This window comes from Phyllobates terribilis, unplaced genomic scaffold (assembly GCF_046119375.1).
Source record: "Phyllobates terribilis strain yellow unplaced genomic scaffold, ASM4611937v1 Scaffold_7__3_contigs__length_470593459, whole genome shotgun sequence".
Classification (NCBI taxonomy): domain Eukaryota; kingdom Metazoa; phylum Chordata; class Amphibia; order Anura; family Dendrobatidae; genus Phyllobates; species Phyllobates terribilis.
Window position 1 is genome coordinate 383,686,676 of NW_027362767.1, and position 72,089 is coordinate 383,758,764.

At 44.0% G+C, this 72,089-nt stretch overlaps 1 protein-coding gene across 2 annotated transcripts; it reads right to left on the reverse strand.

The window, feature by feature from the left end:
• Positions 1-13,670: 13,670 nt before the first annotated feature.
• CCDC9 (coiled-coil domain containing 9) lies at positions 13,671-49,973 on the reverse strand. 2 transcript variants are annotated; one of them, XM_073641434.1, is made up of 15 exons: positions 49,880-49,973; positions 47,647-47,706; positions 46,566-46,670; positions 45,244-45,387; positions 43,873-44,277; positions 43,698-43,781; positions 42,755-42,925; positions 42,234-42,415; positions 41,934-41,986; positions 40,921-41,041; positions 40,126-40,234; positions 39,386-39,896; positions 21,746-21,892; positions 20,897-21,384; positions 13,671-14,716 (listed from the first exon to the last, which is right to left on the reverse strand). In XM_073641434.1, exons 2-15 carry the CDS (start codon positions 47,647-47,649, stop codon positions 14,687-14,689), a joined length of 2,553 nt encoding a protein of 850 aa, XP_073497535.1. In that variant the 5' UTR covers positions 47,650-47,706; positions 49,880-49,973; the 3' UTR covers positions 13,671-14,686. The 2 variants fall into 2 exon arrangements, with proteins under 2 accessions (XP_073497535.1, XP_073497534.1); XM_073641433.1 differs by having other exon boundaries at positions 42,746-42,925.
• Positions 49,974-72,089: the final 22,116 nt, after the last annotated feature.

Sequence of the window (72,089 nt, forward strand, 5' to 3'; positions counted from 1 at the left end):
AAGAAGTAACATTTCATTCTTTGGGTGGTTTCCACTAGAAAGCTAGTTATAGTTTAATTTATAGTTAAGAGACGCAAGTGGCAAAATTGATGGCAAAACCTCCAGTGAAGCCACTTTTTCCTAAAATAGCTTCGCTAAGGAAAATCTCGGCGTTTTAGACTTAATCTGGCAACAGAAAAAATTATAATCCAGCACTTGTTGATATAAAATTTTACAAAACCAGACAAAGAAAACTCAGCAATTAGCAAATTCCTAATATCCTTAAAAACAAATTTTATATACTTTTTGATATTCCAGATTACTTCACAATTTTAGAATTCATTTTATTATATTCGTTTGATTCTAAAGTTGTTATTAAAAACATTTCTCCCTTGATTGTATTGGGGCAGATCTTCTTTGTGAGTTTTATTCATTAAGTTTCTGGATAGTATTTGCCAGATAAAGTGACTGGGTGTCAGAGGTAATTACAGCTCTACAGACTCCGCTTATGAGATGTCGCAGATAATCTGATTCTGCCAGCGAGTGGATGACACGACAGGAGGCTCTTGGACTTGTAATAAGGATGGGGGAAGGGACGATCATTTGCTCTACAGTTCTCGCTATGGATAGAGAGAGCTAGGATGACATTATTTTGTGAAGTTTAAGGCTTGGGCTCAATCTCAGGTGTTTGTTTTTGTTTTTTTTAGAATTGCTCATATGCAACTTAAAAGTCCTTAACATTTAAAAAAAATCCATCTCTGCTTGTTGTCATTGAATTAAAATATTATTTACATTCAGAGGTTGAAAATCTGTTTAAATATCACAAATACACAGGTTATTACATGAGGTCCATTGTAACGAGCCCTGCACCGGTATCAGTAGGTCGTGATACAGAATCCTATATACAGTTTGGTCTACGTATGGGGCCTCGGATCACTTACCTTTATTTCGCTCTTGCTTGTTCAACAGTATTGGATTGGACGACCTTCAGTCCATCAAGGAAGATGAGACGTAGGCCAGTTGCACTAAACAGGTACTTGCCCCCTTGTATTTTTCACTCTGCTGGACTTCATAGACCCGGTTGTGGTTGAGACCCGTAATCAGGGCTTGAGCCCAACAGAGGATCCTGGTTTGTGGTGGGCCAGTCCAACCCTGTACAGACATCTTAGTTTATTACTCATAGATATTGTGGCTTAGACCCATAATTACGACCTCAACCCACCAGAGGATCCTGGTTCCTGATGGGCCAGTCCAACCCTGAACAGGCAACAACTTACTTTATTAATCATAGTTGTTGTGACTGAGACCCATAATCGGACTTGAACCCACCAGAGGATCCTGGTTCGTGGTGGTCCAGTCCAACACTGTACAGGCAACATCTTACCTTATCAACCATAGTTCGAATACTCTTGTACACATCATAAATCCTGCCACCAAATTTCCTTTTATGAAGACCTTACAAAAGCCAAGTTTGCTTACAATGTTGTCAGGGTCGAATTATAGAAAGGACACAAGGCGCACGTGTCCTTGAACCCTGCTTCTCCCACCATGGTGACATAGGAGGCCTTAATCAACCACCCCCCGCCCTTCTTTTCTCAGCTGGTTCTTCTGATGGAGCACAGTATTTTCTAGTTATGCCCCTGCCAGTCACCATACATTTGCGTAGTGCATACATGGCTTACCAACGGGCCCCTCAACCCTCAGGAAAGTGGAGTTCTCCTGATAACCGGTCTGCTGTCCTTCCCAGCTGAGATGCAGGGGTCATGTATTCACTTGATTCTCTCTGAAGGGAGTCATCAGCTTGGCCTTCTCCATGACTTCCAAAGATTTATTAAGAGAGATATGACTCGCCCCCTGGGCCGTGGGGCACTCGGATCCGGGCAATTAGGGAAACGGTGGGAGTAGTAGTGGCAACCCGGTTCCGTGGCTCAGGGTGATCAGGCCAGTGGTAGTCCGTTATGTGCTATTGATAATGTCCGACTACGCCACCCATGGATTTGCGGTCATTAGGTACCGCCGCTGCAAGGCAGACCGCTGGGGCTGATGAGGTGTGCAGCTGGGATGGTGTGACTCCCCACGGGAAGAGTGCGGCCCCAGGGCAGTGTAGTGGATGGTGGGAGTGATGGTGGTGAGAGTCCCAGTACCGGTAGTGCTGGAGGCGCGAAGGAGCACACAGACAATAGGTTGCAGTCCAGGGTCTTTACTGAAACAGGTAAACTGACCCATAAACAGTCCCAGCTAGGAGGGGACCTGGATGTCTGAGAGCAACGGGGAAATTGGCCCTGGTCAGGGTGAGGGTGTAGGCCTACCGTGCTCTCTGCGCTCCTTCTGGCTATCTCCTCGTTATAGGGTAACAGCCCACGTTTCCGAGCTTTCCGTGTATTCTCGCCTGTATGGCCTGCGACGTGGGTTCCTTTCTGCTCCTGGCCTGGTACGGCTTTACTGGTCCCTTCGGTTGTGGCAGAGCCTCCAGGCTTCTTAGGCCAAGGAATATACAGTCCCTTGCGGACTGGTTCTCTGCTGGAGGATGTAGAATCCTCCCAGCCTCAGACACCAAAGTCTGGTAAAGTTAGTCTCTTATCTGCCAAGACAGGCTCTCTTCGCCTCTTGTCTCTGGCTTGTGGCTCTCCTCCTGCCACACTTCCTCTTAGGTGCAGTGCAACTGTCTGTCCCTGCTCTGCTCTGGGACAAGTCTCAGTGCTGAGACAGGCCATCAAGTTCTCCCTAACCCTGCCCCCAGCACCAGCTTTTATAGGGGCAGCCTGCTCCCCCTACTGGCCTGAGACAGGAGGCATTGCATGCTAATGTTCCCCTGACTAGAGAACCTCCCCCTTGCTCTCAGACACAGCTTTAATATATTTTGTGGCATCCAGGCCAGGGTGACACAGATACATGTGGGTACAAATTGGGTAAGGTGGGCTCGGTCACAGGTGGGGTTATCCACAGATAGGCCTCACAAATCTTAACCCGGCCATAATTCCGACTAATACATGCACTGGACCATTATGGTATAAGCTTTCAGTCAGACTTATGTGCTTCATCCACGCAATTGACTGTATAATGGATACAATTAAGAATATAGTGCAGGAAAAAAACCGACTCCATTACTACATTTAACATTGAGGTAATTTCTTTCTTCATATTTGCTGCTTATATTCTGCCAGGGACCACGAAAGTCACCAAATACTGCGGTGTTATCTCCAGTCTCTTCCATGAAGACACTGTCCCTCGCCCGGTCACTCAAAGATCACACCTCGATATTAAGGAAACTTAGAGGTGTTCCTATACTTACCATGCAAAATTCTGGACATTGCAGGGATTTAAAACTGTGCCCCAGTTGCTAAATTGTTTTTTTTTTATAAAAACAAACTGGGCCTTACTCCCTCTTCCCAGGTCCATCATGGAGTCTCTGCCACTGTTCCAGGTGTCGGTTATTGTCTGCAGTGCTGATGTTACATTGACAGTGCTGCAGCCGATCAGTGAGCTCGATGGTAATGCCAGAGTTGAGAGCACAAGCCATGAGATAACCATGGACTGCTTCGCTGTCGATGTGATGGAAACATTCAGGAGTGGAAGTGGAGACCCAGCTCCAGACCTCGGAAGGGTGAGTAAAGCTCAGCTTTTTGTTTTTAAAAAAAACTGCTCTCGGGGAAGATGGTTTTTTGTTCACAACTTTTTATCCCCCCCCCCAATATATTCCCCCCGGGGCCCTTGAGGGATTTTGTAATCACCTTGTGTTGCAGATACGGCCTGTGAGCGGCGTTACTGCGGGCCGCTCACAGGTATCACGTGACCCGCCACTGATGTCACGTCAAGTGAGGCGTGACATCAGTGACGTGGTCCCCACGGTGGCTGCTGGATTGTGGGCAGGGTTACCCCCCCGCGTCACACCCAGCATCCACTGCACACTTTCCCAATGAATGGGGAGAGGGAGAGCGTGCGGTGGATGCTGGGTGTGACGCGGGGGGTAACCCTGCCCACAACCCAGCATCCACCGTGGAACGCGGAAGGGGGACCCTCGGCTGCATCCAGAATCATGATGTGACATCAGCGGATGGCAGAGCTGGCTCACAGACAGTAACTGCACCGCAAGGTAATTACAAAACCACTTACGGGCCCTGGGAGAATACATTGGGGGGGGGGGTAATAAAATGTAGTAGGCAACCCCTTTAAGTATTGGCTTTAAAGGGGCTAAGTCCAGTCCCCATTTGACTTGGTAAGCAGGATGGTCCCGGAAAACTGGGACTGTTGGTGAAGTATATGGTTCCTGTCTGTCTGGTCTGTGACAATGATGTTGTGAATCTGCAGATGAAATGTTTTCCCCCTCCAAGACTAGTCCAAATATTCAAAGTGAATCCCCACATTACTAATGTGGAAGAATGCTGACTCCAGTCCCATCTCTCTATGAGGCAACTTAACTGCAATGTGTCCAAGTAGTCGCAGGCCCTTAGAACACATGTCAAACTCTGACCCGCAGGGTGAGTATATTTGGCAAGGACGTCAGGCGGCTCCCCTGAGTATATTTGGCCAGCAACGCAGGTACAGTTGAGCGCAATGATTGAAGAAGGACATAGGCAGATTATAATGAGGGCAATCTGGGCTACCACCCGGGGCCCGAGAATTGCCCCCATTATAATTCACAATCAAGTGTTTTTTGTCACTGCCGCGGCCACGTTTAAATTGTAATGATTGCTGTTGTAATGATGTTGGGCCCGCCCTGCCGCATGGTGTCAGGCAGAGCAGGACCCAGTATACACAGCACGGACACGTCTGTTCAAAAGCATGGCAGTGATGTCACGTTCCCATCGCACATCGAGACCTGCTGGCTGTACAAGGAAGCGCGCGGCGTGGGAGAGAAGGAACAGTGAGAATTATTTTATTTTTTTAAATATGGGAGTGCATTATACTACCGTGGATGTCTATGGGGGTGCATTATACTACTGTGGATGTCTATGGGGGTGCATTATACTATTGTGGATGCCTATGGGAGTGCATTATACTACTGTGAATGTCTATGGGGGTGCATTATACTATTGTGTATGCCTATGGGAGTGCATTATACTACTGTGGATGTCTATGGGGGTGCATTATACAAGTGGATGTCAATGGGGTGCATAATACTACTGTGGATGCCTTTGAGGGTGCATTATACTACTGTGGATGCCTTTGGGGGTGCACTATACTACTGTGGATGCCTATGGGGTGCATTATACTACTGTGGATGCCTATGGGGAGCATTATACTACTGTGGATGTCTATGGGGTGCATTATACTACTGTGGATGTCTATGGGGGTGCATTAAACTACTATGGATGTCTATTGGGGTGCATTATACTACTGTGGATGTCTATGGGGGTGCATAATACTACTGTGGATGCCTATGGGGGTGCATTATACTACTGTGGATGTCTATGGGGTGATTTATAATACTGTGGATGTCTATGGGAGTGCATTATACTACTGTGGATGCCTATGGGGGTGCATTATACTACTGTGGATGATTATGGAGTGCATTATACTACTGTGGATGTCTATGGGGGTGCATTATACCTGTGGATGTTTTGGGGGTGCATTATACTACTGTGGATGCTTATGGGGGTGCATTATACTACTGTAGATGCCCATGGGGAGCATTATACTACTGTGAATGTCTATGGGGGTGCATTAAACTACTGTGGATGTCTATGGGTGTGCATTATACTACTGTGGATGTCTATGGGGGTGCATTATACTACTGTGAATGCCTATGGGGGTGCATTATACTACTGTGGATGCCTATTGGAGTGCATTATACTACTGTGGATGTCTATGGGAGTGCATTATACTACTGTGGATGCCTATGGAGGTGCATTATACTACTGTGGATGTCTATGGGGTGCTTTATAATACTGTGGATGCCTATGGGGGTGCATTATACTACTGTGAATGATTATGGGGTGCATTATACTGCTGTGGATGTCTATGGGGGTGCATAATACTACTGTGGATGCCTATGGGGGTGCATTATACTACTGTGGATGTCTATGGGGTGATTTATAATACTGTGGATGTCTATGGGAGTGCATTATACTACTGTGGATGCCTATGGGGGTGCATTATACTACTGTGGATGATTATGGAGTGCATTATACTACTGTTGATGTCTATGGGGGTGCATTATACCTGTGGATGTTTTTGGGGTGCATTATACTACTGTGGATGCTTATGGGGGTGCATTATACTACTGTAGATGCCTATGGGGAGCATTATACTACTGTGAATGTCTATGGGGGTGCATTAAACTGCTGTGGATGTCTATGGGTGTGCATTATACTACTGTGGATGTCTATGTGGGTGCATTATACTACTGTGAATGCCTATGGGGGTGCATTATACTACTGTGGATGCCTATTGGAGTGCATTATACTACTGTGGATGTCTATGAGAGTGCATTATACTACTGTGGATGCCTATGGGGGTGCATTATACTACTGTGGATGCCTATGGGGTGCTTTATAATACTGTGGATGCCTATGGGGGTGCCTTATACTACTGTGAATGATTATGGGGTGCATTATACTACTGTGGATGTCTATGGAGGTGAATTACACCTGTACATGTCTTTGGGGTGCATTATACTGCTGTGGATGCTTATGGGGGTGCATTATACTACTGTGGATGCCTATGAGAGCGCATTATACTACTGTGGATGCCTATGGGGGTGCATTATACTACTGTGTATGTCTATGGGGGTGCATTATACTACTGTGGATGTCTATGGGGGTGCATTATACTAATGTGGATGCCTATAGGGGTGCATTATTATTATTATTTATTATTATAGCACCATTAATTCCATGGCGGTTTACATGTTTAAAAGGGGTATACATAGCAAACATCAAGTACAATAATTTGAACAAAAACGAGTCAGCGACTGGTACAGGAGGAGAGAGGACCCTGCCCGCGAGGGCTCACAATCTGCAAATTATACTACTGTGGATGCATTATACTACTGTGGATGCCTATGGGGGTGCATTATACTTCTGTGGATGCCTATGGGGGTGCATTATACTATTGTGGATGCCTATGAGGGTGCATTATACTACTGTGGATGCCTATGGGCGTGCATTATACTACTGTGGATGCCTATGGGGGTGCATTATGGTCTCCTTTTCTTGTCCTGATTGAAGGAATTCTCTGATGAATCCCTGAATGACCAAAAGAGGGGCGGAACGCACCAGAAGATGCCATTAAGATAAGTACACAACTGTTCAGGCCATATAGGGTGTGTATGTGTGTGTGTGTGTGTGTGTGTGTCAAGGACATCATATATGTTTCTTCTTGGACTTTGTTGGGTTTTTTTCCGGTCAGATTGTTGAATAATATTTTTGATATATACCCCTGAGCCAACTGGTATCTATATTGTAAATATTTATATATGTTCATAACATATTGTCTGATCACCTGTTGAGGATGCCTGGTCAGTTAGAGTAGTGGTAAGGCTACAAAGGGGCAGTGGACGAGGAGCGGGGTCACCATACCGAACCTATGGTACCGACCTCCGCTGTCAGGAAGGGAATTGTGAAGGGCAAAACTAGTCCCCATCTACCCTCATTACTGCTCCTTTTTTTTTTAATTAGTTTTTCTGTGCGATGTGTGTGCATTTATGTCTTTATGTATTGGATTTTTAAACTAAATAAAGATAATTTTTCAAGGGTATTTTTTGTTATGGTTTACATGTATAAGGGCCCCATAGGTTGATCGCTTTGGTTGTTGATTGAGGGGGCTATGTGGGGGCTCATATTGTATGTAGGGGGCTATGTGGGATCTTATACTGTATATAGGGGGAGGTCAGCATTCTTAATTCTGCTCAATATTAAATACAATATAAAAAAAATCATAATTAATATTAATATTGAGTAGAATTAATTTCAGCCTATTGGTTCGGCCTCCATAAGTCACGGTCTCATGTGGCCCGTCGTGAAAATTAATCTCCCGCTCCTGCTCTATTATGTACAGTGCTGTACATAAGGGAAAAATTTGCGTGTCCCGCTATCTCTGCCGTTTTCCCATCTACAGATCTACACCTGTGTGTTACTCACATGACCTATCAAAGGGGATCATGTGATATGTCAAGTGATATATCTTGTACCTGGGGGGGGCCAACGCCTTCTAAACTGCCCGGGGCCCTTGCTACTCTTAATCCACCCCAGAGGAGGGAAGGACGCTCCCTCTCCCATCATTCCCCCTCTGCGTCTGGCGTCTCAGCGCACTGGGCGCAATGACGTCATTACATCGCACACGCTGCACAGAGATGTGCAGAGGATCTGAAGACACCATGAAGAGACCGGGAGCAGCAGGGGAACAGGCAGAAGTATTTATTTTTTAAATGAGAGGCCTATTATATTGTATGGAGGACTATGTAGGGCCCATTATTCTGTATGGAGGACTATGTGGGGCCATTATACTGTATGGAGGACTATGTAGGGCCCATTATTCTGTATGGAGGACTATGTGGGGCCATTATACTGTATGGAGGACTATGTGGGGCCCATTTTACTGTATGGAGGACTATATGGGGCCATTATACTGTATGGAGGACTATGTGGGGCCCATTATACTGTATGGAGGACTATGTGGGGCCCATTATACTGTATGGAGCACTATGTGAGGCCATTATTCTGTATGGAGGACTATGTAGGGCCCATTATATTGTATGTAGGACTATGTGGGGCCATTATACTGCATGGAGGACTATGTGGGGCCATTATACTGTATGGAGGACTATGTGGGGCCCACTATTCTGTATGGAGGACTATGTGGGGCCCACTATTCTGTATGGAGGACTATGTGGGGCCCACTATTCTGTATGGAGGACTATGTGGGGCCCATTATACTGTATGGAGGACTATGTGGGGCCATTATACTGTATGGAGGACTATGTGGGGCCCATTATTCTGTATGGAGGACTATGTGGGGCCCATTATTTTGTATGGAGGATTATGTGGGGCCCATTATTCTGTATGGAGCACTATGTGGGCCCATTATTCTGTATGGAGGACTATGTGGGGCCTATTATACTGTATGGAGGACTATGTGGGGCCATTATACTGTATGGAGGACTATGTGAGGCCATTATACTGTATGGAGGACTATGTGAGGCCATTATTCTGTATGGAGGACTATGTGGGACCCATTATACTGTATGGAGCATTATGTGAGGCTAATATACTGTATGTAGCACTATGTAGGACTATTATACTGTATGGAGCCCTAAGTGGGGTCATTATACTGTATGAAAGGCAATGAGGGTCCCATTATACTGTGTGGAGGACTATGTGGGGCCCATTATACTGTATGGAATCATGTATGCATCATACTGTGTGTGGGTGTAGTTTTGTTTGGATCACACTTTTATCTGTATTATTAAAAGTTTTCTATTCTTTATTACTACATATTTAATTTAGACAATTAGGCCATATGCTTTTAACAACTGTTACATATTATATTATTCCAATATTTTTTCTAAGATCTATTAACTAAATGTATTTTGTTTGTGGGACAATTCCTTTAAGTTTGTTTCCATATGAAAAAGTTCATCGCTATATTCGATGATTAGGAAAAACGTCCTCAATTGTAGACTTTTTTTTTTTTTTTTATAAATATCAAGGTTGGCCCACGACTTTGTCCAACCTTTTAATTTTGGCCTTTGTGTATTTGAGTTTGACATGGAGTTTGCCTTAGAGCAATCAGTGGCCATGCTGCACATCTGGCCTACAGGTGAAGACTCCAGTGCCAATGTACAGGTGTATGGCCGCACTCACTTTACAATACGATTCACACTCTAGGAACAAATGACAAAACACAGGGGTGTGGTGTATGCTTACCGATGTATATTGATATTTGCTGTACAGCAACCCCCAAAAAATCCTACATACAGAAAGTGCAAACCTGAAATAATGCAGCATGGAAGAGAAATAGAACAGAAGGTTGGTATATACAGAAATACATAGCAGGGTTGCTGTGGGATTCACTGGTTTATAAATACATATTCAGACATCAAAAAGCTCACAGTGTATATATTTTATATGAATGGACTTTAAGAAAACCTGTCACTTGCCATAAATATGAATTTATTACCTGGTGTAAACGCCGCTGTTCTCCTGAATCCGGCGTAGCTTTTCTTTTGTTCCTGCGCCTTTCCGGTCCGGAGATATGACCCTGTATATAAATCTAGGCTTGTTAGACAAACAGGCATGGTTATTAAGAAGGCTTCACTGGGAGGAGCTACAGGCCACGCCCACTTGACTCAGACTAGATTTATATGCAGGGAAGAGAGGGCCATATCTCAGGAACGGAGAGGCGCAGGAACAAAAGAAAAACAGCGCCGGATTCAGGAGAACAGCGGCATTTACACTTGGTAAGACAATTACATATTTATGGCAAGTTGATCAGTCCTCTTTAATATAGAAAGTAGTGAAAAGTTGGAACATACAGATCCAAGTTCTGTGTCTCCAAATCACTAAAGCTTTCCAGGATAATACTGACATTGAGCAGATACTTGTCGACAAACAGCATCAGACCAAGGAGGCAGTGAGTCCCCCCAAGGTCAAGTTACTTAAAATTCATGCTTTTCAAAAAGATATGTAGGCTACCAATATGGCTGTCATCATAGCTGTTAGATTGTCACTTTTTCTCTAAAATCCCAAATAATAAATCAACAGAATAATGTAGCCATACGTCTCCAAATACAGCAGCCAGAATTATTATCCAGAATGGTGCAAAGACGGATAGTAGGACGATCTTATTGTGTGTGGTCACCATTTCCTATATAGGTAAAAGTTATCACGGAATTCTGCTTTTCTGTTGTTATCGATCACTGAAAAACATCTTAAAGAGGACCGGTCACTTATAAAAAATATATATATAATTCACATCTGGTGTAAATGCCGCTGTTCTCCTGAATCCGGCGTTGTTTTTCTTTTCTTTCTGCGCCTCTCCGTTCCCAAGATACGGCCCCCTCTTCCCTGAATGTAATTCTAGTCTTTTTAAGCCAAGTGGGTGTGGTTCTCAAGACAACGCCCACAGAATGGTGTAGAGAACCACGCCCACTGGTGTAAAGGTCTATATTTACACCCATATCTTGGGAACAGAGAGGCGCAGGAACGAAAAAAAAAACAGCGCCGGATTCATTAGAACAGCGGCATTTACAGGAGGTTTTTGTGGTAACATGAGAGCGGTGATTTGATCGGTTGCTATGGACAACAAAGACAAGTTTTGTGATAAAATGAACGCTGCTCTCCATGGTTACGTGATTTCAAGGACTATAATTAAAGTGGCTTTTAATGTGAACATAATTGTCCCCGAAGCCTCCTCTTGTCAAAGATGATTTGCTCTAACAAGGCGCAAACAAAATATATTAAAAATTCATGATAAAAAAGGGGATTCTGGGCCGCGGCCCAAGTAAAAAGACAATAAATAATGAGCGTTACTTCTATCTGATCACATCCAAAGGTCTATAGCTTATTACTTATAAAATACATAAAGAAAATGCAACAATACAGTAGTGATTCTTGAAGGAGATGGGCGCCTTAAAAGGGGATAATTTTTTATTTGGTCTAAAAAAAATTTTTTTTTCATCTGTTTATATAAATTATTTTTGCAAATGGGATTTATTAAAATTGTTGCACCATTTGGGTTTTGCAGGCGCTTGAATTTCTCTACACATTGCTGGCTGTCTTTCTCTCTGCTGATTTATGATAACAGTTGAGCTGAACTTTGATGTGGTCATAAATCAGCTGAGGGGAGCTCAGAAAAAGACAGACAAAAGAGTTACAACAAGCTTCCTGTCAGAGAGCCAACTGATGGATCCTCAGTTAACTCATTGTGCAGCCAGCAATTTGCAGAAAACAAACTCAAATGCTGCAACACTTTAAATAAACCTCAATTGAAAAAAAAATATTTTTACCAAAAATGCATGCAAAAAAAAAAGTCCCGAAGGCGCCCATCTCCTTTAAAGTGAATGCATACCCTAAAAACATTTTTTTTTTGTAAAAATTCTGTGCTGATTCTTAATGCATCTTTATTGTGGTCAAAGCGTTTTTTCTGACAGAGCTCCAAATCTCCAGCATATGCACTGACGTGGCCACTGAGGATCGATTCACTAATTCTACAGACCACCAAGTAATTGTAACGGTCTACATAGCCAGACGGCGCTCGTAGAGTCAGTGCTCCAACACCACAAGAATCAATGGGGTCCCAGAGGTCTGACCCCCTCCAATCATAATGTTTTGGCAACTTCACACTACACCATCACCTTATGAAAAAGGAATATCCCTTTAAACCCTTGTCGTCAAGGCCAGTTTTCATTTTTCCACTCCTCTTCCAACAGCTATATTTTTATTATTCCGTCCCTATAGTCATATGAGGACTCTTTTTTTTTTTGCGGGACGAGTTGTAGTTTTGAAGGACATCATTCATTTTTACAATTATAATGTCCTGAAAATCAAGAAAAAAATTCCATATGCGTTTTTTTTGTTTTTATGCATCTAATGTGCAGTATGACTCTTCAAGTCAGTACAATTATGGCGATACCAAACTTGGAAGAAATTTTTTTTCTAAAAGCCATAACTTTTTTTTTTACTTTTCCATCAATGGACTTGTTCCTTGCGTGGTGAGCTGATATTTTTATTGACACTATTTTGACGTTTTTATCACTTTTTATTGCATTTTTTGGGGTGGGTGGTAGGGAGGTGCAGTGACTGGAAAATGGCTATTAAGGAGTTTTATTTTTATTTACGATGCTTATGGTATGGGTTAAATCATTTTAGACTTTTATGGATCAGACTTTTATGATTTGGCAATACCAAATATGTTTGTTCTTTTTTTAATTTATCATTTCATTATTTCCAAAGGGATAGAAGAAAGAAAATTTGTATTTATATAATTCGAATATATCTTGCTTGTGTGTACATATATATATATATATATATATATATATATATACACACATATAATAAATAATATATATGTGTATATATATATAAGATATATATTATACAGTACAGACCAAAAGTTTGGACACACCTTCTCATTTAAAGATTTTAAATGGGCTATTTGACCAAGAAGGAGAGTGATGGGGTGCTACGCCAGATGACCTGGCCTCCACAGTCACCAGACCTGAACCCAATCGAGATGGTTTGGGGTGAGCTGGACCGCAGAGTGAAGGCAAAAGAGCCAACAAGTGCTAAGCATCTCTGGGAACTCCTTCAAGATTGTTGGAAGACCATTTCCAGTGACTACCTCGTGAAGCTGATCAAGAGAATGCCAAGGGTGTGCAAAGCAGTCATCAAAGCAAAAGGTGGCTACTTTGAAGAACCTAGAATATAAGACATATTTTCAGTTGTTTCACACTTTTTTGTTAAGTATATAATTCCACATGTGTTAATTCATAGTTTTGATGCCTTCAGTGTGAATGTACAAATTTCATAGTCATGAAAATACAGAAAAATCTTTAAATGAGGTGTGTCCAAACTTTTGGTCTGTACTGTATATATAAAACATATTTAAATATATGTGATTTTTTTATTATTAAAAACTCTTTTTTTTAAAACTTTCTTTACACTTTCATTTTTAGTCCCCTTAGGGACCTTCAATCCTGACTGCATGTTTTATATATCGCAATACCGCAGTATTGCACTATATAGGAAAAATGATGGTCGCCTATGGAACCCATCCTGTGGTTGGACTTCACAAGAGTACCAACATGGCAGTCATGAGGACCTTCATTTGGCCCCCAACTGCCATAGCAATCCATTGGCAGTCACCCCACCCAGACTGTGTGCCTTAAATGCCGTTGTCAGAGACCAACAGCAGAGTTAAAGGGGGTTAACAGCAGTGATTGGGGCTTGCTCTGATTGCTGCTGTTAGAGGCGGATATAACACAAACGTGTTTGGAGTGGGATCGGCTCATGACCCCGTTTCCACACAACCGCACCTGACATGTGACATACATGGAAGGGGTTAATACTAAAACTGTATACAGTAAGCTCCCTCTAGTGGTGGCTGCAGGTACTCAAAAGTTTATCATTTACCAACATGACTATGTAATGGGTTTGGGGCTCTATCAGAAAATCTGAGTTTCGGGTAATATGAAAATGTATTATGAAATTAAACATTCTTTGGACATTTCCTTTAAGCAGGATTCATAGATGAAAAAAAACCTTGTAGCTTCTCCAATAACGGCTCATACGTGGTCAGTCAGTAACGCTGTGGCTCTGCTGATGTAATACAGAATTTGACAATACCTTTTACTATTTCCAAGAATTGAATGATTGCCTCTTTGCAGCAAATAATAATTGTAGGGAAGGATGACGTGTCCCAAAATAATACTTTATAAGATGTGTCTAGCAATGAGTAAGTCAAATGTTGTGTATGGACAAAGCGGTGGCCAAAGAGGCCCTGAGAAGAAGGAGCTCCGTGCAAGAATCCAACAATCGATCTTCATCATTTATGTGAAATAACCCCCAAACTCTTTCTGTAAGCGTTACCACCCGCCATATAAACACCGGACATGATCGGCAGCAATAAATAGTGTAGTGGACTGGAACATAAGTGTTCTTGTCAAGCCAAGACAAAGCTTGTTGTAGGTAAATGCAAGAGCCCAGACATGTCTTGGCAGGGGAGATGCCCGGGAAACGTCCACTGGAGATATCGATGTGTAATTTGGTCAAGATGGTTGTGAAACCTCCGTACTTTGCTACAGGAGGAAGAAAAAAAAAATAAGATGATGAGGTCAAACCGGGCTGGTATACAATGCAGGAACATGGAATATACTGAACATGCATTGTGGATAAAGATGGCATAGAATGAAATAAACAGCGGGCGGAGGAAAGCCATGAAGACATAACGCAGCCATGCAGACAGCAAATCACAGTCCTGGAGCGAAAACATAAATCAGGCCATGCAAGAAGGTCAGATCCACTGCATCCTACGACTGGTTGGATGGGTCCTATACTTGGCTATCTTCCTATGTGGCCACTATGATATGGACTAAGATGGTTCGACCGATTGTTTAGTCAGCAGCCATCTCTCCCGACGTTCCCATACACTGGAACTCTCCGTCTGCCGAGCACTCGTGTTTTCTATGACAGAGCCTCACCTCAAGCGGCGACTTTATCACACAGTACACAAGGATTGCCAGTCCATGTCGGATCTTTTTCGGAGATAATGATCTAAAAAGTCTGAGTCAGGGGGGCCCCCCATACACATGACTGACAGCCGAGCCCGTTGATATAGGTGGACGTTAGAGGGCTTTAATCTGGCAATCGCATCCTTACACTTAGATCAGTGTTCCCCAACCTGTCTCTCATGGCCTGTCGGGGCATACACCAGCGATACACTGGGGAATAATCGTTCGTTTGGGCAGGTATTCATTGCCAATGGCCCTTTTACACATTGATGGTCCTTGGAAAGTTCTCCTGACTGTACTACTCCACAAACATTATATCACTGATTGATGCTCATGTCTACGTCTTGTCTCGCTAATTAAATATTTCTTCAAGAAGTTTTAATCAAGAATTATATTGTACGCCGGGCACAGATATACCCCCCCTCCCCCGTAATACAATAAATCACAATGCTGCTGATGGCAGCATTACCAGACTCTGGCCTAATGGACAATAGGGGGTGCGGACTCCGCGGCTCCGGACATGTATTATTAAACGACTCTCACTTTGCAGCTTTTAAGAAAGTGGAAAAAGACAAACTGTGTGTAATGTGGAAATATCACTTCCTAGCCGCCCAGTAACCATTGAAATGCCACAATGGATGATCTATTATACCTAGCTGGTCTGACTCAGTAGAGTCCCCCTATATGATCCGGTGAAGCTCGTAGCATTTAATGGCGGCCATACACTTTAGATAAACCATTTTAAAAAACTGGACATAAAAAAAAAGTCATGTGAAAAGCATAAATGTTTTACAACAAAATATGATCGTAATCTGCAAAAAAAATAGATGAAATAGAGATTACAGATAGAGGTGCATCTCACAAAATTAGAATATCATCAAAAAGTTAACTTAGTTCAGTTCTTCAATACAAAAAGTGAAACTCCTATATTATATAGAGTCATTACACACAGAGTGATCTATTTCAAGTGTTTATTTCTGTTAATATTGATGATTATGGCTTACAGCCAATGAAAACACAAAAGTCATTATCTCAGGAAATTAGAATACTTTATAACAGCTTGAAAAATGTTTTTAAAATCCGAAATGTTGTCCTACTGAAATGTATGTTCAGTAAATGCGCTCAATACTTGGTTGGGCTCCTTTTGCATCAATTACTGCATCAATGCGGCAATGTGGCATGGAGGCGATCAGCCTGTGGCACTGCTGAGGTGTTATGGAAGCCCAGGTGGCTTTGATCGCAGCCTTCAGCTCGTCTGCATTGTTGGGTCTGGTGTCTCTCATCTTCCTCTTGACAATACCCCATAGATTCTCTATAATAGATTCTATGGGGTTAAGGTCAGGCGAGTTTGCTGCCAATCAAGCACAGTGATACTGTTGTGTGTAAACCAGGTATTGGTACTTTTGGCAGTGTGGACAGGGGCCAAGTCCTGCTGGAGAATGACATTTCCATCTCCAAAAAGCTTGTCGGCAGAGGGAAGCATGAAGTGCTCTAAAATTTCCTGGTAGACGGCTGCGCTGACTTTGGTCTTGATAAAACACAGTGGACCTACACCAGCAGATGACATGGCTCCCCAAACCATCACTGATTGTGGAGACTTCACACTAGACCTCCAGCAGCTTGGATTGTGGCCTCTCCACTCTTCCTCCAGACTCTGGGACCTTGATTTCCAAATGAAAATTGGAACTCTGGGACCTTGTGCAGTGTGTCAATGACTGCCTTCTGGACATCTGTCAAGTCAGCAGTCTTCCCCATGATTGTGGAGCCTACTGAAACAGACTAAGGGATCTTTTTAAACGCTTAGGCTGTGTGCCCACTATGCGTTTTTCAAGCGCTTTTGCTGCGGAATTTCCGCAGCAAAAACGCTTAAAAAATGCTTGGTAATACATGCCCCATGGTCCCCAATGATAATCCGCATGTGCTGTGCACATGCTGCGGAAATTTCCACTGCAGATTATCATTGCGGAAAAATACGCAGCATGACCATTAATTTTGCGGACACGCAGCATAATCGCCGCCATTGACTTGCATTGGACTGCGTGTCATCCGCATCACTGCATCTGCACAAGCGGATATCACACGGTTCAATGTGCGGATGGTACCCAGGTCTGGAGGAGAGGAGACTCTCTTTCAGACCTGGGTACCATAGAAACTGTAAAAAAAAAAAAAAAAAAAAAAAAGAATTTAAAATAAAAAATAAAGCTTATACTTACCTTCTGATGTCCTCCCGGTGTTTTCTCCCCTCTGTCTGGTCTGCTGTATGGGTCGCGTTGTTGTAAAGGACCTGCCATGACGTCATTGAGTCATGTGACCTGTCACATGACTCAATGACGTCACCGCAGGTCCTTCACACCACCGCGAGCCGCCCAAGACACCGGACGCACCAGAGAAAACACTGGGAGGACATCGGAAGGTAAGCATAATCTTTATTTTTTACCATTCTTATTCTTTTTTTTTTTTTTTTAATTAACTTGGTCACACAATATAAATCCATGCCGGTTGCATGGATTTATATAGTGTGAACAAGTTGTCAAGCACTTTTCCAAGTGATGCTAAAATCGCTTGGAAAGCGCTTGTCAACCCGCATGCGGAAATGCAAGTGAAGAGCGCTTGACAAATGCTTCTACCTGGTGGGAAAAACGCATGTAAAATCCGTATGCGTTTTTCCTGCCAGGGAGAAGCGGAAAAAATATGCAGCATTTCTGCATCGTGGGCACATAGCCTTAGGAAGCCTTTGCAGGTGTTTTTTGTTAATTATTCTGATTTACTGAGATAATGACTTTTGTGTTTTCATTGGCTGTAAGCCATAATCATCAACATTAACAGAAATAAACACTTGAAATAGATCACTCTGTTTGTAATGACTCTATATAATATAGGAGTTTCACTTTTTGTATTGAAGAACTGAAATAAATTTAATTTTTGCTGATATTCTAATTTTGTGATATGCACCCGTATTTCACCGAGACCCCCCCAACCCAAATATGACCTACTTTACCGAGTTCTACCTCCGTTTAGATTTTAATAGAAAGCCCGTACATTTTAAGTTACAGTCTCGGACAAGAAGAACTACAGAGAGATATCATTATTACAGGAGATGGGTGTTATACCACAGCGGGCTGATATAATAGCGGGCTGCTACCACTCATTTACACATTTCATTTTTGTCTTGCAATCTAATTTACATAAATTGACATGATGACAACCTAAGGAAGGAGAGATGCATAATCCCACAAGGAATCACTAATTAATACCCTTGGTATTTACATGGGCCGATCATCCATAACATTGAACCACCTTGTCCAATATAATTTATTCCATCTCGTGCCAGTAATGGGCTTTAACGCTTCGTGGCACGGACTATCAGATTTCTGAAGGTGTCCTGGCACCAAGATGTCAGCACCAGAGCGCTATACATTGCGACTGGACTTATTTTTGGACAGGCGGTGGATCAGTTTGAGATCTGGGCAATCTGGGAACAAGTCAAGTCGTCTTTCTTAACCCTTTGTCATGTTCCTCAAGAACAATTTTTGTAAGGATGTATTATCCTTCTGAAAGAGGGCACTGCCATTAGAGAATACCACTGCCATGAAGGGGCTTAGGTAGGTGGTACGTGTTAAGATAACATCTACATGAAATCCAAGATCCAAAGTTTCCAACCAGAACACTACCCAGTTTGTCCTCTTCCCATATTTTTGTATTGGGCTCTCTCTTCCCCAGGTAACTGACCCGGCCATCCATATAATGTAAAAAACGTCATGCATCAAACCAGGCCATTTTCTTCTATTGCTCCATTTGCTCCATGGTCCAGTTCGGAGGGTCCTGTGGACTGGGATCAGCACGGGCTCTCGGGTCTGCGGCTACACAAGCTTCAAAAGCTCTGTGAGGTCTGATATCTTTCGAACATAGCCAACAGTAACTTTTGGCCAATTTGTACTTCAACCCATGACCCTTTGATAGCCATACCCCTGTCACCGGTTTAACTTCTTTGCCCTCTTTAAGGTAGGAATTAACCCCTGCATACTAGGACACTAAACAAGACCTGCCTGACCCAGTCGTCCCAATTTGGCCCTTGTCAATGTTGCTCGGATTCTCACACCCGTCCATTTTTCCTGCTTCCAACAACGTCAAGAACTGACTGTCCACTTGCTGCCTAATCTAACTCATCCCGTGTCACTCTCTCCACCTCTCAGCGGTATTAAACCATTTCCCACAAATGGACGTAACTTTATGACCAGATTGGAAGTGTTTTTCCACAATCGGGTGAACAGCTATGTCTAAGGGATGGTATGGAAGCAGGAGTGCCATGATTGTAGTACAAGGGGTTCATGTTATAGCTGATCGGTGTATAAAAATCATACTGATAATGTCTATGAACATAAACCTGGAGTGTGAGGAAAGGTTAGGTATCCTATATGTGGCCTGCCATCTACACCAAACTCTTCTAGGGTCGGTGATCGTAAATTGCATATACGTTTCATTGACATCAATGAATCAAAGTCACAGTGATGAAATTGCATTTTTCATTAAGCATTCCCAATTCTTCAGATCAAGAGATGATCTGTGTAGCCTCTCTACTCTGGCTAAAAATAAAAAAAATATGCAAATTGCCTTTTTCAGAGGAAGGAGAGGAAAAATCCTAAAAATCCATATCGACCATTGAATGGGCTTTGCCACACAAGTTAGAATAAAAGCCAAACCAGAAACTCTATTTTCAGACACGTTTCAGGGTGTTTGCCGCTCCTCAGTGCAAAAAGAGATCTAATTTGGCTGTGTGAGAGGCCTCTTCCAATAGGTGGCACTAGAGTTCTAGTCCTCTTCGTCTCTAAACTTGCAATTTGAATATTTAATTTTACAGAGGAGCACTGCATGGCCTATATGTCTCCTTACACCAGCATGTCAGGCATGTCATTCTCCACAAGGAGAAACATTATGCCTAAAAAAATTAGGCTCTTTATTATTAGAATATTTTTCCTATCTAATTCACAGTGGGCATATTCCATTATTAAAGGGATTGTCCATCCATTAAAAAAGACTGACTAGCATTAAAAAAAATATATATATATATATATAAATAAAATTATTAAAAAAAAAATTTAAAAAAAGGAAGAGTTATTCTCTTCACCGATCCCCCACTGCTCCTTTTCTGATGCTTCCTGGGTCCATGATCTTCTTTACTTCCTGGTCCCTTTCAGCACACTGGAAATGACTGCTCAGCCAATCACTGGCAGCCGTGGTGACTCATCTCAGTCAGTGATTAGCTGAGCAGTCATTTCCTGTGTCTTGAGAGGACCACGAAGTAGAGACGAGAAGGGACAAAGGACGAATCAGAACATGAGCGGTGGGAGATTATTGTGAGGTGACGAGCAGTTATTTTGTTTTTTTTATGCCCTTCTCACACAGTCAAAATATAAATAAATATAGACTGGACAGTCCCTTTAAGTAATGGAAGAATAAAACTTTTTTTTTACTAAACAACTGAATGACTAGCACTTTTCTAACCAGAAATACTCATATTCGTTGTCACATCCCTTCCCGCACTGCTCATGATTAGGTCATACATAGTGCGTTACTGATGCCGTCAATTTTAACCAATTAGCACTAGACAAAGCATGCGGAGAGAAAGCACAGATAGTGGGTTAGCAGTGCCAGCATTACAGCCCCAGTGCAGAATGATGACGTGACACACAAAAGACAGATGCAAGGAGGGAGACGCTGAGTTCAGACAGAGGTCTTTCGGTAACAAACCGTTTCAAAGTCAGCAATGTGCACAGATTTTACAGCTCCTTCCAGCATTTCCATGGATGGTGGGGTGATTTTTTGAGCCTCGTTTGCATCTGCTGATGAGTTTCCTGGTGATGTCACATCTGCAGTTGGTGAGGGCTCTCTCACTGGCGAGGGCTCTCTCACTGGCGAGGGCTCTTTCACTGGCGAGGGCTCTTTCACTGGCGGGGGCTCTTTCACTGGCGGGGGCTCTTTCACTAGCGAGGGCTCTCTCACAGCGGATGAGGTACTTTCTGGAGTTACAGTGGTCACTGCTTCTGCAGGGGAGGTACATTCTTCAGAGGAGGATGTTCCTTCTTCAGCGGACGAGGTCCCTTCTTCACCAGAGGAGCCGCCTTCTTCAGCAGAAGAGCCTTCTTCTTCAGCAGAGTCGTCGTCGTCTTCTTCTTCTAGGGATAGGAAAGCCTCTTCATCCACCGGCATGGTTTCTCTTGCCTCTTGGGATATCTGTTCTGCAAATTAAAAGAATAAAAGTAGAATATGTCACCAGCAGAGCCTCAATAACCAGATTCAACTCCTGACTACCTAAAAAAGTTAAACTGCAGTCCAAGATTCAAGGAGATATTTATATATTCCTGAGACAGTACTGGAGTGGAACCTTTCATGAACTTGCAGTTCTGACACCGCCTGGTATATATTATCACAAATCTCCCTACAAATACCCTCACAGACCCCTATGACACTAACATAGCGGCTACCTTCAGCTGCCACTAGAGGGAGCTCACTGCATACAGATGTATACAGCTCACCTTGAATCTATAAACTTCAGCATGAGGTCTTTATCTGAGGTATCAGCGCTTCAGTAAGGCTTACCATGGCATGTACCGCTCTCCACATTTCTTTCTAGTGAACTTTGCTCCATGATTGCCTTCTTCTCAGTGGAATGCACGGACTCAGATTCTAAAACGGGGGTTAAATTCTGCACCGGAGCCAGGGCTGGGCTTTGGTTCTGGGTAGAGCCTATATGTTACAAACAAGATTACTTATTAAAGAACTCATACACATAAGACAATTAATCTGGTCTGCATTGAAAAAGACATTATAGGTTCTTAAAGGGGTTCTACACTTTATTATCAATAAACCTTAAAGAAACACTACACTCTCTGTGGAGTCACAAATGATGTATTGTTACCTGTAATCAGCCATGCAGGCTGGAAAGAAGCGGACTAATGTTCTACAATGGGATTAGTGTTAATATATCCTATTAGTAAGACTGTGGTGTCGAACTGCATGTACTGGATATAGCGGAGACAATTAATATTTAGGATATATGGGAAATGGCAAAGTAATGACAAAGCAAGTCATGGGGTGTCTTCTCGCATCTGCTGTCAATGAACTGCCTTCCTTGTATAGGAGAACCAGAACAACATTTCTAGTTAAAGAGAACCTGTCATTTGTCATAAATATGTAAAAACAATTTTACCTGATGTAAATGCCGCTGTTCTCCTGAATCTGGCGATGTTTTTCTTTTGTCCCTACGCCTCTCCATTCCTGAGATATGGCCGCCTCCTCACTGTTATAAATTTTAAGTCTTGCTATCCAAGTGGACGTGGGTCTTGTGTCCACACACACTTGGTTAACTAAACTCACACAGAGGAAAGAGGGGTTCATATCGCAGGAATGGAGACCTGGCGTCAGCACCCGGGCAAATGCCCGGGGTCCTGAGCGAGCGGGGGGCCCACTCGCTGTCAGGGACACCGGCACGATATGGGGCCTGTGACTCGGGGGGTCCCAGTACCCGCGAGCGGGCCTCCCCGCTTGCTCACAGCCCGGGCACTTGCAATACTTACCTCTCCCCGTTTCTCCGCAGGTCCTGTATCTTCCGCATTTCCTGACAGACATCTCAGAGCAGAGGGCGTGATGACGTCACTACAGCGCACCCTCTGCTAAGCAGTCACAGAACAGAGAGCAGGAAGGCGGCGACGCTGAGGAGTCCTGCGCAGAGCAGCAGCGGGGAGAGGTGAGCATTTGATTTTTATTTTTCAGTATGGAGCATTATATGGGGCTCATTATATATGGAGCATTATATGAGGCCCATTACATATGAAGCATTATATGGGGCCCATTATATATGGAGCATTATATGAGGCTCATTACATATGAAGCATTATATGGGGCCCATTATTCTGTATAGAGCATTATATGGGGCCTATAATGTATGGAAAACTATACAGGGCCCATTATTCTGTACTGAGCAATATATGGGGGCCAATATTCTGTACAAAGCACTATGTGGTGCCCATAATACTCTATGGAGGACTATGTGGTGCCCATAATACTCTATGGAGGACTATGTGGTGCCCATAATACTCTATGGAGGACTATGTGGTGCCCATAATACTCTATGGAGGACTATGTGGTGCCCATAATACTCTATGGAGGACTATGTGGTGCCCATAATACTCTATGGAGGACTATGTGGTGCCCATAATACTCTATGGAGGACTATGTGGTGCCCATAATACTCTATGGAAGACTATGTGGTGCCCATAATACTGTACGGAGGACTATGTGGTGCCCATAATACTGTACGGAGGACTATGTGGTGCCCATTATACTGTATGGAGGACTATGTGGTGCCCATTATACTGTATGGAGCACTATGTGGTGCCCATTATACTGTATGGAGGACTACGTGGTGCCCATTATACTGTATGGAGGACTATGTAATGCCCATAATACTGTATGGAGGACTATGTGGGGCCATTATTCTGTATGGAGGACTATGTGGTGCCCATAATACTGTATGGAGGACTATGTAATGCCCATTATACTGTATGGAGGACTATGTTGGGCCCATTATACTGTATGGAGCACTATGTGGGGCCCATTATTCTGTATGGAGGACTATGTGGGGCCCATTATTCTGTATGGAGGACTATGTGGGGCCCATTATTCTGTATGGAGGACTATGTGGGGCCCATTATTCTGTATGGAGGACTATGTGGGGCCCATTATTCTGTATGGAGGACTATGTGGGGCCCATTATTCTGTATGGAGGACTATGTGGGGCCCATTATTCTGTATGGAGGACTATGTGAGGCCATTATTCAGTATGGAGGACTATGTGGTGCCCATTATTCTGTATGGAGGACTATGTGGGGCCCATTATACTGTATGGAGGACTATGTGGGGCCCATTATTCTGTATGGAGGACTATGTGGGGCCCATTATTCTGTATGGAGGACTATGTGGGGCCATTATTCAGTATGGAGGACTATGTGGTGCCCATTATTCTGTATGGAAGACTATGTGGGGCCCATTATTCTGTATGGAGGACTATGTGGGGCCATTATTCAGTATGGAGGACTATGTGGTGCCCATTATTCTGTATGAAGGACTATGTGGGGCCCATTATTCTGTATGGAGGACTATGTGGGGCCATTATTCAGTATGGAGGACTATGTGGTGCCCATTATTCTGTACTAGATGGTGGCCCGATTCTAACGCATCGGGTATTCTAGAATAGGTATGCGGCCGACCGGGCGCAAGCAGCAGAGCGGTGTTTACATTTGGCGCCAAAATCGCTGATTGGTCGCGGTTGCCGGCCTCGACCAATCAGCAAAGCGGTGTTAAAATTTGGCGCCTATATCGCAGATTGGTCACGGCCGGCGTCCGCGACCAATCAGCAGAGCGGTGTTTAACTTTAGCGCCAAGATTACTGATTGGTCGCGGGCGGAGAGCGCGACCAATCAGCGAATCGTATTGGTGAGGACCGGGGAGCGCCGCTGCCTGTGCGGATACTTCCGCTGCGAGAAGCCGGGACATGAGCGACTGCTCGCAGCAGAAGTATCCCGACCCGCAGCGCCGCTCCCCGGTCCTCCCTTGACACCCTAGCCGCTGATGTCCCCACAGTACCCGCATGGTGTTACAAAGGTCCGGACATTTGTGTTAAAAATCGCTGATTGGTCGCTGGCGCTGCCCGCGACCAATCACCGATTTTGGTGCCAAATTTAAATATCGGCCGCGACCAATCACCGATTTTGGCGCCACATTTAAACACCGCTGTGCTGATTGTGCTATTTAAATGTGGCGCCAAAATCGGTGATTGGTCGCCGACACCGGGCGCGACCAATCAGAACAGCGGTGTTTAAATGTGGAGCCAAGATCGGTGATTGGTCGCGGCCGATATTTAAATGTGGCGCCCAAATCGGTGATTGGTCGCGGGCAGCGTCCGCGACCAATCAGCACAGCGGTGTTTAACTTTTGCGGTAAGATCAGTGATTGGTCGGGTCCGAAGACCGCGACCAATCATCGAATCGTCTTGGTGAGGACCGGGGAGCGGCGCTGCCTGTGCGGGTACTTCCGCTGCGAGAACCCGGGACATGAGCGGGCGCTCGCAGCAGAAGTATCCCAACCAGCAGCGTAGCTCCCCGGTCCTCCCTTCCGCATGGAGGTCAGCGGCGCCGGCGGTCCTTCCGCTGCTACCGGCCGGGAGATGAGCGCCGGTATTATGGACTATGTGGTGCCCATAATACTGTATGGAGGACTATGCTGTCCGGTCTGCACTGTGCGCTGCGAGGATTTGCCAGTTTCTGAGATGTTGTAGAATTTACAATAGATATCACTCATGTAATGGAAGCAGTAAGTGAAATCTTTGGCCTTGTACTTAATATATATATTTCTCTGCCGTATATGTGCATCATGAATCGTGGTATGTGTTGAAGGGGCCCCACTGAGACTATTTCGCCCGGGGCCCACAAAAACTTGAAGCCGGCCCTGGGAGCAGGAACAAAAGAAATACAACGCTGGATTCAGGAGATCAGCAGCATTTACACCAGGTAAAAAAATATACATATTTATGGAAAGTGACAGGTCCTCTTTAACGAGCTAGATGTTCTGTTCTCATATGGCAAACAGCTGTAATTCAGAGGTATGGGAAAGCTGGATGAAATTCTCTTTGGGAGCTATAAACAGCAGTCTTAGGCTCATCATCCAGCTTTACCAGAAACATAACATTTTTTGACTTCCAGCATATGAGATCTTTCTTAGCCACAACACTAGCTAGGGCTAAGGGCTCAAACAGTTGTACGCCAGCCGTTGCTTGCATATGCTAGAAGTAGTTTTATTCAAGGTATGAGACTGTGATGGATATTTTTGGATATTATGTCATTTTTGTCTTGTGAAAATATAGAAATCAATCTAGCTGCCAAAAGACGTCAGTGACATTTGTCATTGTGCACGGCCGGCTGTCCAACTATGGAGTAGTACATTATCTAGAACACAGTGGCTTGCAAAAGTATTCACCCCCCTTGGCTTTTTACCTATTTTGTTGTATTATAACCTGTGTTTAAATATTTTTCTAATCCGATTTGTGTGTGATGCATCAACACTAAATAGTCTAAGTTGGTGAAGTGAGAAAAATATAGGCAAAAATTTAATTTATGGGATCAAATAACTAAAAATTGGCATGTGCATATGTATTCACCCCTTTTGCAATGAAGCCCCTAAAAATTTCTGGTGCAAGCAATTCCCTTCATAAATCCCACCTGTGTGCAATCTAATGTCACATGTCTGTCAGTATATACACTTTACCTTTTCTGAAAGGCCACAGAGGCTGCAACACCACTAAGCAAGAGGCACCACTAGCCAAACACCATGAAGACCAAGGAGATCTCCAAACAACACCATGAAGACCAAGGAGATCTCCAAACAAGTCAGGGACAAAGTTGTTGAGAAGAACAAGTCAGGGTTGGGTTATAAAAAAATATCCAAACTCTGATGATCCCCCAGAGCACCATCAAATCCATTATCATCAAATGGAAAGAACATGGTACCACAACAAACCTGCCAAGAGAAGGCCGCGCACCAAAACTCTAATGCCTTCCTTGCCTGGGCTGAATCAGAGAGGCAGCACAGAGATCAAAGGTAACCCAGAAGGAGCTGCAGAGTTCCCAAGCAGAGACTGGAGTATCTGTCCTTACAATAAGCCATACACTCCATAGAGGTGGCCTTTATGGAAGAAGTGGGCAGAAAAGAGCCTTTACTTACACACAAAAATTGTAAGGCTCATTTTGAGTTTGCCAAAAGACATGTGGGAGACTCCTCAAATGTACGGATGAAGGTGCTGTTAGTCAGATGAGACCAAAATTAAAGTATTTGGACACCAAGATAAACGCTATGTCTGTCGCGAAACCAACACAGCTCATCACCCCAAGAACACCATCCCCACAGTAAAACATGGTGGTGGCTGCATCATGCTGTGGGGATGTTTTTTGGTAGCAGAGACAGGGAAAATGGCCCGAGTCGAGGGGAAGATGGATGGTGTGAAATACAGGGATATTTTTGAGCAAAACCTGTTTCAGTCTGTCAGTAATTTGAAACTGGGACGGAGCTTCCCCTTTCAACAAGACAATGACCCAAAGCATACTGCTAAAGCAACACTCGAGTGGCTTAAGGGGAAAGGTGTAAATGTTGTGGAGTGGCCTAGTCAATGCCCAGACCTTAATCCAATTGAGAATCTGTGGTCAGACTTGAAGATTGCTATTCACCAGAAGAAACCATCTAACTTGAAGGAGCTGGAGCAGTTTTGCCTTGAGGAATGGACAAAAATCCCAGTGGCAAGATGTGGAAAGCTTATAGAGACTTATCAAAAGCGACTTGCAGCTTTAATTGCAGAAAAAGGAGGCGCTACAAAGTACTGACTTTAGGGGGGTGAATAGTTATGCACACTGAAGTTTTCAATTATTTTGTCCCATTTGTTATTTGCTTCACAATAAAAAGAAAACCAAATGTTCCCAGTTGTCGGCATGTTCTTTACATGAACTGATTCAAATCCTCAAAAAAAACTGAAATTCCAGGTTGTGAGGCAGCAACACACAAAAAATGCCAATGGGGGTGGGGGTGAATACATTTTCAAGTGTGTGTGTGTGTGTGTGTGTGTACCTATATTTATTTACAAGTGCTTCTCACAAAATTAGAATAACATCAAAAAGTTAATTTATTTCAGTTCTTCAATACAAAAAGTGAAACTCATATTATATAGAGTCATTACAAACAGAGTGATCTATTTCATTTCTGTTAATGTTGATGATTATGGCTTACAGCCAATGAAAACACAAAAGTCATTATCTCAGTAAATTAGAATACTTTATAACAACAGCTTGAAAAATGTTTTTAAAATCCGAAATGTTGTCCTACTGAAATGTATGTTCAGTAAATGCCCTCAATACTTGGTCGGGCTCCTTTTGCATCAATTACTGCATCAATGCGGCAATGTGGCATGGAGGCGATCAACCTGTGGCACTGCTGAGGTGTTATGGAAGCCCAGGTGGCTTTGATAGCAGCCTTCAGCTCGTCTGCATTGTTGGGTCTGGTGTCTCTCATCTTCCTCTTGACAATACCCCATAGATTCTCTATAATAGATTCTCTATGGGGTTAAGGTCAGGCGAGTTTGCTGCCAATCAAGCACAGTGATACTGTTGTGTGTAAACCAGGTATTGGTACTTTTGGCCGTGTGGACAGGGGCCAAGTCCTGCTGGAGAATGACATTTCCATCTCCAAAAAGCTTGTCGGCAGAGGGAAGCATGAAGTGCTCTAAAATTTCCTGGTAGACGGCTGCGCTGACTTTGGTCTTGATAAAACACAGTGGACCTCCACCAGCAGATGACATGGCTCCCCAAACCATCACTGATTGTGGAGACTTCACACTAGACCTCCAGCAGCTTGGATTGTGGCCTCTCCACTCTTCCTCCAGACTCTGGGACCTTGATCTCCAAATGAAATGCAAAATTTACTTTCATCTGAAAACAACACCTTGGACCACTGAGAACAGTCCAGGTCTTTTTCTCCTTGGCCCAGGTAAGACGCTTCTGGCGTTGTCTATTGGTCATGAGTGGCCTGACACAAGGAATGTGACACTTGTAGCCCATGTCCTGGATACGTCTGTGTGTGGTGGCTCTTGAAGCAATGACTCCAGCAGCAGTCCACTCCTTGTGAATCTCCCCCAAATTTTTGAATGGCCTTTTCTTAACAATCCTTTCAAGGCTTCGGTTATCCCGGGTGCTTGTGCACCTTTTTCGACCACAATTTCTCCTTCCACTCAACTTTCCATTAATGTGCTTGGATACAGCACTCTGAACAGCCAACTTCTTTAGCAATGACCTTTTGTGGCTCACCCTCCTTGTGGAGTGTGTCAATGACTGCCTTCTGGACATCTGTCAAGTCAGAAGTCTTCCCCATGATTGTGGAGCCTACTGAAACAGACTAAGGGACATTTTTAAATGCATCAGATGCCTTTGCAGGTTTTTTTTGTTACTTATTCTAATTTACTGAGATAATGACTTTTGTGTTTTCATTGGCTGTAAGCCATAATCATCAACATTAACAGAAATAAACACTTGACATAGATCACTCTGTTTGTAATGACTCTATATAATATATGAGTTAATTTTTTTGTATTGACGAACTGAAATAAATTAACTTTTTGATGTTATTCTAATTTAGTTAGAAGCACTTGTAGTTCCCTTTAGGCCTAATTTGGAAAGCAGATTTATGTCATCCATGTACCACGCGTGATATTCTCAGACTCCTAGATGTGTGTGAATAATTTTGATCCCTGGGTAGGACTTGCGTGGATAGATCCTTCACATAGCACTGCTGTCCCCTAACTGCAGAGTCCCTAGTGTATTGTAGGTCTCCCTGCCTCCTGCTTGTGATGGGTTTCTCCCTTTCAAGCTGAAGACAGGAAGAAAAGTGTAGAGCAGCATCTCAAAGAATACACTGGAGAATCTGGACACAGCATACACAGATGGTATAAAGAGTCAGTGGGTGTTCTGTAACTCTCCAGATAATCATTGCTAACACTCCCCTAGTGTATAAAGCTGAAACATATTTATTTATATGGGACATGCAGAGGAACAAGCAGGGTATGACAGGAAGGATTGTAGTGGACAGAATGCGCAAACAAAAATATTAAAATTGTGAAATACAATTTTAAAGGGTACATCCCATCTTCTTAAAGGGGTTGGCCAATATTGTATAAGTCCATTTCATGTGAACTAACTGCCATAGAGAAGGTGTTTTTGTAAATCTCTTGCTGTTCCAAATCCTTGCGTAACCCGAGTGGCTTTCCTGGTAACAATCTCAGGCGGAGAATCTGTTGACTTTCAGTGATATCACATCAATATCTCCCCGAGTTCCTGGCACTGGAATCTGATGTGGCATCACAATTAGCCAGTCAGAGTGTGTGTGCGCGCGTGTGTGTACCGCCAATGATGACAGGCCACGTGACTGCTATGGGTAAGGGGCCCGTGAGCCAGGGGGAGTCCGCTGCCAGAGCTTCCCCGTCCTCCATCACACATCCTGGATGCAGATACAGTTGAAAGTAGTAATGAAAGAGGGAGCGTCAGCTTATGCTTCCTCCTCGGCGTCTGACGTCTCAGCACAGCAGGCACGATGACGTCACTACCTGGCGCCCGCTGCACTGAGGTGTGCGGCTCTTCAGAACACTCGATGCAGAGACCAAAGCAGCGGGGAAACGAGAAGGAGAGGCGAGTGCTTTATTTTTGTGTTTTGTTTTTTACATTTTTTAAAATCAGTGAGAACATTGTGGTGGCCAAAATACTAAATGGAAGACTATGGGGTACATTATACTGTATGGGGGACTATGGGGAGTGCAGTATACTATATGGAGGACTATGGAGAGTACATTATACTGTATGGAGGACTATGGAGAGTGCAGTATATGCATTATACTGTATGGGAGATTATGGAGAGTGCCATATACTGTATGGAGGCTATGGGGAGTGCATTATACTGTACGGAGGACTATGGGGAGTGCATTATACTATATGGAGAATTATGGGGTGCAGTACACTAGAGGATTATGGGATGCATTACACTATATGGAGGGCCATAATAATAATTGGAGGGCTATGTGGGTGCCATTATACTGTATGCAAGCAATTATACAGTGTGAGGGTTTGTGTAGGGTCCATCAGGCACGGCGTCAGCACCCGGGCAAATTCCGGGGCTCACTCGACGTCGGGGGGGCTCACTCGCCCTCGGACACGCTATGAGGCATGTGAGCAGAGAAGTCTGGTGCCAGCGCCCGCCAGCCAGCGCCCCCCCCCCCCAACCCCTCCCACCTGCTCAGGGCCCCAGTCGGCACAATAGTTACCTCTCCCCGTTTCCTGCAGCTCTGGCCTCTTCCATGTCTCCTGACTGTGACGTCTCAGGTCAGAGGGCGCGATGATGTCTTCTCAGCGTGCCCTCTGCTGAGCAGTCACAGTGCAGAGTGGGAGGACGGTGACGCTGAGGAGACCGGAGCAGAGCAGCGGCAACAAGAGAAATGAGGAGAGTATTTGATTTTTTTATGTATGGAAACATGGAGCATTATATGGGGGTTCATACAGTCTGCAGCATTATATAGGGGGCCATACAGCACATGCGGGCCACATAGCACATGGGGGCCATACAGCCTACAGCATTATATGGGGGCCATACAGAATATGGGAGCAATACAGCATATGGGTCCATACAACATGCAGCATTATATGGGGGCCATACAGCATGCAGTACTATATGGGGGCCATACAGCATGTAGCAATATATGGGGCCCATGCAGCAATATATGGGGGCCAGTATTCTGCATGGAGCATTATATGGAGGCCAGTATCCTGTATAAAGCATTATATGAAGGCCATACAGCATATGGGAGCCATAAAGAATGCAGCATTATATGGGGGCCCATACAGCATTACATGGAGCCCATACAGCATGCAACATTATATGGGGGCAATACAGCATGCAGCATTATATGGTGGCCAGTATCCTGCATGAAGCATTATATGGGGGACAGTATCCTGCTTGGAGCATTATATGGGGGGGGCATTATCCTGCATGGAGAATTAAATGGTGGGGGGCATTATCCTGCATGGAGCATTATATGGGGGGCATTATCCTGCATGGAGCATTATATGTAGGGCATAATCCTGTATGGAGCATTATATGGGGGCCAGCATCCTGTATGGAGCATTATATGGCGGCCAGCATCCTGTATGGAGCATTATATGGCGGCCAGCATCCTGTATGGAGCATTATATGGGGGCCAGCATCCTGTATGGAGCATTATATGGGGGCCTGCATCCAATATGGAGCATTATATGGGGGCCAGCATCCCGTATGAAGCATTATATGGGGCCAATATCCTTTATGGAGCATTACATGGGGTCCATTCTGTATGGAGCATTATATGATGCCCATAATACTGTACGGAGGACTATACTGTCCGGTCTGCACTGTGTGCTGCGAGGATTCGCCGGTTTCTGAGATGTTGCAGAATTTACAATAGATATCACTCATGTTACAGTGAAGGAAATAATTATTTGATCCCTTGCTGTTTTTGTAAGTTTGCCCACTGACAAAGACATGAACAGTCTATAATTTTAATGGTAGGTTAATTTTAACATTGAAAGATAAAATATCCCAAAAAAAGGAAAATCAAGAAAATCACATTGTATAAATTAGAAAAATGTATTTGCATTTTGCAGTGAGAAATAAGTATTTCATCTCTCTCGCAAACAACACTTAATACTTGGTGATAAAACCCTTGTTGGCAAGCACAGCAGTCAGATGTTTTCTGTAGTTGATGATGAGGTTTGCGCACATGTCAGGAGGAATTTTGGTCCTCTCCTCTTTGCAGATCATCTCTAAATCATTAAGATTTTGAGGCTGCCGCTTGGCAACTCGCCATAAATTGTCTATGGGATTAACGTCTGGAGACGGGCTAGGCCACTCCATGACCTTCCTGTGCTTCTTTTGCAGACACTCCTTTGTTGCCTTGGCTGTATGTTTTGGGTCATTGTCTTGCTGGAAGACCCAGCCACGACCCATTTTTAATGTCCTGTCGGAGGGAAGGAGGTTATCACTCAGGATTTTACGGTACATGGCTTCATCCATTCTCCCATTGATGCGGTGAAGTAGTCCTGTGCCCTTAGCAGAGAAACACCCCCAAACATAATGTTTCCATCTCCATGCTTGACAGTGGAGACGGTGTTCTTTGGGTCATAGGCAGCATTTCTCTTCCTCCAAACATGGCGAGTTGAGTTAATGCCAAAGAGCTCAATTTTTGTCTCATCTGAGCACAGCACCTTCTTCCAATAACTCACAGAATCATCCAGGTGTTCATTGGCAAACTTCAGACGGGCCTGCACATGTTCCTTCTTGAGCAGGGGGACCTTGCGGGCACTGCAGAATTTTAAACCTTTAAGGCGTAATGTGTTACCATTGGTTTTCTTGGTGACTGTGGTCCCAGCTGCCTGGAGATCATTAACAAGTTCCCCCCGTGTAGCTTTAAGCTGATCTCTCACCTTCCTCATGATCAAGGATACCCCACGAGGTGAGATTTTGCATGGTGCCCCAGATCGATGTCGATTGACAGTCAGTTTGTATTTCTTCCATTTTCTTACTATTGCACCAACAGTTGTCTCCTTCCCCCCCAGCGTCTTACTTATGGTTTTGTAGCCCATTCCAGCTTTGTGCAGGTCTATGATCTTGTCCCTGACATCCTTAGAAAGCTCTTTGGTCTTGCCCATGTTGTAGAGGTTAGAGTCTGACTGATTAATTGAGTCTGTGGACAGGAGTCTTTTATACAGGTGACTATGTAAGACAGCTGACTTTAATGCAGGTAACGAGTTGATTAGGAGCGTCTAACTGGTCTGTAGGAGCCAGAACTCATAATGGTTTGTAGGGGATCAAATACTTATTTCTCACTGCAAAATGCAAAAAAATGTATCTAATTTATACAATGTGATTTTCTTGAGATATTCTATCTCTCCATGTTAAAATTAACCTACCCTTAAAATTCTAGACTGTTCATGTCTTTGTCAGTGGGCAAACTTACAAAAACAGCAAGGGATCAAATACTTATTTCCTTCACTGTATGTAAGAAGTAAGTGAAATCTTTGGCATTGTACTATACCTATATTTCTCTGCCGTATCTGTGCATCACGAATTGTGTATGTGTTAAAGGCGCCCACTGAGACTCTTTCGCCCGGGGCCAATGAAAACCTGGAGCTGGCCCTAGACCCCGCCAAATATTGTTTTTTGTGTTGGGTGGGGGGGGCCCAATTAGAACTTCTGCTGTGGGGCCCCATGATTTCTATGTATGCTCATGTGTATATAATATACAGGGCTGGTGATCTGGTGCTTTGTGTCACTTCTATGCACTGTATCGGTGACTTGCCTGCAGCAGTGTCCTAGGAAGGAGATCTTGCTGGTGCTGTGTGACACTGGTGGAAGGAGTGGGAATCCGGCGATGTGCTCACTGCTGGCTTGCAGTCTGTACAGACACTGCCTGCATTAACCTAACAGCTGGAGCACAGCTCGGATGGCTAGCGCACGGAGAACAGCAAATAAGTAGTTGCTGAAACTCCATGAAACGTCTGCTGTCAGCTGAGGCTCATAGGAGGTAGGATAGAACAATAATCCTCCATCCTTACAGTATAAACTCTGCTTTGGTCCCTGCTGTCTTCTCAGATGCTTACTGCTAAAATATGTTAGCAGTAACTAGCTCTTTTTGTGCCCCCTTCACCTTGAATAATATATTGCTGTCACACCTTTCCATATGTAAGAGTTAACTCTTACTTCCCCTTCCGCATCCAGCTTGTTTTTTCCCTTGTTGCCTGTTCTGTGCAGAAGGGAAAGTAATCTCCCTTCCCCAGTCTGACCAGTGGTATCAACCCTCAAAGTATTTTTTTTGCCTAGGTTACCCAGTACTAATTTATCATCAGCTTCTCATTTGTAAAGAAAAAAAAAACGATCATTTAAAAGGATGTATTTAATTTCATGAAAATAATCCATTAAGTAAAACAAATTTTAAAAGTAAAAATTCTAATCTTTAGAAACACATCATTCTGAGGTGTGTGTGTCGTTAAAGGGGTTGTCCAGTCTCAGAAGTAAAGTCTGCAGTCAATAGGACTGCACAATTGTGACAATATGTGATGCACACACTGTCCTATTGCCTTGTATAACCTGTGCGGGTGGACGGGTTATGTCATATGATCTACATACTTACACTCACGTGCTGACTAGTCTTACCTGACATCTCTCAATAGAATAAAAATGAGAGAAGCGCAGGAGTCTAGTAGGCATGTGACCATCCACCCGCACCGCCAATCGATTTGGCAGTCTGAAAACTTTTTTTTTCTGAGATTGGACAACTTCTTAAAAGTTACAAACATACAACTTTACATCACTACAGGGAAGTGGGTACACCACGTTACAAAATATCATCATTAAGTATTTCATTAAAGGAGAACTCCAGGCCAAGGAAAATTTAAAGTGCAAGTCATGATAATCAAATGTAGAAAAAAAATTTAAAAAAATCAAGTTTATATATACACCTATTTCTTTATTGGACTTGTGGTTCTGTAAAACAGTGATTTGTGCCCCACAGCGCCATTACAGCGCCTTCAATGCTCCGGGCATCTTTGTAGTTTTATTGGAACTGCAGTTATATTTTATTAATAATAATAGTAAAAAAATGATAATGTGACTAAATTCCCTCAAAATTAAGACACTAAGAAGGCAAGATTAAGAAAATAAAAAGGGAAAGAACATTGGCACATAAATTTTATAATTAAGTGGAGTTTTCCTTTAAAGTAATGTTATAGCTAGCTTTACAGAAAAATCTCAATTAGAAAGACAACTTAAAAAAAATGTAAAAACAGTAGCAATTATCCCAAAAAAAATAATAATAATATATATACAAATCATATTTAACACTGTTTTATGAATTGTCCTCTTAGGTTTGTATTAGCCGGTAACGCCAGGTCTAACCAGCAGGTGTCGCTGCCACGCTATAAAAAGCAAAAGCAGAGACGACTGAAGAAGGTATGAAGCCTATAATAAAAGCCAATTTAGCAGGACACTTATTGAATTTCCATGACTTTGTGCAATAATAACACATTTCATCCAAAAAAACTAACTGCAAATGACATTAAAAGGTTCTGTGCATTTTAGTAAAAAAAAAAAAAGTAAAAAAAAGACAGTTACAAAGGATTAGGGAAGCTTGCTTTTACACTGCAGAGGATGGTACTCTTGTCTTGAGTTGAATGTGACAGAGCTGCAATACCAAACAGCCTGTGGGCAGGTGTGGCGCTCTTTCTGAACCAGATCCTTCCTAAATCTCACCAGTTCTGCAGCCTCTGTTTACTGAAATATACAGCAATAAATCTGAAGGATAATAGCCCCAAAATTTCTTTGAGACTAATCCCTAGCCCAGATACCATGTGTAGGATGTAAAGGATAAAGTGATAACAGGGATTAATGAGGTAAGTATGGTTGGGGACAGGGAGGACTTTAAAGCCTATGCCCACCTTCAAAACCAAGTCGTTCTTCTTTTCCAACACATTAAAGCAAAAGGGGACGGAACTCTGCAAGTAATCTTGATTAGAACACTCTACAGTTGTGTCTCCATGGTAACACACTAACAAACCCTGTGCACTCTGTTCCTGCAGTCACGTTCCATTCTTTCTTGCAACCTCCCTCTGGCTAACCTGCCAAATATATTACCAAGAGTCAAGTGACCAATGGAAAAAAAAAAGCATGACTGCAGAATCTGACCAGTGTTTGTATGCGTACTGTTACCATGGAGATGCATAACACTGCATGAGAACTGAGGACACAAGAAGAGTAGAACATTTTAAACAAAGACATGTTGCAAAGTTGCTCAATTTTCATTTGTGGGACAAAAAAAAATTTTGGCTACAATGGTGCACATACCCTTCAAAAGGGGTTTCCCAACATAAAATAATATCTGATCACTGGAGGGTCTCAAAGCACAGGGATCCTTTTCTTTTGCCACCATGACCCAGCACAGTCAAAATTGTAAGACAGTCAATTGAATTGGCGGTGCGGCCATTGCTACTGGCAGCGCTGGGTCAGAAGTGGTCCTACCTTGCTATAAAGCCAAAAGTACCACTTTTTTTTTTTTTTTTTCACAAGCATCAGATGGGTCCCTATGGACAGACCCTCACCAAACAAAGTGACCTAATAAACGTGCAAACAGTGATTATGGTGGGAAAGCCACCATGAGACAACTACGGCCTTCCTGTCGCTTGATTGACAGGAGAGAAGCCCCCAAGCGAGTTACATACATATACATATATATATATATATATATATATATATATATATATATATATACATACACACACACATACACACAGTACAGACCAAAAGTTTGGACACACCTTCTCATTTAAAGATTTTTCTGTATTTTCATGACTATGAAAATTGTACATTCACACTGAAGGCATCAAAACTATGAATTATCACATGTGGAATTATATAGTTAACAAAAAAGTGTGAAACAACTGAAAATGTGTCTTATATTCTAGGTTCTTCAAAGTAGCCACCTTTTGCTTTGATGACTGCTTTGCACACTCTTGGCATTCTCTTGATGAGCTTCAAGTGGTAGTCACCGGAAATGGTTTTCACTTCACAGGTGTGCCCTGTCAGGTTTAATAAGTGGGATTTCTTGCCTTATAAATGGGGTTGGGACCATCAGTTGTGTTGTGCAGAAGTCAGGTGGATACACAGCTGATAGTCCTACTAAATAGACTGTTAGAATTTGTATTATGGCAAGAAAAAAGCAGCTAAGTAAAGAAAAACGAGTGGCCATCATTACTTTAAGAAATGAAGGTCAGTCAGTCCGAAAAATTGGGCAAACTTTGAAAGTGTCCCCAAGTGCAGTAGCAAAAACCATCAAGCGCTACAAAGAAACTGGCTCACATGAGGACCACCCCAGGAAAGGAAGACCAAGAGTCACCTCTGCTTCTGAGGATAAGTTTATCCGAGTCACCAGCTTCAGAAATCGCAGGTTAACAGCAGCTCAGATTAGAGACCAGGTCAATGCCACACAGAGTTCTAGCTGCAGACACATCTCTACAACAACTGTTAACAGGAGACTTTGTGCAGCAGGCCTTCATGGTAAAATAGCTGCTAGGAAACCACTGCTAAGGACAGGCAACAAGCAGAAGAGACTTGTTTGGGCAAAAGAACACAAGGAATGGACATTAGACCAGTGGAAATCTGTGCTTTGGTCTGATGAGTCCAAATTTGAGATCTTTGGTTCCAACCACCGTGTCTTTGTGCGACGCAGAAAAGGTGAACGGATGGACTCTACATGCCTGGTTCCCACCGTGAAGCATGGAGGAGGAGGTGTGATGGTGTGGGGATGCTTTGCTGGTGACACCTTTGGGGATTTATTCAAAATTGAAGGCATACTGAACCAGCATGGCTACCACAGCATCTTGCAGCAGCATGCTATTCCATCCGGTTTGCGTTTAGTTGGACCATCATTTATTTTTCAACAGGACAATGACCCCAAACACACCTCCAGGCTGTGTAAGGGCTATTTGACCAAGAAGGAGAGTGATGGGGTGCTACGCCAGATGACCTGGCCTCCACAGTCACCAGACCTGAACCTAATCGAGATGGTTTGGGGTGAGCTGGACCGCAGAGTGAAGGCTAAAGGGCCAACAAGTGCTAAGCATCTCTGGGAACTCCTTCAAGATTGTTGGAAGACCATTTCCGGTGACTACCTCTTGAAGCTCATCAAGAGAATGCCAAGAGTGTGCAAAGCAGTCATCAAAGCAAAAGGTGGCTACTTTGAAGAACCTAGAATATAAGACATATTTTCAGTTGTTTCACACTTTTTTGTTAAGTATATAATTCCACATGTGTTAATTCATAGTTTTGATGCCTTCAGTGTGAATGTACAATTTTCATAGTCATGAAAATACAGAAAAATCTTTAAAGGAGAAGGTGTGTCCAAACTTTGTCTGTACTGTATGTATGTGTATATATATATATATATATATATATATATATATATATATATATATATATATATGAGATATAGATAGATATACACACACACATACATACCTATATATACACATACATATATATATCATGTATATAGTGTCACACACACTTTTTTATATATATATACAGACACACATATACATATATATCATGTGTCTCCTATATCATATATGAGTGATAAATATATATATATATATATGACACTGCATAAGAGCCCCTCACCAAATGAGCAGTCCACAGGGTGGACCCCGTTACATCATGCTAGAAATTAATATATCAGCAGGTGTGTGGCATAAGAGAATTCACAGATAGGCGATGGAACCAAAGCCCCCGGCGTCAACCACGCGATTCTGTGCAGGCGACATGCATGAACGTGAATGTTATATTCTGGATGCAGATCAAACGCACAACGTTACTCATTCACTATCCAATCACAAGCGGTGCGGGAAGCTGAAGGGTTAATAGCTGACTTTGTGCGGTCTCCTTCCATAGCCTGCGGGTTTGGGAAGAACAGAAACTTCAAACCATTTATCCCGATGAAACTCACTTTACTATAATTATCATATTTTTGCACAACTGCACCGGAGGATATATCAGTGTTCTGTGCTATTCACTGACCTGAGGGTGAAGAGTTTTCTGGAGATTTTGCTTCCTCGGCGATCCGCCTGGAACCATCGGCCTGAGGAGGACTGTCCTCGCTGCTACTTCCCGGAGGAGACAGCAGCTCCATCTCCTCTCCCCAGTCTGTTACTGGATGGTGTCCTTCTGGGGAAAACGGGCTGGTGGGTTTGGACTCCACGGCTTGGTCATCAGTGTTCACTCTGGGTGGAGGCATTGTCAGTTTAGGGGTCTCTGCTCGTTTCAGTAGCCTTTGTTCTTTTGGGGTAGCTGGAAGAGCAGTGGTTTGAGCAGTTTTAGGATCTTCCTCCGCTTCTAAAGAATCTTCCTCTTCCACCTCCTCCTCTTCTTCTTCAACATCCTCTTCATCACCACTAGCATCAGTCCATTCTTCATCATCTTCTCCATCATCTTCCACGTTTTCATTTTTTCCCTCATTTTTCTTCTTCTGTGTCACGGGTACTGATGCTTCTGATCTCGGTGTCTGTGGCTCCTGTGCCTTCTTAATCTCCTGTCAAAAAGGCATCAGAGCAAAATGAAACAAATATATACATTATATAGATATACACACATTATATATATATATATATATATATATATATGTCCTGAATATCCTTGCTTCTGTAAAACTCAGGATAAAAGGACAGAGTGTGCATATACCCTTGGATTCCAGAAACATGCTTTACACTGCAGGCTGTTTCAGTGTTGGGAACCAAACCCTCTATGGCATTAAAACGTACCGCTTTCTCCACACAGGTCTCCTTCTCTTTCTCCTCTGATGGCAGAGGTTTGTCCTCTCTGTTTCCAACATCATCCTCCTCCTCCTCTTCCCACCGGCTGTCATGCATGCTGGAAGAGAACATGAAAAACATCAATTTTGGGTCATTAGCTCTATACCCTCAGTACAGTACATGTACACGGTATATACATATGTGAACTGTGAATTTACTTTCTGTAATTTTACCCTTATTTACCCTTATGATAACTGCAGAAATAGAAAATCTCCAAATATATTCTTAGCAGAAGTGCTCCATTTATCAGCAGGGTCTATCCAACAATAATCCTGTACCCCCTGTATATGGTCACGCACCAGCAGACATAGGCTGCCATAGAACAATCTTATCCCAAGTAAAGGCGGTATCCCACAAACCCCACATCACCCATCTACAAGATCGGTGACAAATGTATGATTGCTGGGGGATTGACCGCTGGGACCCCCACTAATCACAGGAATGGGGCTTCCACATTCTCTGCACGGTGTAGGAGAGCAGTGGTCACACACATGCACTACCGCTTTATTCACAGTGAACACTTTGTGACCGCTATTCCTGGCATCGATGCGAGTCCTAGTGGTCAAACATCCATTGATCATACACTTACCACCTATCCTTTGGGTAAGTGATAGATGTTTTGGTAGGAGAACCATTTTAGGGACATGCCTTTACCAATAGTGAACCTATATTTAAAAGGTCCATATTATTAAAACCATCCTTGAGTGGTTTAAGGTGAACCTTTTAGATTTAATAAAGTCCCACCTGTAAGGTTTATTCCCAGACCTTCCTTTATTCTGGTTCCTCCTTTGTGTCGGTCTCTTAAGGCTCTCTGAAAGGAACTCGGCCATAGTGGGTGGTTTGGGGGCCCCTCGTTTTCCTTGATCTGTAATAGAAAAACAATTGAAAAACTAAAATGAACAAGTCATCACAACACTCAATGGCCCCACCATCATCCATCATAGCAGATACTGTCGTCATCACCATCATCCACCATAGCGCATATAGCTGTCGTCACCATCATCCACCACCATTATCCAGCATAGAAGCCATTGCCGTCGTCACCAGCATCCACCATCGCAGCTACTTCTGTCTTCATCATCATCCACCACTATCATCCACCATAGCAGATACTGCTGTCGTCACCATCATCCATCACCATCATAGCAGCTATAGCTGTTGTCAACATCATCCACCATATCAGCTATAGCAGTCGTCATCATCATTCACCATAGCTATAGCCGTCATCATCTCATCCGTCATCTCCACCATAATTCACGATATAGTGACTATCTTTACAACCTTCTAATATACTTTGTGCTTCAAACGTTAACATTTTTCAAGATCTCGGCTTACATTCAGTGAATGGAAACCCTTCTGCTTACACCCATAGAAGCTGTTATTCTACCCTACACTTATTGCCTCAATAGGAGAATATTGTGCATCATGTACCAAAGGGCATGTACTATACAGGCAGCCGCTCTGCAGTGTCCGGAGGGAGGGTGCCCACACCTGGTTGGTCTTTTCCATTTGCTATTGGGTGGCGAGAACTTGTGCAAGTTACAGGACACTTGTTTCCCCTAAAAGTCTGGAATAAAGCAGCTCTGCTGTGCCATGGGCACGATAAAGTAACATGGCCACAATCAGCCCAGGAGCTTACGAGAACGTTTCCATTCACTGGCAGCAGTCAGAGGTCTTAACGTGGCAAACACACTTAAGGTATATTAGAAAGCAGCATAACTTATTATACGACGGATAAAATATGAAGTTATTTTCACCTCTTCTGCTCGCTGGTTCTTCCTCCACATGGGGTGTACCTCCCTCCTTAAACCTGCCAAGAAGAATACAAGGTGTAACACCCAGACAGCCACTGGTTAATCATAAGTGCTGTGCAGGATGTCCAGGGTTAGAAAACACCGACACCCCATCTACAGGTTATATATGGTACTGCAGCTGTGCCCCATTCACCAAGCTCCATTACTAGACAACCTATAGACAGAGGTGGTGCGATTTTTGGAAGAAGGTTGTTAGCTTTTTTTTTTTTTTAATTGTGGACAACCTACGAATGATCTACATACATAGTATCAGTTTTTTCTGCGTCCCACTCTCGCCTCCACTGTCCGGTGGGCTTTCTGTGCCGTGCCAATCTCTCCTGATCGATCTGGTCTCGCTCTTGTTTCCAGCGTACATATTCTGCACGCTCTTTGCCGGTCATTGACATGGTCATGTCCATCTGATTCTTCCCTCTAGGTCTTCGTTCCTTTTTAATAAACGTAGGTAGTGAGCATTCAGGGTAGCGGAGGCTCAGCAGTATAAAAACCCTAAAAGGGAATCTGTCAGCACAAAATGACTGCTCAAACCAAGCACAGGCGCTCAGTGAACTCTTGGTGTGACTGTGCACCTTCCCACCTGCTTGTTTTCCATCCATCTCGAATAATGGCTCAGGATTTACTAGAGCCAGAGATAGATGGAAAACAAGTAGGTGGGAACTGCTCATCTATGCCGAAAGTGCACCGAGCGCCTGTGCTTACTTTGAGCAGTCATTTTATGCTGAGACTCCATTTAACTACGCTGTCTCAGGAAAACCTACATGACTTACATGACTCTCCTTCTCACGGTCCATCCCAGTTTTAACTTTCTCAAAATCAGGGCCGCCCCAATTTCTATTATGTCTGCGGCTGCCCTCCTTCCTGTCGACGTCTGCTATGGGGCCAGTCCTTCTTGGATCGTCAAGGAAGTTGCGGATCGGATTTTTCTCCCTTACTCCGTCCTACAAGAAAAATAAACATTTGTGGATTTGTGCAGAGGATTATGGTAGCAGAAAAGGAAATCTTATTTCCATGCTAGAGATTTTTCGAGCCGGCTGTGCGGATTTTTTAATTCTGCAGCATGACAATTTCCGTTAAGGGGTTTCACCGCAGATTTCTCTGCTCTCATGTAACATGTGCAGGTTTTGCTGATCTCGTGCAGACCTACCCATATGGTGCACAGCTGCACGTTTCAGAGCTGAAGTTTCCCAGAAATTTATTCTCAATATAGTAAAGCTTTGGCCGACTATCTAATGTGTATGGGGGGCTTAAAGAGGTTGTCCACTACTTTTACCTTGAGGGCCTATACTTAGGATAGGTCAACACTGTCTGATCGGCCGGGGTTCGACACCCGGCACCCCCGCCAATCAGCTGTTCTCTGTATCGGCGGCCGTCATCCGGAAGCACTTGGCTATGGCGGCCACTACAAGTAGACAGAGCAGCTCGACAAGTGAGTACTTCCGGCCGGCAGCCGCAGACACCGATAACAGCCGATCGGCGGGGGGTGCCAGGTGTCGGACCCCGGCCGATCAGACATTGATGACTTATCCTACGGATAGGCAATCATTGTAAAAGTAGTGGACAACCTCTTTAAGTGTCGACACACTTGATGCCCTTACATTACTGACTGCTGTTAGTAGTGTGTCTGACAACAAGCTCGCAGTCCATTTCCATTACCCACTTTCTATTCTATAAGCAAATGTGGACCCAGAAATGACACAGGCCAGTACTCACCCTTCGGCTCCTTTCGTACTCTGCAATCTTCTCCATCTCTTCATTCATCTTTTCGATATTCTGCTTCCTCTTCTCTTCCCATTCCTGAAAGAGAAAACCACAATTACAGGGGTTCAAAAATCAGAGAACGTCAGGGGGGGGAGGGGGGAATCACAAGAAGTTTACATTTCAATACCTTAACTTTTCTGTCAGGTCCTGAAACCATTTCTACCGGTCCTCCATGACCACCGCCTCTGGCTGCCATGCCAGCACCCCTGCCTGGACCTCTTCCACCTCTTTCTGGTCCCCTGGGGGATGCCGACCATCGTTCTCCGGGAGAATCCTCAGCAGGCATCCTAGGACTTCGCTGTGACATATCAGCGCCTTGATGTCTCCGTCCTCTTGTCGCCCTTTCAGATGGAGGACCGTCGCCCTCTCCTTTAACTGGCTCTGCATGTTTATCCCCATGGGGGGTTCGTCCGCCTGAGAAATATCCTGTGCGACCACTGGTCCGTTGAGTGGGACTTCTCGGAGACGTTTCAGTCCGTGGAGGTGTATGCTGGGCTCTGGGCGATTTGCCGTCATTTATTACCCTCTTCTCCTAAAATAAAAGTTGCAAAAGTTTTCAATGAGCAGGAGCTGCATTCTTTGTCACCCATATGAAAGCATAGTTGTGGAATCGTGGCCGATCGCTGACAGACTAAACCGTGGCGCCCCACCTATCCTTTGCAAATTGCTAGAAAACTCAAAAAAAAAAGTAAAAAACTTTTATACAGTATATTCCTGCTGATAGAGACGCTGGCCCTGACCTGCAATTTTGGATTCTTTTGCAGTTTTCTTGCAAAAGGGTTTATGATATCAGTTCTTTGGAGATGGAGAAAAAAAATTAAAAAAACATACACGGTTTTCAAAAAATTCCACATTAGAAATCCTTGCTTTTTTGATGCAATGTTCAGTTTTTACAATTTCTTTTCATATTAATTTGATGTGGATTCTAACTAGGAAACTGTATCACGGTAGTAACTTCCTGCATGAACAGCAATAAGGTTTTACTCTTGGCTTAATCAAAGTGTATTTGAAATAGTTTTTGATGTGGATTTTAGAACACTATCCATTTCAAAATCTATGTTACAAAAAAAAAAAAAAAAACCTCCATATAAACACATACCCTAGAACAGTCATCTATACAATCAGATGACAACGGGAACAGACTATAATTGTGCCGACAGAGCAACCGTGCGCTCTGCCGTGCATCATTTTCAGGAGTGGAGGCAGATACCCAGACACAGTCTACTACGTCTGAGTGTCCGTCTCCAGTAGGTGTACATTCCCAAAAATTACACACGGCAGAGCGCACGGTCACTCTGTCAGCACCATTATAGTCTTTAGCTCTGTTGGCGCTTACGCCCGAATCCCATTTTGAGGGAAGGGGGGGTTAGGCCACAAGCCCCAACAGGGTCAACAAAAGGGTGCCTGATTGCAATGTAGCAGCACCCTAAAGCTCAGAGCCACCCGCTACTATATGTATCTTATAAAGGCCTGCCGTATACAGGGTAATGCCTCTCACCCCAGCAGAAACATCAAGGGTGATGGAGAAATTCTCCTTCTCTTTCCGGGCCTTGTCCGGCTCGCCATCCAGGTGTTTAGTTTTTCTTGGGGTGGTCACAGCAATTCCCTCTTGTTCAGCCATTCTGCGGTCCTCCTCAATCATCTGAGAGTGAGAGAAGGTTACATGTTAGCACGCTGTACTGCCTGCACAGCGGATCGGCGCGCTGCTGCCACGGCGGACCAGCGCACTGCGTGTAAGGACCAGAGCTCTGATTGCAGCGGTATAACCCCTTAGATGCCGCGGGCTGTCAATCATGACAACAGCATCTAAGAGCTTGGAGGAAATAGGATGAGTGGGATGCAGTTTTGTCCCTTCCGATACTCATCCTCCCTTCTCCGCAGTGCCAATGGCGGCATGGTCCTGTACCAGGGTGTGAGCGTATAACGCAGCACTTTTCATACATGCCATAATATAAGCTGCGGTTCACGAAGCAGAACAGAGAGCAGTGAATGAAACGGGGGGGTGGTAAAGAAATAACAATAGGGATGAAATCCTTATATGACATGCATAAACATATCACTACTGTTGTCAAATGCATTGGTGCAGAGATGGCACATGCTGCTTGGCAGAGTCAAACATGCGGTACCAGGCTGCTATCGCCATCCACCTTCATATAAATATGTAATTAAATAGTCTTTATAATACAGCTCTAACATATCTAAGCCTCCGCCTAGAAGAACAATCATCTACTAAAAGACTGGGTGTCTGCCATGTCTGTACACCTCAAAGGAGATCAGTCAGACTGCACAATGACAGTATTGCAGTTTAATGGGGACCAATAAAAAAAATAATAATAGTTGAAAACAATGAAAAACACTTGTAAAAAAAGAGATGTAAGGGTTAAGTGTGGAGAATGACATGCCAGGTCTGGCACGCCAGTATGAGGAGACTTAAAACACCTTGTATGCTCCTCTGGGAAATTAAATCAGATCTCATACTTTGCACTGACGAGGGGCAGTAGCCCAAAACAACGTGTGTCTGCAAATTGAGATTCTGGTTTGGTTTTTATACTAAGTCATACGCCAAGGCTTGTTAAAGGCTCGATATTGACTTGTAGGATCGCTGCTTCCAATAGGGGGCACTAGAGTTCTAGTCCTCTTCCTCTCGGAAGACATTGTAAAAATATAGAGATTCATAAAAAATATATAAATAATCCACATGATATATATACTTTTTTATATCTTTACATCAGCCTAGAAGAATAATCATCTAGGCTTATTAATAAAAGATGGTAAAGAGCACACCCTGCTCGGGTTACATAACCCTGAGCGTACACCTACCTGGTGTCTCCTAACGATGGCCTCATTCTTTTTCCTCAGAGCCTCGATCTTCCTGTCCAGCTCGGCATCCTTCTCTTCTTTGGACTTCACGTCCAATACAGAAGCCTGTGACGAAACCAAAACTCCCATCATTCAACACATCCCACAGCAAAGACGACACTTCTTCCTGAAGACATACCCAACACCCCATACACATGGACGCCCGGCTGAGTGAGCATTCTGAATGAGGAAAGGAGCTGAGGTCACACCTTATCTCTCCAGAAGAAGAAAAAGATTGGACATGTTGAAATCCAGCATGCCCAATCCTTCTTTCCTTCTAACCCCTGTCGAAAAAACGGAGTGAGGATGCCCCTATACATGTTAGATTAATCCATAGGTTATCCCCTATGCTATGAATAGAGGATAACTTACCATCTCTGGAGTAACCCTTTACCGCCATGCTTAGCTTATAGAGGGGCTCTCTGCTAAAACTCAATACTGGAGAATATGACCAGTGCGTCTCCTACATACAGACTGCGGACCCTCTGCTGGGGGCTCTCAGACCCCGGAGAGGGTTTTAGTGATAAAATACGTGCACTATCTTTTTTACAGATGGATTACGCCTGGAACCTGCCTGAAAATGCTCGCTAATAATGAACATATTGCACAGCAATGCAGAAACGACTTGCTGTGCACACATTCTGACTTTTTTCACTCCATGATTGCAACATTCTTCTTGAGAAGAATCGTCTTCTGCTTCCCTATGGCCTCAAAATGATAAAAATAAATTAAAATTATTTTACAATATAAATTTTTGTATATACTCTATGGCCTAACAAAAAAAGTTAAATATAAATATATATATATATATATATATATGTGAGACCATGGGGTATGGCGTACTGTACTTGCATCGTTTTTGAAGCAGACGGCGATTCAAGACATATAAATAACAGACGCGATCCACAGTCGAAGATCAATTTGCCCATTAAAATCAAAATCACGCACAAGTGGGGTAAAAAGTAAACATCTGAATGAGACCTCTATAAAATGCCATAAGACACAAGTGTGATCACATAGGGAGAGAACGTGCCAACGTTACCATCGCTGCAGGTGCCGGACGGAATCTCAGGGTGGGGGAGGGTAGTGGGAGTTCTACTTTCTGCAAAACAGAAATGATCAACGGTTACATAAAAAATAAACGTCCTAGACACGAAAGCTAATAATAATGCATATTAGGGTTATCTGACACTAAAATATATATTTTTTTCAGCATTGATTAAAAATAATAATCAGAAGCAAAGTCTCCTTCCAATGCCGCTGCGGATCCAACACAGGCCGCTCTGAAGATCTCCAGCAACTCTGGAAGTGGAATCTGTTTATTTTTAATCAATACATGCAAAAAAATATATTTTATATTTTACTGTAGGACAACCCCTTTAAGGCCACGTTCACATTATCAGTATTTGGTCAGTATTTTCCATCAGTATTTTTAAGCCAAAACCAGGAGTGGGTGAAAAATGCAGAAGTGGTGACGTGTTTCTATTATACTTTTCCTCTGATTGTTCCACTCCTGGTTTTGGCTTACAAATACTGATGGAAAATACTGAACGTGGCCTAAAAGTGCCCTGGTAAGTAGCATTTCTCACTTATTGACCACTGTTCCACCCCTCAGAAGCAAGACCCCTACTAGAAAGAGTATGAATAGAGTATGTCCAGCTGCTTAAATTAAAGGGGTTGTCCTAAGAGCCTATCTTCAGGAGCACACTGCTCCTCTGGCCCCTGCTTGCCGGGGGACGGCGCCCTCCCCTGGCCCCTGCTTGCCGGGGGGACGGCGCCCTCCCCTGGCCCCTGCTTGCCGGGGGGACGGCGCCCTCCCCTGGCCCCTGCTTGCCGGGGGGGCGGCGCCCTCCCCTGGCCCCTGCTTGCCGGGGGGGCGGCGCCCTCCCCTGGCCCCTGCTTGCCGGGGGGGCGGCGCCCTCCCCTGGCCCCTGCTTGCCGGGGGGGCGGCGCCCTCCCTTGGCCCCTGCTTGCCGGGGGGGCAGCGCCCTCCCCTGGCCCCTGCTTGCCGGGGGGGCAGCGCCCTCCCCTGGCCCCTGCTTGCCGGGGGGGCAGCGCCCTCCCCTGGCCCCTGCTTGCCGGGGGGGGCGGCGCCCTCCCCTGGCCCCTGCTTGCCGGGGGGGACGGCGCCCTCCCCTGGCCCCTGCTTGCCGGGGGGACGGCGCCCTCCCCTGGCCCCTGCTTGCCGGGGGGACGGCACCCTCCCCTGGCCCCTGCTCGCTGGGGGGGGGACGGTGCCCTCCCCTGGCCCCTGCTCGCTGGGGGGGGGACGGTGCCCTCCCCTGGCCCCTGCTCGCTGGGGGGGGACGGTGCCCTCCCCTGGCCCCTGCTTGCTGGGGGGACGGTGCCCTCCTCATGGCTTGAGCCGTGCGCTCTCTGGTGCTGCAAGCAGAGTCGGCTTTACGGGGGATTGGAGCTGAACAGATGTAGCACAGCACTTGCATGCTCCACAGCAAACAATTTACAAGTGCACACTCCTTGCCTAGGAATCCGGACACCTCTAAGGTGGACGGTAGCCTAGGCAACAAGCAGTAAATTATAGAATTAAAAATTCCCTCCGTTCTTGAGAATAGAGTGGATTTCTAATAAGAGGAAAATTAATAAGTTGAATTTTACCCATTTAATAAGTTGAGACAACCCCTTTAAGGACTATGGCATGGGTCTGCTACCCAATTGTGGTCGAACCTCCACCGATCGAGCACTTAACACCTATCCTGTGCACAGGTAATACAAGCATCTGACCAGAACACCCTTTAAGGGGTTTTGCCATAAGCTCCGCACCCCTTTAAGCCAGAGCAGAGACGCAAACTTTTATTAACCATTTCCAATAGCTCTGCTTGCTGGCAGTGTGCAGGAGCATTGCTCACAGCTGAGGGTTCGTTGCAGTCACATCCGGTGTGGATGACCCCCTGGGCCTGCAGGGGGCACAATAGAGCAGCACAGGGCAGGTAATACGTGTGGACACCACTGTTGCCCTTACAGTAATGGATTCGTCCAGGATTGCAGCCTGAGAGCAGCTCCATTCACTGACAGCGAGCAGGAAAAGCGCAAAACTGCAACCGAGTCTTTAAAGTCGCAGGACGGCAATTTTCCTCCCAGGGCTACAGACGGTGAGACATTACCGCGCACAGGTCGGCGCACGTGAGCCACCAAGCACGCCTCCACTAACCCTGCTACAGCTTCCTACCCCTTTAATTCCACTATACCCACGCGTGTACCACCAGCCCACTCCCAACAACACACGCCGGGAACTATAGGGGTTAACGCGCTCTCACCTGCAGCTGTGCTCAACCTTCCGGCTCTAATAACATGCGTGTTCCTCTTTAGGCCACGCCCATGAGCGGAAGTGCTTGCAAAGGGCGGAGCTTCCAGTGAGGGCGCATGCGTGGAGGCGATAAACACATCGTCGTCGGACATATTTAGTGTGGGCAGGTAGTTTGTTTTGCTGCTTCTCATGATGTGAGGCATGCTGGGAGTTGTAGTCTCTGGTTAGTAGAGGAGGAGTCACAGAATGCACAGCCTACAGGATTTGCATTGTATTGCTCTGCTCCTGCACTGCTTGTCACCCAGCTTTCCCAGACTCCTGAGCTGCAGTGATGCACCTGCTGTACTCGGCTATCTCCATCAGTCCCATAGAGAATGAATGGAGCGACATTCCCTTTAAAAATGGCTTATCAGGGTACCATTCCCAGGATCTGTGGGGGTCCCAGTGATCCAGAAAGTGTTAGGGGACAACTTCTAAACTAGTCACATTCCCCTTTAATGGAACAGTAATGCACAATGCCCGACCACCAGTCCATCCATTCTCGCCCAGGCTTAGGTCCTTGGGTCTAATGCTCGATGAGGGTCCCTGGATCATGCATTTGTTACCAATCCAACAGGCGATAATGTTTTTTTTTTGTGGGTTGTGCAGTGCTAATAAGATGCGATGATCAGGACAGCCGCCATCACCGACCTCTGCACATACACAGAGCTGCTCGTCCTAGTGGAGGGATGTGCGGACACTGGTGCAGGGCATTACATCAGCTCCAACCAGTTAGTAGGGGCACGAGACTGAGAATCGCATACATCTCCCTGTAGGGGGTGCAGGCAGGGGCCCCTACCAGGATGCCATATAGTGCAGGCTAGGATAATGGTGAAGGCTGCAGAGAGGAAAGCAGTCGAGTGATGGCACCATGACGGAGCTGTGAGGGCGCTGCGATGGCTATGTGTAAACCATCCGGCAGCCGGATTGTAGCACAGCTCAGCTATGCTGAAGATCCCACTGATACCAGCGGCATGTGCACCTAATGACCCTGTAATTCATGAAAAACAGATGCACCTATGGCCCTGTCTAATTCACAAAAAACAGATGTGACTCGCCCCCTGGGCCGTGGGGCACCCAGAACCGGGCTTCGGTGCAATGTTGGGGGTAGTAGTGGCAACCCGATCCCGTGGCTCAGGGTGGTCAGACCAAATGCTGTGGCAGTCTATTTGTAGGGTTTTGAATGTCCGACTACGCCACCCGTGGATTGCGGTCAGGGATGACCGCAGCTGCAAGGCAAACCGCTGAGGCTGATGTTGGTATGCAGCACAGGGATAGGGTAACTCCCCACGGGAAGAGTGTAGCCTCAGGGCAGTGTAATAGGATGCTGGGGGTGATGGTGCAACACGCAATAATAAGGGTTCAGAGTCTGCTTCAAACAGTCCAGGGTCTTTATTGTAGTTACTACTAATGACCCAACGGGAGTACAGGGTAGGAATGAGCCTGGGTGTCTGAGGGCATTCAGGCGAGCTCCGCTGGTCAGGGTGAGTGGGTAGGCCTACCGTTCTCTCTCTGCCCTTGCTGACTATCCCCCTTTTCGTGGTGTGATAGCCCACGTCCCTGAGCTGGCCGTGTACTACACCTGTATGGCTTGCGACTCGGGCCTTAGGTACCTGTTGCTTCTCCGTGCTGTACCGGTCCCTCTGTGTGGCGGAGCCTCCAGGCTTCTCAGGCCAAGGGACCTGAAATCCCTCGCAGGTTGGTTATCTGCTGCCGGGCTTGCAACCCTGACAGCCTCGGACCCCAGTGTCCGGTTGTGTAGTTCTCTCTCAGCCAGGACCGGCTCTCGTCGCCTCTGTCCCTGGCTTGCTGTTCCTCCTCTGCCTCCCGGACTCCTCAGCTGCTGCTGACCAGTCCCTTTCCTCTGGGAACAATTCTGGAAGCTTCAGAAGTGGGTCCTGGTCTCTCTAACCCTGCCCTCAGTTCCAGCTTTTATAGGGGCAGCCTGCTCCCCTTACTGGCCTGGGACAGGAGGTGCTGCATGCTAATGGTCCCTGACCAGGGAACCTCCCTCCTGCTCTCAGACACAGCCTTTAATATTTGTGGCATCCAGGCCTGGGGTGACACAGATGCACCTATGACCCTGTCTAAATCACGAAAAATAGATGCCCCTATGACCCTGTCTAATTCCCGAAAAACAGATGCACCTATGACCCGGCCTAATTCCCGAAAAACAGATGCACCTATGGCCCTGTCTAATTCATGAAAAACAGATGCACCTATGACCCGGCCTAATTCACGAAAAATAGATGCACCTATTGCCCTGCCTAATTCACAAAAAACAGATGTACCTATGACCCTGCCTAATTCAGGAAAAACATTCACCTACACACATGGTCAAAATTGTTGGTACCCCTTGTTTAATGAAAGAAAAACCCACAATGGTCACAGAAATAACTTGAATCTGACAAAAGTAATAATAAATTAAAAATCTATGAAAATGAACAAATGAAAGTCAGACATTGCTTTTCAACCCTGCTTCCACAGATTTTTAAAAAAAATTAAACTCATGAAATAGGCCTGGACAGAAATGATGGTACTCTTCTTAACTTAATAATTTTTTTAACAACCTTTTGCGGCAATCACTGCAATGAAACGATTCCTGTAACTGTCAATGAGACTTCTGCACCTCTCAACAGGTATTTTGGCCACTCCTCATGAGCAATGTTATGATCTGCTACAAGCAGTAAGGAAAGACAGGAGATCTGTCCCTACAATAGAACTCAGCTAGATCCCTACGATGTAACGGGGAACCTGATCCTGCGATCAGACCAGCTAAAGTCCTCAGCTAGTCTGAACGAAGACCTATAGATGAGAGGGAGGGATCCCTGCAAGAACTAGGGACTGGGAGAAAGATGAACACCTCCTAGCAGAAATTGTAGCAGTAAAAAGACAAACAAACAACATAGAACATAGAGGTCAAAAGACCTAGCTAAACTGACTGAGTAAGGTAACAAAGCACCTGGCTAGCTTAAGAGTAGAAATTACAATGAAGTCCAGCAAGGCCAGAAGGGCGGAGCAGGATTAAATAGGCAAAAAAGGTCATGTGACCAGCATAATAGAAAAAACCTAACAGGAGAGTTCTAACAGCAAACTGCTCCAGTTGTCTCGTGTTTGAAGGTTGCCTTTTCCAGACGGCATGTTTCAGCTCTTTCCAAAGATGCTCATTAGGATTTAGGTCAGGGCTCATAGAAGGCCACTTCAGAATAGTCCACTGTTTTCCTCTTAGCCATTCTTGGGTGTTTTTAGCTGTGTGTTTTGGGTCATTATCCTGTTGCAAGACCCATGACCTCCGACTGAGACCAAGCTTTCTGACACTGGGCAGCACATTTCTCTCTAGAATCCCTTGATAGTCTTGAGATTTCATTGTACCCTGCACAGATTCAAGACACCTTGTGCCAGATGCAGCAAAGCAGCCCCAGAACATAACAGCCTCCACCATGTTTCACAGTGGGGACAGTGTTCTTTTCTTGATATGCTTAATTTTTCCGTCTGTGAACATAGAGCTGATGTGCCTTGCCAAAAACTTCCATTTTTGTTTCATCTGTCCATAGGACATTCTCCCAGAAGCTTTGTGGTTTGTCAACATGTAGTTTGGCAAATTTCAGTCTGGCTTTTTTATTTTTTTTTTTCAACAATGGTGTTCTCCTTGGTCGTCTCCTATGAAGTCCACTTTGGATCAAACAACGACGGACGGTGCGATCTGACACTGATGTTCCTTGAGCTTGAAGTTCACCTTTAATCTCTTTAGAAGTTATCCTGGACTCTTTTGTTACCATTCGCATTATCCGTCTCTTTGATTTGGCATCAATTTTCCTCCTGCGGCCACGTCCAGGGAGGTTGGCTACAGTCCCATGGATCTTAAATTTCTGAATAATATGTGCAACTGTAGTCACAGGAACATCAAGCTGCTTGGAGATGGTCTTATAACCTTTACCTTTAACATGCTTGTCAATAATTTTCTTTCTAATCTCCTGAGACAACTCTTTCCTTTGCTTCCTCTGGTCCATATTGAGTGTGGTACACACCATGTCACCAAACAGCACAGTGAGTATCTGTAGCCCTATATACAGGCCCACTGACTGATTACAAGATTGTAGACACCTGTGATGCTAATTAGTGGACACAACTTGATTTAACATGTCCCTTTTGTCACATTATTTTCAGGGGTACCATCATTTCTGTCCAGGCCTATTTCATGAGTTTAATTTTTTTTTAAATTCAGTGGAAGCAGGGTTGAAAAGCAATGTCTGACTTTCATTTGTTCATTTTCATCGATTTTTAATTTATTATTACTTTTGTCAGATTCAAGTTATTTCTGTGACCATTGTGGGTTTTTCTTTCATTAAACGAGGGGTACCACCAATTTTGACAACGTGTGTATAACCCTGTCTGATAAAACGGAGACTCTCTCATGGCATCCTCATTGCCCTGACAGCCATGTTGTAGTCAGCTCAGCTATTCTATGCTCAGGTCTGCTATACATACACAGGAGAACATGATTATGCTCTGAAACATCAATGAAGTTTGTAAATAATAATGAATATTGGTGAAATAGTGGATCACAGTCAGTACATTCAAAACTACCAATGGTCACCTCATCCATATACGTAAGAATTGCCGATGTTGAGATCTGTATCTGGAAGCACAGAGGAGAGCAGAGGATGGGGCCTGCAGCACTGAAGAAGAGCAGGATGCTGCTTCGAAATGTAGAGGACCGGTCATTCAGCTCTACAAAGCTAGATACACAAAGGGGCAGACGGAGATGAAAAAGACACAAAGGTACAAGAAAGAAACTTTATGTTGGGCCTGCATTGTATAATAATAGCCACACTGAAACTGTGCTTTGTAACAAAATATATAAATATATATATTGCCATTACGGAAACAACCCTTTAACTCATAAGTCAACTTTTGAGAACCGGTTTAGGAGAGAATCTGTTCTTTCAAGGTACCATTACGCACACATACAGTGGTGTGAAAGTGTTTGCCCCCTTCCTGATTTCTTACTATTTTGCATGTTTCTCACACTTAAATGTTTCAGATCACAAAACAAATATTAGACAAAGATAACACAAGTAAACACAAAATGCAGTTTTTAAATGAAGGTCTTTATTATTAAGGGAAAGAGAAATCCAAACCTACGGGGCCCTGTGTGAAAAAGTGATTGCCCCCCACCTTAAAACATAAATTAACTGAGGTTTATCACATCTTTGGAAAGCTGAGTTCAATCTCCAAAGCTACACACAGGCCTGATTACTGCCACACCTGTTCTCAATCAAGAAATCACTTAAATAGGACCTGCCTGACAAAGTGAAGTAGACCAAAAGATCCTCAAAAGCTAGACATCATGCTACGATCCAAAGAAATTCAGGAACAAATGAGAAACAAAGTAATTGAGATCTATCAGTCTGGAAAAGGTTATAAAGCCATTTCTAAAGCTTTGGGACTCCAGCGAACCACAGTGAGAGCAATTATCCACAAATGGCGAAAACATGGAACAGTGGTGAACCTTCCCAGGAGTGGCCGGCCGACCAAAATTACCCCAAGAGTGCAGCGACGACTCATCCAAAAAGTCACAAAAGACCCCACAATAACATCCAAAGAACTGCAGGCCTCACTTGCCTCAGTTAAGGTCAGTGTTCATCACTCCATCATAAGAAAGAGACTGGGCAATAATAGCATGCATGGCAGCTTTCCAAGAGGAAAACCTCTGCTGAGCAAAAAGAACATTAAGGCTCTTCTCAGTTTTTACAGAAAACATCTTGATGATCGCCAAGACTTTTGGGAGAATACTTTGTGGACTGACGAGACAAAAGTTGAACTTTTTGAAAGGTGTATGTCCCATTACAATTGGCGTTGAAGTAACACAGCATTTCAGAAAAGGAACATCATACCAACAGTAAAATATGGTGGTGGTAGTGTGATGGTCTGGAGCTATTTTGCTGCTTCAGGACCTGGGAGACTTGCTGCGGTAAATGGAACCATGAATACTGCTGTCTACCAAAAAATCCTGAAGGAGAATGTCCGGCCATCTGTTCATCATGACCTCAAGCTGAAGCACTCTTGGGTTATACAGCAGGACAATGATCCAAAACACACCAGCAAGTCCACCTCTGAATGGCTTAAGAAAAACAAAATTAATACATTGGAGTGGCCTAGTCAAAGTCCTGACCTTAATCCGATTTAGATGCTGTGGCATGACTTTAAAAAGGTGATTCATGCTCGGAAACCCTTCAGTGTGGCTGAATTACAACAATTTTGCAAAGAGTGGGCCAAAATTCCTCCAGAGCGTTGTAAAAGACTGATTGCCATGTATCACAAACGCTTGATTGCAGTTGTTGCTACTAAGGGCCCAACTAGTTATTAGGTTTAGGGGACAATCACTTTTTCACACAGGGCCCTGTAGGTTTGAATTTCTTTTTCCCTTAACCCCTTTACAGCCTGGGGCGTATTAGTATGCACCAGAATGTAATCCCCGGTTCAGCGCGGGCTCCGGCGCTGAGCCCACACTGAACCGGGCACATGTCAGCTGATTATTACAGCTGACATGTGCCCGCAACAGCCACGGGTGGAATCGCGATCCATCTGCGGCTGTTAAAATGTTAAATGCCGCTGTCAATCTCTGACAGCGGCATTTAACATCGCCGTGCCGGAAGCGCGTCACTTACCCCGCCCATCGGTGACCTCGTCACGTGATCGCGGGTCACCTATGGGTGGGCATGACAACCCTGGGTCTGCAGCAGACTCAAGTGGTTGTCATGAGCTGATCGCTATGAGCGCCACCTAGTGGTCGGCGCTCATAGCACAGGAGCATTTCTGCTACATAGAGGTGATCTGCTGATCACCACTATGTAGCAGAGGTGATCAGACAAGTGCTGCTTCTAGTCTCCTATGGAGACTATAGAAGCAAGCAAAAAGTGAAAAAAATGGTTTTAAAAATATAAAAAAAATAAAAAAAATATAAAGGTTTAAATCACCCCCCTTTCGCCCCATTCAAAATAAAATAATAAAAAATAAACCCCACATACACATATTTGATATTGCCGCGTTCAGAATCGCCTGATCTATAAATATAAAAAAAGAATTAATCCGATCGGTAAACGGCGTAACGAGAAAAAAATTCTAAACGCCAGAATTAAGTTTTTTGGTCGCCTCAAAATTGCAATAAAATGCAATAACGGGCGATCAAAACATCGGATCTACTCCAAAATGTTATCAATAAAAACTTCAGCTCGGCGCGCAAAAAATAAGCCCTCAGATCCCGAAAAATGGAGACGCTACGGGTCTTAGAAAGTGGCAAACTTTGGATTTTTTTCACCACTTAAATAAGAACCTGTACATGTTTGGTGTGTACGAACTCGTAATGACCTGGAGAATAATAATGGCAGGTCAGTTTTAGCATTCAGTGAATGTGGTAAAAAAAAAAAAAAAACAAACATCTGTGGTATTGCACTTTTTTGCAATTTCACCGCACTTGGAATTTTTTCCCCGTACATGATATGGTAAAACTAGTAATGTCGTTCAAAAGTACAACTCATCCCGCAAAAAATAAGCCCTCACACGGCCATATTAACCAAAAAATAAAAACGCTATGGCTCTGGGAACAAGGGGAGCAAAAAACGAAAATGCAAAAACGGAAAATCCCAGGGTTGCGAAAGAGTTAATAATAAAGACCTTCATTTAAAAACTGCATTTTGTATTTACTTGTGTTATCTTTGTCTAATATTTAAATTTGTTTTGTGATCTGAAACATTGAAGTGGGACAAACATGCAAAAGAATAAGAAATCAGGAAGGGGGCAAACACTTTCTCACATCACTGAATAATGCATCAGCTGGACCGTGAAACAGTGGAAAGACATTGCCAACAAAAAAATACTGGTTACTCACCTAAGGATCCCCTGTGGATTCTTTGTTGCATTGGTTCCCCTCTGATCTCCCTCTCTCCTAGGATCCCCTGTGGATTCTTTGTTGCATTGGTTCTCCTCTGATCCCCCGCTCTTCTAGCTCTTCTTCCTACTTCTACAGAACCTGGTGGACATCATAGTCTATAACAGCCAATCTGGCATGTCCATGCCTTAAGGGAATGGCTACCATGCACTAATGTGCCAATGGCTTTCCTTGTCAATAACAGCTGATCGCAAGGAGTCTAGGACTTAGGTGTCATTCAGACTTCATTTTTTTATTTTTTTTTTTGCATTTTTCATCAATGTGCTGGATCTGATTGTCATCCAAGTTTCCCCCTGTCCATTTTTATCATTAGTGTGGCATCCGTTTTTCTCGAATGCAAAAAAAAAAACAAGCAAAATTCCAAGCGTCTTCTACGCAATAAGCCTTAAAAATACGTCCATCACTCAGCTGACACACGGATGGCATCTGTGTGCTCTCATTTTGTTATTTTTTTTCCATTAACCCATTGACTTGCATTGGCGAATTTGATCAAAAACGTTTTCTTTTTTTGCGGTCACTCTACAAAATGACATGAACATGTGAACAGCACCATAGACTATAATATGAACATGTTTTAGCTGTGAAAAAAAGCGGACGTCTAAATGAAGCCTTGCAGTTCTCGCAAGTGACCAATAGGTGTCAGCAGCACCTTGGATATTGTTTTCCCCAGTTCTAGACTGGTAATGCTCCTCCAGGCGCTCACACTTGTTTCTGGATATCGATCACAGAAGTGACAGCGCTGCAGTGGCCGACACACTTCTCATTTATCCTGGAAATTACAGACCACTGGCCGCTGCACGCTCATGCCTGAAACTGCATTGTCTGAGAACTGCAAGGAAAAGACGTCGTGGTAAACAAGTATAGAATGGACGTATATGGTTTTATAAATATATATACAGTAGGGAAAATAAGTATTTGATACATTGCCGATTTTGCAAGTTTTCCCACCTACAGAGAATGGAGAGGTCTGACATTTTTATCGTAGGTACACTTCACCTGTGAGAGACAGAATCTAAAAATAATATCCAGAAAATCACATTGTATGATTTTTACATATAACACTGTGTATATACAGATAGACAATAAAAGCAGCAATTTTATGCAAAAATGAGTGCAAAGCCCCAACAAAACTTCCAAAATCAAATTTTCAAGCCCTTTTACTGATCGCTGGGCTTCCTAGGATCCAGCTCAGGAGGTGAAACATTTAAATTTTTCATAAGTATATATAATGGTCACTTATAAAAAATGAAAATGTCTCGCCTCCTGAGCTGTATTCCTCGGACGCCCAGCGATCAGGAAAGGGATATTGGACAACCTGAAAAATTGTCACAAACTGTCTAATGGAGCAGTAATGTACAATGCCTGGGCCCCTGGTGAGGGTTCGCTCATACTGGCGTCGATTCGTTTATGCTAATGACACTCCGATTAAACTCTGTTGGAGATTGAGCAGAGCGTCAACTTAGTGTCATCCTATTTTCTCGCATGAGAGAATCGCAGCACAGGTTCGGAGAAGACAGAGAACTTAATTTCTCTATTGTATCTTCAGTAATTGGACTGCACTCAGATGACATCCGAATGCAGTCCGATGCTTCACACGCACCCATAGACTTGTGATCCAAATCTCGGATGCACTCACTGCTATTGTTTTCTGCATAACACACCTATGATGCTGTCAGTTTGGGTCACGAGTCCCAAGGTCCGGCCGGGAATTGGTGCCATAATAGTAACTCTGCCTCTACAATGCAGTTGTGTGACCCTTCCCTGAGCATTTTGGGTTCTATATTACTCTTGCAGCATCCGAATCCCCTCCGCTGTCCTTTTAAACCAAACCTGGATCTCCGTAGGGCACAACAGTGATCTAATATCTGTCCAGTAGAAAACGGCTGTGTATCATGCCCAAAAGCCCTCCATGTCCGTAATATACGGTCCGTGCTTGGACCCGCCCCAACCGTGTAGGTGACCTACGCTAACAGCTTCCTATAGGTCTATGGAGCCGCTAGTACAGGTCAGGAGACACACGGTCGGGCCGAGTATTGTGGTCCAAGCACAGACCGTATATTACAGATGAGTGAATCCTCCTTAAAGGGATTGTCTCATTTTATTAATCGTGTAAAATTGCAAATCACTTGTGCAAAACGAGCAACTTTGCAATTTACCTCTTACTAAAAATGTTCTCCTTTCTCGAGAACAGAGAGATTTTTCTTTCTATAATTTACTGCTCATTGCCAAAGTTGCCAGCCACCTCTGCAGTTTATCAGCGGTGGCCGGTATCCTAGGCAAGGAGCGCGCACTGTTGCAAGGAGCGCTGCTCTGACGCTGCATGGATCTTGCCAGCCTCAGTGCCCTTGTGCTCCTCCAATGCTGCAGAGGCAAAAATGCATGGCAGAGCGCTCAGCACGGGACAGCAGGGCAGCCATGCCGCCAGCTTGAACTGTCAATCAAGAGCGCACAGCCCCTCGACAAGCAGGAAGCTGGGAGGCAGGGGGAGGTGTGCTCCTGAAGATGGGATCCAACCCCCATAAGTCACCATATTGCAGTCGCGTGCTGGAGTTCCCCCTCTCAGGGAGTCCTGTGGGTTTTGCATGCCCTGACTAGTTTCTAGCACTCATTCTTATGTAAACTTCCATCATTATCTCGCTCTTTTCTTCCACCTCTCTTTTTGTTAGAGCACTGTCATGTATCAATCATTGTGATCCAGACCATGAAGGACCTTTCCGAAACCTAAAAAGAGCAATTAGGCATGAATTTACTGATGAAGTAAGGTCAGATTCACACCTCCATATCTGCACGGACCGGCCGCAGGTCTCCTGACCCAAAGTTGACAGCCTCGTACATGCCTATGAGGTTGTTGGGTTCAGGCCAGGAGACCTGGGACGGTCCGAACTCAAACCGTGAAACATGGATGTGTGAATTCGGCTTCCAGTTTTGGAAAACTCCTGTCCACCAGTGTAAAAAAAACAAACTTTGCTTTACTCACCCTCCCTGGGTCCAGCACTGAGTCTCCACTGCTCCTCCTGTTATTGTCTGCAGTTCTGACATCACATTGACGGCGCTGCAGCCAATCAGCAATCTCAGTGGTTCTGCCCGAGTTGACGCCACAATCCGCTCAGAGCAGTTTTTCAAAACTAAAACCAAACTGCAGCCAGAGGACAGGACTTTTCCAAAACCGGAACCCCCCTTTAAGTATATAGATTCCTCTAAATAGGCAGGTAAACTTTTTGAGGGAGCTGTCACTTTAAAGAAAGAAGAAGATGGTCAAGAGTGATCGGAAGGGTTATGTAAGAGACACACAAGATCCCACAGTACCAGGCCCTGGGAGTCAGAGGGCCAGTGTTTTTTCTCACGATCCTCCCTGCATGTTATTTTCACTGGTAAACAAGACGTTGTGGTCTCAGAAGACGCCAAATGTTCGGGCCGACCTTAGTAAGGAGCGAGAAGTAAGAAGCTGACCGGCGCTTCCTCTTTTGCTCGGATGGGAACCTGTGATGTGGGAAATCATGTGCTGAGTGGATTTGTTATTTTAGTTATTAGGGGGGTTAAATAAAGCACAGCCCTTGTACCCGCCGCTGACCCCGGTCACTCAAAAATTTAACGTCCTTTATTATATAATAAAGCATTTAACCTTCCCCTACTTTACAATACAGGTTACAACCTTTATCCCTACTGTACAACACAGGATTCAACCCTCTCTCACTATATAATAATGAATATAGCCTTCCCTTACTATATAATACAGCATTTAATCTTGTTTTATTATACAATAAAGCATTTAACCTTCTCCTACTTTACAGTATAGGTTCAACCTTTTCCCTACTGTTAAACACAGAATTCAACCTTCACTTACTATATAATACAGGATTTAACCTTCCTTTAGTATATAATATAGAATTTAACTTTCCATTAGTATATAATAAAGCATTTAAAACCCCTTAGTGTCTTTTTACTGACCTGCGATATAAGAGACTAGCGTTCCCCGACAGGTGACAATCCTGTAGCTGTCACCTGTACACTATAGCTGACAACTGGCTTCATCAGCCACAATCAGTGTTGGCACAGACCATGGACGTTAAACCCCTTAGATTCTTCTGTCAATAGTGACTACAGAATCTAAATAGTTAACAGAGTGTGGGGGCTCCCTCTTTAACCTCATCGGCACCCTGAGATCTTGATTGTGTGGTCCTGATGTCTGCCATGGCAGGTAACGGACAAATAACGGCCTTAGAGTCTTCCGGCTATATCGGCCTGTTCAGAAGTTATCAAAATTTAGGTGGTAAAAATAAACTTTTTCATTCTTGTCATGCAACTTTCCATTATTTCCTGAAAAGAGCCAAAAGGGTTAATGAACTACCTGAAAGCAATTTTGAATACTTTGAGGGACGCTGTTTGTAAAATGGTATCACTTTTGAGTGGTTTCCAACATATAGGACCCCCAAAGTCACTTCAAAACTGAACAGCTCCCTATAAAAATAAGTTTTGTAAATTTCCTTGAAAAAATGAAAAATTACTGCTTCATTTTTAAACCTTCTAAAATGCTAACAAAATAACACAACACTTTACAAATGGTGCTGATGTAAAGCAGACATGAGGGAAATGTTATTTAGTAATGTTTTTTGTGTGGCATGACTATCGGGATTAAAGGGAGAGTCATTCAAAGTTTGAAAATTGCAATTTTTAAAACATTTTTGTCAAATTTCTGATATTTTTATAAATAAACGCAAAACATATCAACCTAACTTTACCATTATTATAAAGTATCACGTGTCACAAAAAACAATCTCAAAATTAGTGGGATCCGTTGAAGCATTCCAGAGTTATTACTACATAAAGTGACACTGGTCAGATTTAAAAAAAATTGGTCCGGTCCCTAATTAATCTTCCTTTAGTATATAATACAGTATTTAATCTTCACTTATCATATAATACAGCATTTAACTTTACTGTATAATAAATAATAATAATTCTATTTCTATAGCGCCAACATAATCTACAGCACTTTACAATTCATAGAATGTAACCTTCACGTACTGTACAATTCAGGATTTAATTTTTCCCCCTACTGTACAGCACAGAGTTTAACCTTCCCTTACTATATAATAGAGGATTTAACCTTTCCTTACTATATAATACAGGATTTAACCTTTCCTTACTATATAATACAGGATTTAACCTTTCCTTACCATATCATACAGGATTAAATTTTCCCTTACTATATAAAACAGCATTTAACCTTCCCTTATTATATAATATAGCATTTAAGTTTACTGTATTATAAAGAATGTAACCTTCCCCTTCTGTACAATACAGGATCCAATCTTTCCCCCTACTGTACCACAAGGGATTTAATCTTCCCTTGCTATATAATAGGGGATTTAATTTTTCCCTACTGTACATTATAGGATCTAACTTTCTCCTAAAAACTATACAAAATGGGATCTACTGTATGTTAGAATAAAGCTGCACATTGCATACATAATATTTATTTTTCCAAACTCAAGAAGGCTTAGGCCGAGTTCACACATCCAGGATATATGGTCCATTCTCGTATCGTAATGTGTCAATAAATCGTAAGGGTCAATAAAAAAATAAATAACATAAACCCTTAAAAATTACCTAAAGGGAAAATTCTCATAAAAGGGCCAACACATTTTGTAAAATAAGAAAGTACATGTCACTTTTCTGACTCGTCCCGGGATGGAAAGCACTCCAAACTAGGCACTGTCCAGTTAAAAGGCTGCAAAAAAAAACACTTTAAGAAAACAAACCTCCAAAAAAAACAACATTTGAAAAACACTTATAAAAACTTTCAGGAAAAAGACGAAACTCTTTCAAAGACTCCCCATAGGAGGAGGGTTTCAGTTTCTATTAGGAATTCTGCTTTTTTTTATTTTCACAAATTCACAATTCGTTTTTGGTGAGTTTTTTACTCTACGTATTTTTTTAAAAATACAAGTAACCTATTTTATTTAATGGGTGGAGAAAATCTGCAACATCAAAAACTCACCAAAAGCTCATTGTGAGAACGTAGCCTCAAAGAGTTTTTTTATGTGCTTTTTTTCCCTGGAGCGTTTTTTTTTACAGCTTTTTTTTAAACTTGTTTCAAGTTTAAAAGAGATTCCATTAGCAATCTGCCTGAAATAAGTGACATTCACCTTCTTCTTTTCCACCAGGCTTTTCCTGAAGAGGGAAAAAAAAAACACTCAAAAAAGCTGAACATACAGTATGACCAGCAAAGTGGATTAACGTTGAATGGAATAGGAAAAGTATTTTAAGTGTTTTTTTTTTAAGTGATTATCAGGAGCGAATACTCTCCAAAAAACTCTTTAAAAAAGCTCTGTATAAACACATCTTAAGGCTGGGTATTTTTGTTGAGCTTTTGGAGCAGAAAGTGGCCAAGTTTTCCCATGCAAAGCTGTTTAATAAAAAAGCTAGTCTTTTCCGTTACATCTTCATTAGAGAGCGGGCGACTTCCGCACGGAGAATAAGCGTTACTTCTTTTAACCGCTCCAGGGTTTAAAAGAAGTAACAAAACTCTGAACCTGTGCACATTTTGCAGCGATTTTTCCATGAGATGTTGGCAAACCACTGCATTTCTGCAATGAAATACGCACTGATTTTTTTTTTTGTTACTATTGAAGGAGTAGCTCATTACTCTTTATTAGATTGCACTTTAGGGACTGAGCTAATGAATTTTGTGGCTCACAATTAAACCGCAATCACACATCTGTGTGTCACAGTCCGAATACAGTCGGTGATTCACGAAGCGGCTGCTGATCTCCTGACCCAAATCTAACAGCCTCATGTTAACCTACGAGGCATTCAAGTACAGGTCAGGAGACCCCGTGGCCGGCCCGTGCATCCTTGTCTATATTCGGACATTGACACGCGGATGTGTGATTGCAGCCTTATGTAAGGCTAGGCTCACACACTGCAGACAACATGGAGATCAGCACGCTTTACTAAAGATCGCCAGTCAATACTTTGGAGTACATTGCCTACGAGGCGGCTGATTTTGCACACGGATAATCTGCTGCATTTTAAATTTTCAGCCCCTGTGTATGAGACTTCAAGAAATCTCATGCATACACTGCAAAATATATCGGGGGTGTATATAGAAATCATGGAGCCCCATAGCAAAAGTTCTAATTGCTACCCACCCCCCCCCCCCCAAAAAAAAAATATATATAATATTCGGTGTTGTCACAGAAGAGCATATGTCACAACTTTGCAGCCTTACAAAGTACTACTAGATTCCCCTTTCATTGCACCCTTAAAGTATGATGCCAACAAAAGTGCCACACAAACACTGTATGATACCCCCATGGTGAATTCCTCCACATGCACAGTATAATGACCCTACTGTACCCCACTTAAACTCCTTTGGAAAGGTATGGTGACCCCAATACAGTATGATCCTCCAACCATGATCCCCACACAGCTCTCCATGCAGTACTGTATAATGTGCCTACATACAGTATAACGGCCCCCACACCTCACCACACTGTATAATGGCCCCCACTAGCCCTCCAAACAGTACAATACATCCCATAGTCCTCAATATAGTATAATGCACTCCCCATAGTCCTCCATACAATATACTGCACTCCCCATAGTCCTCTATACAGTATAATGCACTCCCAATAGTCCTCCATAGAGAATAATGCACTCCCCATAGTCCTCCATACGGTATAATGCACTCCCAATAGTCCTCCATACAATATACTGCACTCCCCATAGTCCTCCATACAGAATAATGCACACACCGTAGTCCTCCATATAGCATAATGCACCCCCCATAGTCCTCTATATAGTGTAATGCACTCCCCATAGTCTTCAATATAGTACAATGCACTCCCCATAGTCCTCCATATAGTACAATGAACTCCCCATAGCCCTTCATATAATATAATACACTCCCCGTAGTCCTCCATATAGTATAATGCACCCCATAATCCTCCATAAAGTATAATGTGCTCCCCATAGTCCTCCATATAGTATAATAAACTCCCCATAGCCCTCCATCTTCCGGCTCTCCTGCTGCTGCTGCCGGCGCGCGTAGCTTCCCGGGCACTGTGCTTAGGGCGCGCGCGCGCTCCCTCCCTCTTAAAGGGGCCGCGCGCTCCGTCCTAAAGAGTCCCCGTCCAATGGCCGGAGGACCTCCCATATAAAAGGCACCTCCTCCAAAATGGAGGTGCCCGTGCAAGGTTGTAGCTTTGTGTCCTAAACTCTGCTTCAGCCCTCAGGTCCCGCTGCTAGTCTGACTACCAGTCCAGTCTGCCAGCCTGACTACCAGTCTAGCCCGCCAGCCTGACTACCAGTCCAGTCCGCCAGCCTGACTTCCAGTCCAGTCCGCCAGCCTGACTTCCAGTCCCGTCCGCCAGCCTGACTACCAGTCCTGTCCGCCCGCCTGACTACCAGTCCAGTCCGCCAGCCTGACTACCTGCCTCCGCCAGCCAAGTGTACTCTCCAGCCCGACGGTCTGCCTACAATCCAAACCCGCCAGTCTGTCTATGGGCCTGGCTTGCCTGCCTACCCGGAGAACGTACCAGTTACCTTCCGTGCCTACCAGCCAGCCTACCTGGAGACTCCTACCAGTTACCTGCCGTGCCTATCAGTCTGCCTACCTGAAGGCGCCTGTCTGTTACCTGCCGTGCCTACCCGGAGGCTCCTGCCAGTTACCCGTGGGAGTCACCTGTTCTCATACAAGGACAGGCCCAGAGTAGCAGAGTCCCTCTGCTCGGTCCTTCCCTGGTTCACAGAGTCGATTGAGCCGCCGTGCGACCTTGGTCAGTCCGAGTTGATACCTAGTTACACCCCTCTGGTCCTTCCTTGCAACGCAGCACAGAGGTTCCACCACCCGGATCCGTAACAGTTTGCACGGGCCCTGGAACCCGGTGGCCCCCAGGCTCCTTCGCTTGCTGACCTGTACCAGGAGGTTTCTCGTCAGAGATCCCAACAGGAGACCATCCTGACCTACCTCCGGTCTGTCAACTCTCACCTGGACACGCTGTCTGTCCCACCTGTGCCCGCCTCGAGCCGAGCGACACCCGCTCCGGCGGCGCCGCTGCCTACCAATACCACGGCATCCAGCCTAGGACCCCGGCTTTCTGTGCCTCCTCATTTTGGGGGTGACCCCGTCTTATGTTGGGGTTTTCTGAACCAGTGCACGCTGCACTTTGAACTTCTGGCACATCAGTTTCCCTCCGACCGGGCCAAGGTGGCGTTCATCATGTCTCACCTCACCGTTGAAGCATTGGCATGGCTAAACCCTCTATGGGAAAGAGGGGATCCCCTGGTGTCCGATCTTCCGGCTTTCCTCACTGCCTTCCGGAGGGTCTTCGATGAGCCCGGACGAAGAATTTCTACTGCCTCCTCATTGCTCCGTCTCCGCCAAGGGAGTCTCACCGTGGGCCAGTATGCCATACATTTCCGTTCCCTCGCTTCTGAGCTTGCCTGGGACAACGAGGCCCAGGTGTCCACCTTCTGGGAGGGCCTTTCCGGTCGGATTAAGGACGAGCTAGCCGGCCGGGACATTCCTACCACCCTGGATGACCTGGTGTCACTAGCTACTCGGATTGACATCCGTTTCCTAGAATGTGCTAAGGAGACAACCCGGGAGAGAAGATTTCCTCGTCTTTCTCCTGTTTTCCAGAAACCTGCCTCCCAACCAGCAACTCCCTGGGCACGCTCGCCCGAACCCATGCAGATCGACCAGACCAAGATGGTCAAGTCTCACCAAGAAATACGCTGAGCCGAGGGGAGCTGTTTCTACTGTGGTAGTAAGGAGCACCTGATCCGTTTCTGTCCAGTGAAGCCGGGAAACTCCAGGATCTAGGACCGCTCGGAGAGGTCGTCCTAGGCAAGAGTAAATCCTCTCCGTTCTTGACTTTATCCGTCTCTATTTCCTGTGGAGAGAACCGCTTCTTTGAAACCGCCCATCTGGATTCTGGAGCCGCTGGGAATCTCATTTCCCAGTCCCTTATAGAGAAGTATCAGATTCCTACCAAACCTCTGGCTGAACCATTGGCAGTCGCTTCCGTGGATGGAAGCCTCCTTCCGGTGACCATCTTACTCGTCACTGAGCCCGTAACCCTTCAGGTGGGAATCCTGCACTCAGAAAGGATCTCCTTCCAAATATAGTACAATGCACTCCCCATAGTCCTCCATATAGTATAATGCACCCCATAGTCCTCCATATAGTATAATGTGCTCCCCATAGTCCTCCATGTAGTATAATGCACCCCATAGTCCTCCATATAGTATAATACACTCCCCACAGTCCTCCATATAGTATAATGAACTCCCCATAGCCCTCCATATAGTATAATGAACTCCCCATAGCCCTCTATATAGCATAATGCACTCCCCATAGTCCTCTATATAGTGTAATGCACTCTTCATAGTCTTCCATATAGTATAATGCACTCCCCATAGTCCTCCATATATTATCATGAACTCCCCATAGCCCTCCATATAGTACAATGCACCCAATAGTCCTCCATACAGTATAATGCACTCCCCATAGTCCTCCATAAAATATAATGCACCCCATAGTCCTACATACAGGATAATGTACTCCACATAGTCCTCCATATAGTTATAATGCACTCCATAGTCCTCCATACAGGATAATACACCCCTCATAGTCCTCCATATAGTATACTGCACTCTCCATAGTCCTCCATTTAGTATAATGCACTCCATAGTCCTCCATACAGGATGATGTACTCCCCATAGTCTTCCATATAGTATAATGCACCCCATAGTCCTCCATACAGGATAATGTACTCTCCATAGTCCTCCATATAGTATAATGCGCCCCATAGTCCTCCATACAGTATAATGCACTCCCCATAGTCCTCTATATAGAACAATGCACTCCCCATAGTCTTCCATATAGTATAATGCATTCCCGTAGACCTCCATATAGTATAATGGACCCCATAGTCCTCCATATAGTATAATCCACTCCTCATAGTCCTCTATACTGTATAATGCACTCCCCATAGTCCTCCATACAGTATAATGCACTCCCCATAGTCCTCTATATAGTATAATGCACTCCCCATAGTCTTCCATATAGTATAATGCATCCCTAGTCCTCCATATAGTATAATGTACTCCCCATAGTCCTCCGCATAGTATAATACACTCCCCCATAATCCTCCATGCAGGATAATGTACTCCCCATAGTCCTCCATATAGTATAATGCTTCCCATTAGTCCTCCATATAGTATAATGCACTTCCTATAGTCTTCTGTACAGTATAATGCACTCCCCACAGGCCTCCATATAGTATAATGTACACCCCATAGGCCTCCTATAGTACAATACACTCACCATGATCCTCTATATAGTATTATACACTCTCCATAGACCTCCATATAGTATAATACACTCCCCATACTCCTCTATATAGTATAATACACTTTCCATAGTCCTCCATATAGTATAAAGCACTCCCCATACTCCTCTATATATTATAGTACACTTTCCATAGTCCTGGATACAGTATATATATATAGTACTATAGTATATAGTATAATGCACTTCTCATAGTCCTGGATACAGTATAATGCACCACAATAGTCCTCCATACAATATACTGGACTCCCCATAGTCCTCCATATAGTATAATGCACTCCCCATAGTCCTCTATATACTATAATGCACTCTCCATAGTCCTCCATATAGTTTAATGCACTCCCCATAGTCCTGGATACAGTATAATGCACCCCCATAGTCCTCCATATAGTATAATGCACTCCCCATAGTCCTCTATATAGTATAATGCACTCCCCATAGTCCTCCATATAGTATAATGCACTCCCCATAGTCCTCTATATAGTATAATGCACTCCCCATAGTCCTCCATATAGTATAATGCACTCCCCATAGTCCTCTATATAGTATAATGCACTCCCCATAGTCCTCCATATATTATAATGCGCTACCCATGGTCCTCCATATAGTATAATGCGCTCCCCATAGGCCTCCATATACTGTAGTATAATGTACACCCCATAGGCCTCCATATAGTATAATACACTCCCCATAATCCTCTAGATAATATAATACACTCTCCATAGTCCTCCATATAGTATAATGCACCCCAAAGTCCTCCATACAGAATAATGTACTCCCCATAGTCCTCCATATAGTATAATGCACCCCATGGTCCTCCATACAGGATAATGTACTCCCCATAGTCCTCCATATTGTATAATGCACCCCATAGTCCTCCATACAGTATAATGCACTCCCCATAGTCCTCTATTTAGTAATAGTTATTTAATGGGGCCGTTCAATTTTTTCCTCAAACAGAGTCGGTCCAGGGAAAAAAATCGCAGAGTGCCCAAGTATGATCCGATATTCAGATCACACTTGGCCATGCAAGTCAGTGAGTGCATGGAAATCCTCAGATTGACAGAATGGACTTTTTTTTTTCCAACTCCTCCTCATCTGAGAGAATCAGATGACACTCTGATCAGAGTTTAATCAGAGTGTGACTTGCATAATCAGCCCAATTCTCTTGGATGAGTTAATATACGGGCGTTTGAACCCGGCCTAATACAGGACACTATTCTTCAGGTGAACACAAGTGAAAATGGACTTAGATCAGGTTTAGACAAGAGTATGCAAAATAAAAATAAATAAATAAATGGCACTTTTTTATCCATATAATGCACTCCCCATAGGCCTCCATATAGTATAATATACACCCCATATGCCTCCATATAGTATAATACACTCCCCATGATCCTATATATAGTATAATACACTCTCCATAGTCCTCCATATAGTATAACACACTCCCCATACTCCTCTAGATAGTATAATACACTCCCCATACTCCTCCATATAGTATAATGCACTCTCCATAGTCCTGGATACAGTATAATGCACCACCATAGTCCTCCATACAATATACTGCACTCCCCATAGTCCTCCATATAGTATAATGCACTCCCCATAGCCCTCTATATAGTATAATGCACTCCCCATAGTCCTCCATATAGTATAATGCACTCCCCATAGCCCTCTATATAGTATAATGCACTCCCCATAGCTCTCTATATAGCATAATGCACTCCCCATAGTCCTCTATATAGTGCAATGCACGCTTGATAGTCTTCCATATAATATAATGCATTCCCCATAGTCCTCCATATAGTATCATGAACTCCCCATAGCCCTCCATATAGTACAAAGCATCCAATAGTCCTCCATACAGTATAATGCACTCCCCATAGTCCTCCATAAAATATAATTCACCCCATAGTCCTCCATATAGTATAATGAGCTCCCCATAGTCCTCCTATAGTATAATGCACTTCCCATAGTACTCCATACAGGATAATGCACTCCCCATAGTCCTCCATATAGTATAATGCACCCCATAGTCCTCCATACAGGATAATGTACTCCCCATAGTCCTCCATATAGTATAATGCATCCCATAGTACTCCATACAGGATAATGTACTCCCCATAGTCCTCCATATAGTATAATGCACCCCATAGTCCTCCATACAGTATAATGCACTTCCCATAGTCCTCTATATAGTATAATGCACTCCCCATAGTCTTCGATATAGTATAATGCATTGCCTTAGACCTCCATATAGTTTAATGCACTCCCCATAGTCCTCCATATAGTATAATCCACTCATCATAGTCCTCTATACAGTATAATGCACTCCCCATAGTCCTCCATACACTATAATGAACTCCCATAGTTCTCCATATAGTATAATGCACCCCATAGTCCTCCATTCAGTATAATGCACTCCCCATAGTCCTCTATATAGTTTAATGCACTCCTCATAGTCCTCCATATAGTATAATGTGCACACCCTTACATGCTCCACCGAGTATCTTTTTCTACAGAACAGTTTTATGTCTTTCTTCAGGCATTTTTTAAACTGAAGCAAAACCAAAGGAATGAACCGGAACACATGTTAGTATAGTGCAATGTGTAGGTGCGCATTCACACTGTGGCCATCTAACAGAGAAAACGAGCAAATACCATGCAGTATGTAAATAGTAATAGAACATCTAAATAACATAGGGGACTTAGATGACACTACTTTGATCAAAAGAGCAAAAAAGCCATCCCACCGCGACAAGTTGTACCCAATCAGGATGGACCCTAACTCTTGTCAAGTAAGTACCCTATGTCATTTATATGTACTGTTACTATTCATTTATTTGCTTACTGCAGGGCATTTGC

What these genes read in the sequence shown, in the direction of transcription:
- CCDC9 (XM_073641433.1), bottom strand. An exon ending in AGAAAACTCTTCACCCTCAG is followed by an intron (nt 21,893 to 39,385) that starts GTCAGTGAATAG and finishes TGTAACATATAG; the next exon opens with GCTCTACCCAGAACCAAAGC. An exon ending in ACATTGCTGACTTTGAAACG is followed by an intron (nt 14,717 to 20,896) that starts GTTTGTTACCGA and finishes TTCCTCCTGTAG; the next exon opens with CAAAGTACGGAGGTTTCACA.